The 62,502-nt window shown below is 49.6% G+C and overlaps 2 protein-coding genes across 12 annotated transcripts; one reads left to right on the forward strand and one right to left on the reverse strand.

The window, feature by feature from the left end:
* Positions 1-17,460: 17,460 nt before the first annotated feature.
* On the forward strand, positions 17,461-39,658 carry ABCC10 (ATP binding cassette subfamily C member 10). 10 transcript variants are annotated; one of them, XM_054491827.2, is made up of 22 exons: positions 17,463-17,678; positions 17,888-18,059; positions 22,039-23,257; positions 24,517-24,744; positions 25,660-25,816; positions 26,045-26,154; positions 27,848-27,927; positions 28,538-28,709; positions 31,168-31,266; positions 32,275-32,464; positions 33,238-33,315; positions 33,464-33,658; positions 34,093-34,243; positions 34,430-34,619; positions 34,903-35,246; positions 35,578-35,747; positions 36,552-36,712; positions 36,988-37,241; positions 38,187-38,332; positions 38,413-38,510; positions 38,726-38,838; positions 39,165-39,658. In XM_054491827.2, the coding sequence occupies exons 2-22, from the start codon at positions 17,899-17,901 to the stop codon at positions 39,325-39,327; spliced, it is 4,479 nt and encodes a 1,492-aa protein (XP_054347802.2). In that variant the 5' UTR covers positions 17,463-17,678; positions 17,888-17,898; the 3' UTR covers positions 39,328-39,658. The 10 variants fall into 10 exon arrangements, 9 of the variants coding, with proteins under 9 accessions (XP_063522284.1, XP_063522287.1, XP_063522288.1 ...); XM_054491828.2 differs by having other exon boundaries at positions 17,463-17,620; XM_063666214.1 differs by having other exon boundaries at positions 17,461-18,059.
* DLK2 (delta like non-canonical Notch ligand 2) lies at positions 39,588-44,114 on the reverse strand. 2 transcript variants are annotated; one of them, XM_054491836.2, is made up of 5 exons: positions 43,994-44,114; positions 43,655-43,718; positions 42,241-42,371; positions 41,174-41,225; positions 39,588-40,510 (listed from the first exon to the last, which is right to left on the reverse strand). In XM_054491836.2, the coding sequence occupies exons 1-5, from the start codon at positions 44,067-44,069 to the stop codon at positions 39,775-39,777; spliced, it is 1,059 nt and encodes a 352-aa protein (XP_054347811.2). In that variant the 5' UTR covers positions 44,070-44,114; the 3' UTR covers positions 39,588-39,774. The 2 variants fall into 2 exon arrangements, with proteins under 2 accessions (XP_054347811.2, XP_054347810.2); XM_054491835.2 differs by having other exon boundaries at positions 41,174-41,318.
* Positions 44,115-62,502: the final 18,388 nt, after the last annotated feature.

Genomic DNA, 62,502 nt, shown 5'->3' on the forward strand with positions numbered 1-62,502 from the left:
GCTGCAGTGAGCAGAGGTCGCACCACTGTACTCCAGCCTCGGTGACACAGCAAGACTATCTCAAAAAAAGAAAAAAGAAAAGATGTTCAATATCACTAGTCACAGGGAAATGCAAGTGAAGATTACCATGAGATAGCACTCCACACCTAGTAGAACAGCTATAATAAAAAAGCTGTGATAATACCAAATGCCAGTGATGATGCGGAGAAATAGTATCTCTCATACATTGCTGGTGGGAAAGTAAAATAGAACAGCCACTTTGCAAGACAGTTAGGCTGTTTCTTTTTTTAAAAAAGTAGACATTTACCATACAACACAGCAGTTGCACTCCTGGATATTTATCCCAGAAAAATGAAAATTTGCATCCACCCAAAAACAAACACATGAATGTTCATAGCAGCTTAATTTGTGCTAGCCAAAAACTGAAAACAATCAAGAAGTCTCTCAATAGGTGGACAGTAAAACAAACTGGTACATCCATATCATGTATTACTCAGCAATAAAAAGGAAAAAACTATTGGTATACACAACAACTTAGATGGATCTCAGAGTCATTATTCTGAGTTGAAAAAAAGCCAACTTCAGGCTGGGTGAGGTGGCTCACATCTGTAATCCTAGCACTTTGGGAGGCCAAGGCAGGTGGATCACTTGAGGTCAGGAGTTTGAGACCAGCCTGGGCAACATGGTGAAACCCTGTCACTACTAAAAATACAAAAGTTAGCCAGGCATGGTGGCATGCGCCTGTAATCCCAGCTACTCAGGACGCTGAGGCAGGAGAATCACTTGAACCTGGGAGTCAGAGGTTGCAGTGAGCCGAGATGGAGCCACTGTACTCCAGCCTGGGTAACAGAGCAAGACTCTGTCTGAAAAAGAAAAAAAAAAAAAGCCAACGTCAAAATGTCACATGATTCTATTTATAAAACATTTTCAAAATAACCAAATTACAGAGATGGAAACAAATTAGGAGTTGCCAGGGATTAGATACTTTTTGAAAGTAAGTAAACAATTCAATTCATAATAACATTGAATAGAATAAAATACTTGGAAATAAATTAAACGAAAAAAATGCAAAACTCTGAAAACTACAAAAACATTGTCAAAAGAAAGTAAAGATCTAAATAAAGGAAGAATATACCATGTCCATGGATTAGAAGACCTAACACTGTTGTGATGGCAATACTCCCCATACCGATCAGGTTTAAAGCAGTCCTTGTCAGGGCCAGGCACAGTGGCTCATGCCTATAATCCCAGCACTTTGGGAGGCCGAGGTGGGCGGATCACGAGGTCAGGAGATCTAGACCATCCTGGCTAACATGGTGAAACCCCGTCTCTACTAAAAATACAAAAAATTAGCCGGGCGTGGTGGCGGGCACCTGTAGTCCCAGCTACATGGAAGGCTGAGGCAGGAGAATGGCATGAACCCAGGAGGCGGAGCTTGCAGTGAGCCGAGATCATGCCACTGCACTCCAGCCTGGGCAAAAGAGCGAGACTCCGTCTCAAAAAAAAAAAAAAAAAAAGCAGTCCCTGTCAGGATCCCAACTGACTTCTCTAGAAATTGACTGATTCTAAAATTCATATTGAATTTCAAGGGACTCCAAATAGCCAAAATAATCCTAAAAAAGAAGAACAAAGAGTACTCACAATTTCCAAATTTCAAAACTTGCTACAAAAATTTCCAAATTTCAAAACTTGCCAGACAGAATAGCACTGGCAAAAGGATAGACATGTAGATCAATGCTATAGAACTGAAAGCCCAGAACCTGGCCAGATTCTCAGATATGACACCAAAAGCACTAAACAAAATTAGATAAATTGGACAAATGGGATCTAATTAAACTAAAGAGCTTTTGAACAGCAAAAGAAACTATCATCAGAGTGAACAGGAAACCTACAGAATGGGAGAAAATTTTTGCAATCTATCCATCTGACAAAGGGCTAATATCCAGAATCTACAAGGAACTTAAACAAATTTACAAGAAAAAAGTGGGCAAAGGATATGAACAGACACTTTTCAAAAGAAGATATTTATGCAGCCAACAAACATGAAACAAAGCTCATCATCACTGGTCATTAGAGAAATGCAAATCAAAACCACAATGAGATGCCATCTCACACCAATTAGAATGGCAATCATTAAAAAGTCAGGAAACAACAGATGCTGGAGAGGATGCGGAGAAACAGGAATGCTTTTACGCTATTGGTGGGAGTGTAAATTAGTTCAACCATTGTGGAAGACAGTGTGGTGACTCCTCAAAGATCTAGAGCTAGAAATACCATTTGACCCAGAAATCCCATTACTGGGTATATACCCAAAGGTTTATTTATTTATTTATTTATTTATTTATTTATTTATTTTGGTGCGATCTCGGCTCACTGCACGCTCCCGGGTTCACGCCATTCTCCTGCCTCAGCCTCCCGAGTAGCTGGGACTACAGGTGCCCGACACCACGCCCGGCTAATTGTTTTGTATTTTCAGTAGAGACGGAGTTTCATCGTGTTAGCCAGGATGGTCTCAATCTCCTGACCTCGTGATCTGCCTGCCTCGGCCTCCCAAAGTGCTGGGATTACAGGCGTGAGCCACCACGCCTGGCTACCCAAAGGTTTATAAATCATTCTACTATAAAGACACGTGCACACGTATGTTTATTGTGGCACTGTTCACAATAGCAGACTTGGAACCAACCCAAATGCCCATCAATGATAGACTGGATAATGAAGATGTGGCACATATACACCAGGGAATACTATGCAGCCATAAAAAAGAATGAGTTCATGTCTTTTGCAGGGACATGGATGAAGCTGGAAACCAGCATTCTCATCAAATTAACACAGGAACAGAAAACCAAACACCACATGTTCTCACTCATAAGTGGGAGTTGAACAATGAGAACATATAGGCACAGAGAGAGGAACATCATACACCGGGGCCTGTCGGGGGGTGAGGGGCAAGGGGAGGGATAGCATTAGGAGAAATACCTAATGTAGATGATGGGTTGATGGGTGCAGCAAACCACCATGGCACATGTATACCTATGTAACAAACCTGCACGTTCTGCACATGTATCCCAGAACTTAAAGTATAATAAAAAAAATTTTTAAAAATTAGATAAATTGGACTTCATCAAAATTAGCAGCTTTTGTGTCTCAAAGGACACTATGAAGAATGTGAAAGAAGAATGTGAAGGGCCAGGTGCAGTGGCTCACACCTGTAATCCCAGCACTTTGGGGGGCCAAGGCGGGTAGATTGCTTGAGGTCAGGAGTTCAAGACCAGCCTGGGCAACATGGCAAAACCCCATCTCTACTAAAAATACAAAAATTCACCGGGTGTGGTGGTGGGCACCTGTAATCCCAGCTACTTGGGAGGCTGAGGCAGAAGAATCGCTTGAACCAGGGAGTTGGAGGTTGCAGTGAGCCAAGATCGTGCCACTGCACTCCAGCCTGGGTGACAGAGTGAGACTCTGGTCTCAAAAAAAAAAAAAAAGGAATGTGAAAAGACTGGATGTGGTGCTCATGCCTATAATCTCAGCATTTAGGAAGGCCGAGGTGAGAGGATTGCTTGAGCCCAGGAGTTCAAGACCCACCTGGGTAATATGGCAAAGGCCCGTCTCTACAAAAATAAAAAAATTAGCCAGGCATGGCATGGTGGCACGTACCTGTGGTCCCAGCTACTTGGGAGGCTGAAGCAGGAGGATTGCTTGAGCCCAGAAGGTCAAGGCTGCAGTGAGCCATGTTCATGCCACCACACTCCAGCTTGAGTGACAGAGAGACACTCATGTGAAAAAACAAACCACAGAACGGGAGAAAATATCTGCAAATCACATATGTGATAAGACACTTGCATTTAGAATATAAAAATAACTCTTACAACTCAATAATAAAGAGACAGCCTAATTAAAAAAATAGGCAAGGGATCCGAATGAGCATTTCTCCAAGTAAGATATACAAATGGCCAATAAGTGGATGAAAAGATGGTAGACATCACTACCCATCAGGGAAATGCAAATCCAAATCACAGTGAGATACCATTACACATCCTAGGACGGCCAGAATTAAAAAGTCGGAAAATAAAAGTGCTGGTGAAGATGTGGAGAAATTGGAACTCTCACACACTACTGGTAGAAATGTAAAATAGTGTGGCTGCTTTGGGAAACAGTCTGGCAGTTCTTCAAATGATTAAACATGGAATTAACATATGGTCTAAAACTTCAACTCATAGGTATATACCCAAGGAAACTGAAAACATATGCCCACACAAGACTTGTACATGAATATTTATAATAGTGATGGCAGCGGTGGCTCCAGATGGCTGGCCACTGCCAAGACGCCAGCTGCAGCAGGGAGGCCTGGGCCTCCCACTCCATGGAGCAGGCAGGAGCCCCACCCTCCCAGGGTGCCAATGCAGCAGCCCAACCCCAGCTGTGGACCCAGGCATCTCTGTGCTCTTGGGGGCCCAGAAGACTCCCCTCCTCCCTGCAGGCTCAGAAGTGCCTGCTGCTGCTTCCTGCCCTCTCTCCGCTTCCAGCACCAGCTCCGATCATGGGGCAAGGTTGGGGCTGAGCCTGGACACTGTGGCAGCCCTGTCGGGTGGGTGCACACTCAGGACAGCACTGACATGCCAGCCCCCTGCTGCCTCATCTCCCTCCAGACTTTGGGCACCAATGAGCACAGAAGGGAAGCTGAGGGGGTGCTGAGGGCAGCTCAGTGCTGGCCTGCAGGTGCCCCTTGGCACAAGCAACCTGAGTGCCATAGATGTTGGTGGCAGGAGGCAATGGCTCCTGGGCAGAAGAGGGCAGTCTTGGTGAAGCCCCACCTTCAAGCTAAGGAAGGCCTGTGGCCTGGGGGCCAGGCTACCAGTCCTGCCAACAGGAGGGGGAACTCATAGTGCTTTTTCCTGGGCCCATACGTGGCTGCCCATGGACCAATCAGTATGCGCTTCCCCACTCAAGCCTTAAACACCCTGGATTCAGCAGAGCAGAGCAGATGCCCAGGTGACCAGCAGCAGAGAGGAGCTTCCCACTCCAGGGATGACCTGACTGCAGAGAGGAGCAACTCACTCCAGGGCCTCTCTGCTAAGAACTACAGAGATGAGGGGACGACCAGGAGCGGAGAGGAGCCACCAACACCAGCGCCTCGTCCTCTCTGCTGAGGGCTGAACACTCATCGGAACACCTTGGCTGCAGAAAGGGGCTACCCATAGCAGACCGCTGAGCTGTTCTACTGCTCGATAAAGCTCCTCTTCATCTTGCTTACCCTCCACTTGTCTGCGTGCCTCCACCCTCCACTTGTCTGCATGCCTCATTCTTCCTGGTGGCAAGACAAGAACTCGGGACCCATCAAATGGCAAGCCCTGTAACACAAACAGGGCTGAAAACATGCCCCTTGCTCGCCACTTTGCAGGCGGAGAAGAGAAGAGCTGCAGCCCTTCAGGGAGCCCAGACCTGGGAGCTCCCCAAGCCGGGGCTGTGACTCCCTCTTTGAGGTCCTGTGGTTCCTGGTGTCTCCAAGCTTCCAGGTGCCACTGCATTCCCGGTGCTAGCCAGGGAAGCTGCTTGCAGTCCACTTGGTCCAGCTGCAGCCTCACAGAGAGCCGCCACCTGTGCCAGCACTTGGAGCTGCCTGCCCCCCTGCAGCAGCCGGCATGCCTGACTGTGTACAGTGGCTGGACCCTATGCTCTCTTGCTCACACACCCCTTGCCATTCCATGCCTGGCTCACCCTTGGCAGGCAAGGGATCCAGACTGGTAGCATAAGTCAAGCACAGCCTGCCATCCTGAATGGGTGGAAGGAGCTGAGTGGGCCCGAGTCACACAAAGGCACCACTGGCCCCAGAGGTTTCTGGCCAGAAAAGTGACACCTCAAAGATCCCATAACAATAGCATTATTCAACTGGGCGGGGTGGCTCACGCCTGTAATCCCAGCACTTTGGGAGGCCGAGACGGGAGGATCACAAGGTCAGGAGATCGAGACCATCCTGGCTAACATGGTGAAACCCCGTCTCTACTAAAAATACAAAAAATTAGCCGGGCGCAGTGGTGGACGCCTATAGTCCTAGCTACTCAGGAGGCTAAGACAGGAGAATGGCGTGAGCCCAGGAGGCGGAGCTTGCAGTGAGCTGAGATTGCATCACTGCACTCCAGCCTGGGCGAAAGTGCAAGACTCCGTCTCAAAAAATAAATAAACAAATAAATAAATAAATAACATAGCATTATTCATTTGGGCTAAAAGATGGAAATAACCCAAATGTCAATTAATAGAGGAATGGGTAAACAAAATGTATATTCATCCATAACCATCTATAAACAAATGTTTATCCAGAAAATGGAATATTATTTAGCTATAAAAACGAAGTCTGACATGTGCCACAACATGGATGAACCCTGAAATAGGCCAATTATAAGAGGACAAATGTTGTATGATTCCACTTATGAGGTACCTGGAGCAGTCAAAGTTATAGAGGCAGAAAATAAAATAGAGTGGTGGTTGCCAGGAGCTAGAGAGAGAGGGAACGGGGAGTTGTTGTTCAATGTGTACAGAGTTTCAGTTTGGGAAGATGAAAAAAGTACTGGATCTAGTTTGTCCCTGGATCTAAGAAAAAAGAAGAAAAAGTATTGAAGATGAACTGTGATAAAGGTTGTGCAGTATTCCAAATATACTTAATGTGACAGAACTGTATGCTGAAATGATTAAAGTGGTTATGTTACGTATATTTTACCACACACACAAAAAAAATTAATGAGGTACTGATGCATGCTACAACATGGGTGAACTCCAAAAACATTATTCTAAGTGAAAGAAGCCAGAGCAAAAGACTACATATTGTATGATTCTATACATATGAAATGTCATCTTTAGAAAAGAGACGCAGATGACAAGCTGGCCAGGCCTAATTCCAGCCTTAAGACTAGCATCGGCCGGGCGCAGTGGCTCATGCCTGTAATCCCAGCACTCTGGGAGGCTGAGATGGGTGGACCACCTGAGGTCAGGAGCTCGAGACCAGTCTGGTCAACATGACGAAACCCTGTCTCTACTAAAAATACATAAATTAGCTGGGTGTGGTGGTGGGTGTCTGTAATCCCCACTACTCGGGAGGCTGAGGCAGGAGAATCACCTAAACCCAGGAGGTGGAAGTTGCAGTGAGCCGAGATTGCGCCACTGCACTTCAAGCCTGGGCGACAGAGTCAGACTCTGTCTCAAAAAAAAAAAAAAAAAGACTAGCATCATTGCAGGTGACATCACAAGTGGTGACCCAGATGCCACTACCCACCCACTATAACGGGTATAATAAAAACTCAAACAATAGGTGTCAGTGAGGATATAAAGAAATTGGAACCCTTATACATTGCTGGTGGGATTTTATTTTATTTTATTTGTGAGACAAGGTCTCACTCTGTCACCCAGGTTGGAGTGCAATGGTGCCATCATAGCTCATTGCAGCCTCAAACTCCTGGGCTGAAGTGATTCTCTTGCCTCAGCATCTTGAGTAGCTGGGACTACAAGTGTGCACCACCACGCCTGGCCATATGTGTGTGTGTGTGTGTGTGTGTGTGTGTGTGTGTATTGATTATTGTATATATAAATATATATGTATTTTATTTATATATCTATCTATTTATATATTGTTTTGTTTTGTTTTGTAGAGACCAGGTCTTGCTTTGTTGCCCAGGCTGGTCTTGAACTTCTGAGCTCAAGCAATCCTCCTGCCTCAGCCTCCCAAAGTTCTGGGATTAAAGGCATAAGTCACCACGCCCAGCTGCTGGTGGAATTTTAAAATGCTGCTGTCACTTTGCAAAACAGTTTGGTAGCTCCTCAAAATGTTAAAATTGGAGTTACCATGTGGCCCAGCAATTGCACTCCTAGCTGCAAAAAAAAAAAAAAAAAATGAAATCCTATATCCACAAAAACCTTGTACCTGAATAACTTATAGCAACATTATTCATAGTAACTAAAAAGTAGAAGAAACTTGAGTGTTCATCAGCTGATAAATGGAAAATCAAATGCAGTATATTTGTACAAAGAAATACTATTCAGTGTTAAAATGAAGTACTGACACATGCCACAACATGGATGAACCTTGAAAACATGCTAAGTGAACAAAGCCAGGTGCAAAAGGACACACGTGTATGATTCTATTTACATGAAATGTTCAGTATAGGCAAGAAAATCTATAGATACAGAAAAGTATATTTATGGTTGCCAAGCACTGTGGCAGGTGGGTTGAAATGGGGACTAATTGCTAATAGGTATGGAGATTTTTTTAGGGAGTGATGAAAATCTTCTCAAATTAATTATGGGCTGGGCTTGGTGGCTCAGGCCTGTAATCCCAGCACTTTGAGAGGCCAAGGCAGGCAGATCATCTGAGGCCAAGAGTTCAAGGGCTGGGCGTGGTAGCTCACGTCTGTAACCCCAGCACTTTGGGAGGCTGAGGCAGGCGGATCACGAGGTCAGGAGATCGAGACTATCCTGGCTAACACGGTGAAACCTCGTCTCTACTAAAAATACAAAAAATTAGCCGGACGTGGTGGCGGGCACCTGTAGTCCCAGCTACTTGGGAGGCTGAGGCAGGAGAAAGGCGTGAACCCGGGAGGCAGAGCTTGCAGTGAGCTGAGATCGTGCCACTGCACTCCAGCCTGGGTGACAGAGTGAGATTCCGTCTCAAAAAAAAAAAAAAAAAAAAAGAGTTCGAGACCAGTCTGGCCAACATGGTGAAACACCATCTCTACAAAAAAAAAAAAAAAAAATTAGCTGGGCATGGTGGTGTGTGCCCCTGTAGTCCCAGCTACTCAGGAGGCTGAGTCAGGAGAATCACTTGAACCCGGAAGGTGGTGGCTGCAGCGAGCCAAGATCACACCACTGCACTCCAGACTGGGCAACAATAAGACTCTATCTTAAAAATATATATATATGATGATGGTTGCATAACTCTGAATGTACTAAAAAATCACTGAATTGTACACTTTAAAGGGGTAAATTCTATGGTTTGTGAATTATATCTCAATAAAGATGTTCAAAAAATGGTGACCTGGCAGAGTGGCAGTGGACTTGCCCAGCCCCAGCCTAGCTATACTTGTCCCATTGCCTTCCGGATAATCAGCTTGCTGATAACTATAGAGAAAAGTACGGGCAGAAAGGAGAAAGTAAGCCAAGAGGGGAGCTGGAAGACAGGACCTACTGCCTTGGAAAGCCATCGTGCTGTGAGGACTCTTCATCATTCCTCAAGGTACCTCTGCTTCCCTCCCTTACCTCCCACTCCCTCCTAGGCACTCCACTGAACCTGTCCACCTCCACTCCGGCCATCTCTGCCCGCCTCTACTCCAAGCATCTGGGCATCCATGCTCAGTTCACATCAAATCTGGGTGTAATGAGTTTGAAGTCAGTTTTCAAAGTTGTATTAATAGAATCTTTCTTTGGCCACCCAGGTTTTGGAGAATTTGGTCATCCTTCCACTTTATGGACTGTGAATTATCTTGTGACCAATGATTTCCTTTTCTTCCCACCTAGGTGTTACTTCACTTACCGACAATTCCCCAATTCCCCAAAGTGGAAGGAAGGAGACAAACTTGTACGTTTGACTCATTTTTCAGAAACTATGGTGTAAAGGTCTCTGGGAAACTGGGTGAAACTAAGGGGCCATATGATATTGTTTTCATTTATTTTTATTTTTTAACCTGGAAAACGTGTAGATGCAATGCCATATGATGTTGAGGAATTATTTATTTTAAATGATCTTTCCTCCTTTATGTCCTGGGCAAATATAAATTAGTTGGTTATTTGTAACCATCAGAAAGGATCCTACTGATGGCATGACTCCTTACCAAACTTCTTATCAAAAATAAGGACTCTGGAACGTTATGAAAATGAGAGGTCTATGGCCATACCACCCTGAAAACACCCAATCTTGTCTGATCTTGGAAGCTAAGCAGAGTTGTGCCTGGTTAGTATTTGGGTGGGCTACAGGCTTCTGGCATCCCACTCCCTCTTTCCCTTTAAAAGAAAAAAAAAAGAAAGAAAGAAAAAAATAAAATGAGGGGACCACATCCTCTCCCACCTACTTCAGAGGGCTGGTAAGACTAGAGTTCTCCCCACCTGAGCACCAGCTTGGGGTGAAAGGGAGGAAGAGGAATCCTTAACAGAAGCATTATCTGTCCCTTTAACCCTCCTTCCAGAAGTGGACTCTCTGAAGAGTCCTCTTGTCCTCTGACTTAACTTTACCTCATCCAGCTGTATACATGCAGTGAAACACACTTTAACTGTCCCAGATACTTGGGAGGCTGAGGCAGGAGGATTGCTTGAGCACATGAGGTGGAGGCTACAGTGAGCCATGATCATGGCACTACATTCCAGCCTTGATGCACAGAGAAAGACCCTGTCTCAAGCCAAAACCAAAACCAAACAAAACAACAACAACAACAAAAAACCCACACATACACTTTAGGGCAGACCTCTGCAGTAGGATGATGTATTTGTGTACAGTAGCTAAAACTTGCAAGTAGCTGCTTACCCAGTCAGCCAGGCGGCCATGGATTTTGTTTGTTTTTGTTTGTTGTTGTTGTTGTTGTTGAGATGGAGTTTTGCTCTTGTTGCCCAGGCTGGAGTGCAATGGCGCCATCTCAGCTCACCAAAACCTTCACCTCCTGAGTTCAAGCCATTCTTCTGCCTCAGCCTCCTGAGTAGCTGGGATTACAGGCATGCGCCACCACGCCCGGCTAATTTTGTATTTTTAGTAGAGGCGGGTTTCTCTATGTTGGTCAGACTGGTCTTGAACTCCTGACCTCAGGTGATCCACCCACCTTGGCCTCCCAAAGTTCTGGGAATACAGGTGTGAGGCACTGCGCCCGGCCACAGCCATGGTTTTTAATCACTAAGAAGAGAAAGGGAGGCTGAGGAGGGTGGATCACCTGAGGTCAGGAGTTCGAGACCAGCCCGGCCAACATGATGAAACTCCGTCTCTACCAAAAATACAAAAATTAACCGGGTGTGGTGGTGTGTGCCTATAATCCCAGCTACTCGGGAGGCTGAGGCAGGAGAATCACTTGAATCCCGGAGGCAGAGGTTGCAGTGAGATGAGATTGTGCCATTGTACTCCAGCCTGGGCAACAGAACAAGACTCCATCTCAAAAAAGAAAAAAAAAGTTTATTTTTTCTAACTTTCTTATTTTCTTGGGTTAAACTAGAGCTCTTAAATTAACCTGCCTGTCTATCGGCTTTCCAGACCAGGAGTGATTATGTAACTTACAAGTCTTACTGGGGACCTGAAAGCCCCAACATGCTCTGAAGCCTGGAAAATTAGGTGGAAGAAGGAAAAGATAGAACTTGGCACAGAGAGAAAAAAAAAGCGGTTAGCATCTGTGCTGGACTAAAAAATATATAAGTATGAATGTTAGATTTTGTGAGTTACATCAGGGACACATGTGCATATCTGCATTTGATGTGTGTGCAATTCTGTGGCCAAGAGGGTGTCTGTGAGTGAGAAGACACATCCAAAGATTTAATGAGAAGAGCAATGATTTTGGATCCATCTGCCTTGCTCTCAGTGCCAAAAGGAATGGTAGGCACAGGATTCACTGCAGGGGTAGATGGTGAAAGCAGTCAGAAAGTGATGGGTTGTTAGGGATACCCCTGAATAATGTCTCCCCGCCTAGCTGGCTCTTGCTTGAAATTTAGCAGTTAGCTAACTGTGTCTCTAAGGATTTTAAATTTTTCTTCATACTTTTCTTTATTTCCACATTTTCAAGACATACCCAAGACAGGGTAATTTATAAAGGAAAAGAGGTTTAATGGACTCACAATTCCACATAGCTGGGGAGGCCTCACAATCATGGTGGAAGGTGAAGGAGGAGCAAAGGCACATCTTACAAGGCGGCAGGCAAGAAGTGCTGAGGGTATTGCAATTATAATCAAAAGGTTATTAATGTAAAATAATATATTTTAGTACTTGACAGTAGTTCAAATAAAAAGTCTTGAGGGAGGTTCCTGATTCAATTTAGACCATGAGGCCTTGTGTTAAGGGTGTGGATTGGGTATTGCGGATCCTGATCTAGAACATGTGCTGTGATGTGTACTAGTTCTATAATCCTGGGGAAGGCTCTTGACATCTGTGGGGCTTAAACCTGAGTGCAAGAATCACCCAATTGCAGATTGTAGGATCCTCTCCTAGAGAGTCTCATTCAGCAGGTCTAGAGTGGACCTTGGAATCTGCATTTTAATAAGCAACTCAGGTGACTCCAAAGCAAATGCTATACAGACCACTCTTTGAAACACACTATTCCATATTCTGCAAATCTCCATTTTAAAAAACTTTATTGTGAAAAAATTTCAAATGTATGCGGGCATAACTCATTCACCTGCATCTCGCTTTATTGCACTTTGCAGATTATGTTTTTACAAATAGAAGGTTTGTGGCAACCTGGTGTTGGGCAAGTCTATCAGCATCATTTTTCCAACAGCATGTGCTCACTTCGTGTTTCTGCATCACATTTTGGTAATTTTCACAGTATTTCAAACTTTTCATTATCACTCTGTTATAGTGATCTGTGATCTTTGATGTTACTATTGTAATTGTTTTGGGATGCCACAAATCATACCTATGTAAGACAGAAAATTTAATAAATATGTGTTCTCTGACTGCACCACCTATCAGCCATTCCCCTATCTCCCTCTTCTTGAGCCTCCTTATTCCCTGACACACACAGTATTAAAATTAGGTCCATTAATACCCTAAAATGAGGCCGGATGGGTGGCTCACACCTGTAATGTCAGCAATTTGGGAGGCTGAGGCAGGTGGATCACTTGAGGCTAGGAGTTCAAGATCAGCCTGGACAAGGTGGTGAGACCCTGTCTCTACTAAAAATACAAAAAATAACCGAGTGTGGTGGCATGCTCCTGTAGTCCCAGCTCCTCGGGAGGCTGAGGCAGGAGAATCGCTTGAACCCGGGAGGCGGAGGTTGCAGTGAGCTGAGATTGTGCCACTGCACTCTAGCCTGGGCGACAGAGCAAGACTCTATCTCAAAAATAAATAAATAAATAAATAAATAAATAAATAAATAACTCTACAATGGCCTCTAAGTTTTCAAGTGAAAGAAAGAGTTGCACATTTATCACTTAAAAAAAAAAAAGCTTCTAGGATGGAGAATGTGAGAAAAAGAAAAACCTAGAAATGATTAAACTTAGTGAGGAAGGCATGTTGAAAGCCAACATAGGTCAGAAACTAAGCCTCTTGGCCAAATAGCAAGTTGTGAATGCAAAGGAAAATTTACTGAAGGAAATTAGAAGTGCTATTCCACTGAACACACAAATGATAAGAATGCAAAACAGCCTTATTGCTGATATGGAGAACATTTTAGTGTCTGGATAGGGACCCAACCAACTACAACATCCCCTGAAGCCAAAGTCTAATCCAGAGTAATGCCCTAACTCTTCAATTCTATGAAGGCTGAGAGAGGTGAGGAAGCTGCATAGTAAAAGTTTGACGCTATCAGAGGTTGATTCATGACGTTTAAGGAAAGAAGCCATCTCTATAATATAAAAGTGCTAGTGAAGCAGCAAGTGCTGATGCAGAAGCTGTCGCCAGTTAACCAGAAGATCTAGCTAAGATCAGTGATGAAGGTGGCTACATGAAACAACAGATTTCTCACTCTGTCACAAGGCTGGAGTGCAGTGGTGTGATCTTGGATCACTGTAACCTCTGCCTCCCGGGTTCAAGCAATTCTCCTGCCTCAGCCTCCAGAGTAGCTGGGATTACAGACACACACCACCATGCCCAGCTGATTTTTGTATTTTCAGTAGAGACAGGCTTTCACAATGTTGGACAGACTGGTCTCGAACTCCTGATCTTGTGATTCACCCTCCTTGACCTCCCAAAGTGCTGGGATTACAGGCGCGAGACACCACACCTGGCTGAAACAACAGATTTTGAATGTAGATGGAACAGTTTTCTATCAGAAGAAGATGCTATCTAAGACTTTCATAGCTAGAGAGGAAAAGTCAATGCCTAGCTTCAAAGCTTCAAAGGACAGGCTGACTCTCTTGTTAGGTGTTAATGCAATTGGTGACTTTAAGTTGAAATTAATGCTCATTTACTATTCTGAAAATCCTAGGGCTCCTAATAATTATGTTAAAGCTTTTTTTTTTTTTTTTTTTTTTGGAGATGGAGTCTTGCTCTGTCACTCAGGCTGCAGTGCAGTAGCACAATCTCGGCTCACTGCAACCTCCACCTCCCAGGTTCAAGCAATTCTCCTGCCTCAGCCTCCTGAGTAGCTGGGATTACAGGCATGCACCACCACACCCAGCTAATTTTTGTATTTTTAGTAGAAACAGGGTTTCGCCATGTTGACCAGGCTGATCTCAAACTCCTGACCTCAAGTGATCTGCCTGCCTTGGCCTCCCGAAGTGGTGGGATTTCAGGCGTGAGCCACCACACCCAGCCAAATCTACTTTATCTGTGCCCTATAAATGGAATGACAAAGCCTGGATGACAGCACATCTGTTTATAACATGGTCTATTGAATATTTTAAGCCCACTTTGGAGGACTACTTCTCAGAAAAAAAGATTCCTTTCAAAATGTTACTGTTTATTGACAATGCACCCAGTCATTCAGGAGCTCTGATGGAGATGTATAAGGAGATGATTGTTGTTTTTATGCCTGTTAACACAACATTCAGATCAGGCACAGTGCCTCACGCCTGTAATCCCAGCACTTTGAGAAGCCAAGGCGGCAGATCACTTGAGGTCAAAAGTTCTAGACCAGTCTGGCCAACATGGTGAAACCTGTCTCTACTAAAAATACAAAAATTAGCCAGGTGTGGTGGCCCACACCTGTAATCCCAGCTACTTGGGAGGCTGAGGCAGGAGAATCACTTGAAACTGGGAGGCGGAGGTTGCCATGAGCCAAGATCATGCCACTGCACTCCAGCCTGGGTAGCAGAGTGAGACTCAATTTCAAAAACAAACAAAAAAAGAAATGAAAAAAACTACAACATCCATTCTGCAGTCCATGGATCAAGGAGTAATTTCAACTTTCGAGTATTTTATTATTATCATTATTATTTATTTATTTATTTATTAATTTTGAGATGGGAGTCTTGCTCTGTCACCCAGGCTGGACTGCAGTGGCATGGTCTCAGCTCCCTGAAACCTCTGCTTCCCAGGTTCAAGCAATTCTCCCGCCTCAGCCTCCCAAGTAGCTGGGATTAAAGGTACACACCATCATGCCCGGCTAAGTTCTGTAGTTTTAGTAGAGCTGGGTTTTCCCCATATTGGCAAGGCTGGTCTTGAACTCCTGACCTCAGGTGATCTGCCTGCCTTGGCCTCCCAAAGCGCTAGGATTACAGGCATGAGCCACTGCGCCTGGCCTCAAGTATTATTTTAGAGACAGGGTCTCATTCTGTTGCCCAGGCTAGAGTGCAGTGGCCCAAACATAGCTCACTGCAACCTTAAACTGCTGGGCTCAACCCATCCTCCCACCTCAGCCTCCTGAGTAGCAGTGACTACCAGTGGGCACCGCCATGCCCGGCTAATTTTTTATTTTTATTTTTGTAGAGATGAGGTCTTGCTATGTTGCCCAGGCTGGCCTCAAACTTCTGGCCACAAGCAATCCTCTCACCTTGGCCTCCCAAAGTGCTAGCATTAGAAGTGTGAGCCGCTGTGCTTGGCCCAAGTATTATTTAGGAAATACATTCCATAAGGCTATAGCTGTCATAGGCAGTGATTCCTCTGATGGATCTGGACAAAGTAAATTTAAAACCTTCTGGAAAATATTCACCACACTAGATGCCATTAAGAATATCTGTGAGCCAGGCATGTTGGCTCATGTCTGCAATTCCAGCACTTTGGGAGGCTGAGGCATGAGGATGGCTTGAGGCCAGGAGTTTGAGACCAGCTTAAGCAACATAGTGAGACCCTGCCTCTATTTTTTAAAAAAAAGTGATTCATGGGATTCATGGGAGGAGGACAACGTATATCAACATTAACAGAAGTTTGGAAGAAGCTGATTCCAACCTTCATGGTTGGACCTTCAAGACATCAGTGGAGGAAGTAACTGCAGATGTGATGGAAACAGCAAGTGAATTAGAATTAGAAGTGGAGCCTGGCCAGGTGCAGTGGCTCACACCTGTAATCCCAGCACTTTGGGAGGCCAAGGCAAGAGCATCACCTGAGGCCAGGAGTTCAAGACCAGCCTGGGCCAGGTAGCAAGACTCCATTAATTAATTACTAAAGATTGTGAAATGCAAACCTATATCTCTTAGTTTTTAAAAATAGGAAAATTAATTCTTGACATTGAGGGATATGGGGCTTCTGAGATTAAGTGGGATAACCATAATTGTCATTTGTTTAGCTATTCTTCTTCAAGCACTGTACACACCTATGTAAGGGAGATACCAACACCATGCCTGACAAACAGATAATAAAATAAAGATGCAGAAGTAACTTGCCCAACATCCCTCTGCTAAAAGCATTCAAACCCAGGTCCGTATAATTATAAAGGTTATGTTCTTCCCACTGCTTCCTTAAAAGATTTATTGGAGGACTACCCTAAGCAAAGCACTTGCCCTAAGCACTCTAAATTAATTATTCAACTCTCTCAACAGTATTTTAGTATTGGTATTGTCCCTGTTGTACAAATAAAGAAGTTGAGGCTCGGCCGGGGGCGGTGGCTCACGCCTGTAATCCCGGCACTTCGGAAGGCCAAGGCGGACGGATCACGAGGTCAGGAGATCGAGACCATCCTGGCCAACATGGTGAAACCCCGTCTCTACTAAAAATACGAACAAAAAAATTGGCTGGGCGTGGTTGCGCGCGCCTGTAGTCCCAGCCACTCGGGAGGCTGAGGCAGGAGAATCGCTTTAACCCGGGATGCGGAGGTTGCAGTGAACCGAGATTGTGCCACTGCACTCCAGCCTGGCGACAGAGCGAGACTCCGTCCCCCCGCCCCCCCCAAAAAAAAAAAAAGTTGAGGCTCAAAAAAGTTAGGTAACTTGTCCAAGGTCATGCAGCCCTAGAATAATGAGGGAAAACGGTGTGTCCCAAAATGGCATTATTTGTCCGTGGAGCAGGTATGTCTGAAATGTTTGAATTTCCATCCATCCATCTATCTATCTGAGACTGAGGTCTCGCTATGCTGCTCGGACTGTTCTCGAACTCCTGGGCTCAGGCCATCCTCCTGCGATCTACTGGCGCGCATAGACTACCAGCGCGCAGGGACTACCGACGCGCGCTACCGTGCCGGCTTCCCACCTCTTCAAGAAATGGAGATTGCAATGCTTGTGCCAACTAGTAAGCTTACACAGTTGGGAGCGAATACTCCACGTGAGAGGTTATAAATGACGTTGCACTAAGGGAGGGATGGATCCTTAAACGAAAATCAGACCGCAAAGGCGTACCGAAACCCAACTGTGCGACTGCACCAGCGCGCCTGCGTGCAAAGACTATCCGAAGCAGAGAGCAGCGCGCATGCGTGCAGCTACCCGCATATGGGCGTGGAGAATAGCGCCGGCTAGGTCTTCCAGCCTCTAGGTGGGGCGCCAGCCGGGGCTGGCCCAGCACCCCGGCTTGGCAGTACTTTTTTTTTTTTTGCATACACCAGTACCCAGGATATCGGAATCCAGTGCACAGCAGCTTCTTCAGGTTTGAGGTTCCGGATGCCTGGGGGCGGAGAAACGGGAGGGGAAAAACAGACGGAAAGGTGGGTGACCAGCATCCAGAAATCCACCGGGGAAGCCTCTTCCCTTTCTACCCTTGGTACCGCGAGAATGGGCGGGGTCTGGCTTCGGGGCGGAAGCGACGGGCGGTCTCGGTTCCAGGGCGGGGCTGGAGGCGGGGAGACCCGGCTGGGAAGTGCAGGCAAAGCCGGCTGTTACCCTGCACAGCCGTCACCCTCAACTTTCCCTTCAGGTGAGGCGTCCATGGAACGACTTCTGGCCCAGCTGTGCGGCAGCAGCGCAGCGTGGCCGCTTCCGCTGTGGGAGGGGGAGACGACAGGCCACTGCTTCACCCAGCTGGTGCTCAGCGTCCTGCCCCACGCGCTCCTCGCCGTGCTCAGTGCCTGTTACTTGGGCACCCCGAGGTGGGTAGAGACGGGCGCAAGGCATCTGTCCGTGTGTGCCTGCAGATCTCACCCGCAACCTATATCTTCCGGCAGTGTCATCAGAATAGCGAGGTCTCTGGAGTAGGGCAGAAGTAGAATAAAATCTAAGTATTACTACTTAGCAGCAATGTGGCTGTTCTTGGGCAAGTACCTGCCTTCTCTGAGTCTCATTGTTGGGAGGTTTAAATGAGATAAGGAATTTAAGCATATAGTGCAGTGCCTGGCATGTTTTTAAAGGTCCAATGAGTGTCAGAAATCGTCAGAATTTTCCATTTTCAGCTACCCAGACTGAGCTGTCATGAATTGGAGGCAGAATTAGGGGAACAACGTTTTTAGCCAAAAGCGATGATGTGTTTAAGTTGTAGGCTCAGTTTCTCACCACTTCAACCCATGAAACCTTAGTGTTTCCAGATTAAGAAAAGCATACGTAGGCTCAGCTGAAGAGGAAGCAGTAGATAGACAAGAAGAGCAAAATCAAACATTAAGCCTTCCCCAATTAAGGGCTATAAGGTGTGGATGCTAAACTCAACTTGATTTTGTATTTAGTTCTTGTATGGCTAGAGATGACTAAAGTTAGTCTCATTCTGGCTGCCGAGAAGACAGGAGAGGAGGACGGTGTGATCTCTGCCTTTGGGAGTTCCTAGTCTGATGGGGGAAAGTGTCCCCATCCAAGAGATCTTTCTTGCTTTCTCATCAGACTGAGTTCCCAAAATTCTGTGCCAATTTTTAATAGCTGCTCCTCTGAAAAGGCTGTCTATGCTAGGTGATTAAGCCCTTCTAGACTTTTGTCTCTGTGTAAGAAACAAATCGGGATTCCTCCCAGACCAAGCGGATCCACAGCTTCTATCCAAGGAAGGGATTCATCCGCCCCCTGAGAAAGCAAGAAAGACCATCACGTGATCAATAGAAATTGTGCCTTACTTCACTTATCAGTCTTGTGTGTGTTGCTGAGAAGGGTTAGACAGATCGAGAATCTAAGACAGGAAAGGGCCTCAGAAGGCTTTAATTTGAAACTCACTGCTCACCGTACTGGTGAGGAAAGTGAGATTCAGAGAGGAAAAGAAACTTGAAGGGGTGATGAGGCTGGTTGATGGCCAACTTGGGACCAGTTTATGCCTCCAAGGGCCCAGTGTTCTTTCTTGGGTCCCTACATCTTAGGAAGTATATATATTTTTTTCTTTTCCTTCTTTCTTTTGTTTCTTTTGTGTGTGTGTTTGTGTGTGTGTGGTGGGCGGGCGGGGGTTGTTGTTGTTGTTGTTTTGTTTTTTGAGACACGGTCTCCCTCTGTTGCCCAGGCTGAAGTACAGTGGTGCAATCACAGTTCACTGCAGCCTCAACCTCCTGGGCTCCAGCAACCTCCCACCTCAGCCTTTTGATTTGCTGGGGCCACAAGTGCATGCCACCAGACCTGGCTAATTTTTTAAAAATTTATTTTTAATAGGCCAGGTGCAGTGGCTCAAGCCTGTAATACCAGCACTGTAGGAGGCCAGGAGTTCAAGACCAGCCTACCGACATGGCAGAATGCCATCTCTACTAAAAATACAAAAAATTGGTCGGGCCCAGTGGCTCATGCCTGTAATCCCAGCACTTTGGGAGGCTGAGACAGGCGGATCACTGGAGGTCAGGAGTTTGAAACCAGCCTGGTCAACATGGTGAAACCCCATCTTGAATCGCTTGAACCCAGGAGGGAGAGGTTGCAGTGAGCCAAGATTGCACCACTGCACTCCAGCCTGGACGACAAAGCGAGACTCTGTCTCAAAAAGAAAAAATTATTTTTAGTAGAGACAAGGCCTTGCTTTGTTGTCCAGGCTGGTCTTGAACTCTTGGGCTCAAGCAATCCTTCTGCCTCAGGCTCCTAAAGTTCTGGGTTTACAGACGTGAGCCACCATGCCCAGCCAGAAATAGAAAAAAATTTTTTTTTTTTGAGACAGGGTCTTACTCTGTCACCCAGGCTGGAGAACAGTGGCACGATCTCGGCCCACTGCAAATCCACCTCTTGGGTTCAAGCGATTCTCCTGCCTCAGCCTCCGGAGTAGCTGAGACTACAGGCGTGTGCCACCATGCCCGGCCAATTTTCATATTTTTACTAGAGATGGAGTTTCACTGTGTTACACATGGGCTGGTCTTGAACTCCTGGCCTCAGGCGATCCACCTGCCTCGGCCTCCTAAAGTGCTGGGATTACAGGCTTGAGCCACCATGCCTAGCCCAGAAATAGAATTCTTAAAGGCTGATTTTTTATTCCCATCTAAATCCCTACAAATAACTGTCATCAGGTGGACTTTTAAGAAAACCTCCAGCTACTCGGGAGGCTGAGGCAGGGGAATCGCTTGAACCTGGGAGGCGGAGGTTGCAGCGAGCTGAGATCGTGCCATTGTGCTCCAGCCTGGCGACAGAGCAAGACTCTGCATGTTAGTTTACAAGTAAACTTTTTTAGTAACCTAGCCCTGCCAACAAAGGGTGTAACAGACTCAGTCCCCTTTTTGTATGAGTTTTCAAGACATCCTGACACTCACTGCTGCAGATATATTTTCCTGTATTTGATCCTTTTTTTTTTTGATGGAGTCTCTCTTTGTCACCCAGGCTGGAGTGCAGTGGCACGATCTCAGCTCACTGCAACCTCCGCCTCCCAGGTTCAAGCGATTCTCGTGCCTCAGTGTCCCAAAGTAGCTGGGATTACAGGTGTGTGCCACCATTCCCTGCTAATTTTTGTATTTTTATTAGAGACGGGGTTTTACCATGTTGGTCAGGCTGGTCTCAAACTCCTGATCTCAAGTGATCTGCCCGCTTCAGCCTCCCAAAGTGCTGGGATTACGGACATAAGCCACTGTGACCAGCCCCTGTATTTGATTCTTAATGCAGACAGATCACCTTTTGTTTATTAAAAACATTTTTTTGTAGGCCAAGAAGATGTAAACACAAGCAAAAAGAGATATTTTTCTTTAGCTAAAGGAGTCACAAAAGCAATCCACACCACCTTCTATAATCAGTGGAAAGAGAGTAGAATATTCCAAGCCTTTATAAAGTTTAGGCTACCATATTAGAATATAAAGCTGTATGTAAGTCCGATTTTTATTCATCTAATAGTGCTCCAGGTGAATTTAAGGGTACTCTTAGGTGGATCCTTTTGTAAAAATGAATATGTACCCTTTAGCAGTTATCTGCATGAAAACTTTGGATTTTTTTTTTTTTTTTTCCTGAGACGGAGTCTCCTTCTGTCACCCAGGCTGGAGTGCATTGGCGTGATCTCAGCTCACTGCAACCTCCATCTCCTGGATTCAAGCGATTCTCCTGCCTCAGCCTCCTGAGTAGCTGGGATTGCAGGTGCCTGCCACCATGCCTGGCTAATTTTTGCGTTTTTGGTAGAGATGGGGTTTCACCATGTTGGCCAGGCTGGTCTCGAACTCCTAACCTCAGGCGATCCTCCCGTCTCAGCCTCCCAAAGTGCCAGGATTACAGGTGTGAGCCACAGCGCCCGGCCTGAATTTTTTTAAATTTTAGATTCATGAAGCATATGTGCTTGTTTGTTATTATACATGAATATATTGTGTGATGCTGAAGTTCGGGCTTTTAATGATCCCATCACCAAAGTAGCAAACATAGTACCCAGGATTTTTTTTTCCCTAGTTAGTCTTCATGTTAAGTACAATCTTACCTCAAAATTGTTAATAGCTGTGGTTTAAAAAAAAAAAATGAATCAGAAATGGTGTGGGTAGTTTAGAAAATGAGTTAGGTTCAGGTGGCCGGTTAGCTCAGTTGGTCAGAAAATGAGTTAGGTTCATCTGGGAAGACTTCCTGGGAGAGAAGACCCTGGGTTCTGAGGTAAAGTGGAGTAGGGATAAGATGTGCAAGGCAGGAAGGGAGTTGATTCCTTAGGTAAGTGAATTATTGGAGGTGAGGGGTATGTCTGGGTCTTGAGTCAACCATGATGTGCCTCCTTGTCTTCCCCCTTGTCCCCAGGAGTCCAGATTACATCCTACCTTGCAGTCCTGGATGGCGCCTCCGACTTGCAGCTTCCTTCCTGCTTTCCGTCTTCCCGCTGCTAGACCTCCTTCCAGTTGCTTTGCCACCAGGGGCAGGCCCAGGACCCATAGGGCTAGAGGTGTTGGCAGGCTGCGTGGCAGCTGTGGCCTGGATCAGCCACAGCCTGGCCCTGTGGGTGTTGGCACATTCCCCTCATGGCCACTCCCGGGGTCCCTTGGCCTTGGCCCTGGTAGCCTTGCTGCCAGCTCCAGCCCTAGTGCTGACCGTGTTGTGGCATTGCCAGCGAGGCACACTTCTGCCCCCACTTCTCCCAGGGCCCGTGGCCCGCCTATGCCTGCTCATCCTGCAGCTGGCTGCACTCTTGGCCTATGCACTGGGATGGGCAGCTCCTGGGGGACCACGAGAACCCTGGGCTCAGGAGCCCCTCCTGCCTGAGGATCAAGAACCTGAGGTGGCTGAAGATGGGGAGAGTTGGCTGTCACGCTTTTCCTATGCCTGGCTGGCACCCTTGCTGGCCCGTGGGGCCTGTGGAGAGCTCCGGCAGCCCCAGGACATTTGCCGCCTCCCCCACAGACTGCATCCAACCTACCTGGCTCGTGTCTTCCAGGCACACTGGCAGGAGGGGGCACGGCTGTGGAGGGCCTTGTATGGGGCCTTTGGACGGTGCTATCTGGCACTTGGACTGCTGAAGCTGGTGGGGACCATGTTGGGATTCTCAGGGCCCCTGTTGCTCTCCCTACTGGTGGGCTTCCTGGAAGAGGGGCAGGAGCCACTAAGCCAGGGCCTGCTCTATGCTCTGGGGCTAGCCGGTGGGGCTGTGCTGGGTGCTGTGCTGCAGAATCAGTATGGGTATGAGGTATATAAGGTAACACTTCAGGCACGAGGGGCTGTGCTGAACATCCTGTACCGCAAGGCTTTACAGCTGGGGCCCAGCCGCCCTCCTACTGGGGAGGCCCTGAACCTACTAGGCACTGACTCTGAACGGCTGCTTAACTTTGCTGGGAGCTTCCATGAAGCCTGGGGCCTGCCCCTGCAGCTGGCCATCACCCTCTACCTGCTGTACCAGCAGGTAGGCGTGGCCTTCGTGGGTGGTCTCATCTTGGCACTGCTGCTGGTACCCGTCAACAAAGTGATTGCCACCCGCATCATGGCCAGCAACCAGGAAATGCTACAGCACAAGGATGCGCGGGTTAAGGTGAGCGGGTACTTGGGGTCCCTCAGCTATCTGGAGACCCCACCCAGCCCAGGTCCCCAGGTCTTCCCATGCACACTACCTAAGGGAGTGAGAGTGACCTCAAAGTTAAGAGCTGAGACTGGAGAAAGGTAGACCTGGGTTCAAATTCTGGCTCTACACTTACTGGTTCAATCACTTCAGACAAGTCACTTAACCTATTTGGGCTTCCCCTTCCTCATCTGTAAAGTGAGAATAATAGTAGCTCACCTTGTAGAGTTGTAAGGATCTCATGAGATAATGCTTAGTGTAGTGCCAGTCACAAAGTAAGCTCTGAATACATGTGGCCATCCTCGGAGGTAGGAAGTCATCTCCCTGGCACCAAACAGGTCTTTAGGGCCAGAGCTGGGACCCAAGTCTCCAACCTCCTTATCTAGGGCACAGACCACCCCATGGCTGCATGTAGAGACCTAGGAGAACCTCAGCTGCCTCTTTGGATAGGCTGAGGGGAAGGGAATAGGTCAGTTTCCTGCCTGGGCCAACTCCAGGTGTTTAGGGTTTGGCTGAATCAGCTCTGGGTTCTGCAGTGATTGTGGGTACCTTCACAAAGGGGATGGCAGTCCTGGGGGTTCATACAGCATAGTTGTCGACCTTTAGTGGAACAGCTCAGAGTGCTTCTGGAGGGAAGGGAGGTTGATAGATGGTTATGGCGTGAGGCCTTTTCCCCTACCTGTGACAGCTACAGACGAGGAGTTTTGGCCCTTGCCCATCTTCCCTGGGCCCATTAGCCTGTTTGCCCCTGGGCTGTGGTGTGGCCTCTTATGCCTGTGTACTTCTACAGGAATAGTTTCTGTGCCACTCAAGCCGGGGGCTGGAACTGGGGGGCCAGCCCCTGAAGCCCACATCTTTTGGTTTTGGGAGATAGCCCTTTGTCCCTCATCTAATGGGAGGAGTGCTTTTACTCCACTGTGGTCACCTGGCTCCACCTTCCACCACTTCTCCTAGGAAGGTGGGGAATTCCCTCTTCAAGCTGTCCCCAGCTGGAGCAAATGGAGAAGTAAGAGAGAGACTGGGAGGGGAAGCGACCCAGGGCTGAAAAGGATTTGAAGGGCAGGATTTCCAGAAAATACTGAGGTGAGGAAGAATACCAAGACTAGGGCAGTGCAGAGTATCTGGGAGCTTAGAGTACTGAACATTCTGCCAGCAGCCTGGGGAAGGCTTGGCAGGGAAGACACACGAGCAGTGCCTCCACTTCACGCCTCTCCCTTGTCTCCTTTCCCTAGCTTGTGACAGAGCTGCTGAGTGGCATTCGGGTCATCAAGTTCTGCGGGTGGGAGCAGGCGCTGGGAGCCCGAGTAGAGGCCTGCCGGGCTCGAGAGCTGGGGCGACTCCGGGTCATCAAGTACCTGGATGCGGCCTGTGTATACCTGTGGGCTGCCCTACCGGTTGTCATCTCCATCGTCATCTTCATCACCTATGTCCTCATGGGGCACCAGCTCACTGCCACCAAGGTAAGGACCAGGAAGGAAAGGGACCAGCATCAAGGAGACTTCGGCGAAGTGAAGACAGAGGCTCGGGCCCTCAGTGCTGGCTGAGAAGGAGGGAGGGATCCCTGACTGCCTCATCTCTCAACCAAGGGAAAACTGAAGGAACCTTTTTGTGGGGGCCTTGGATATATAACCCTCCCCTCTGTGAAGGAGTTCCTTTCTTTCCTTTCCTCTACCTTTCGCTCCAGCTTCTCTAGTCAGTTCCAGGCTTGGGGTTAGGTCTCTTCATCCTAACCCCAAGGTTCTAATGGCCTTAGGAAAAAAATCTATGATCCAATCCTGGGTCTAGCCAAGGCCAGGTGATGTTGCTACTTGGAAATTCTAAAAAAAAGACTCAAAATGAGCTAGGCCTGCCTAGTTAAAAAGATGCAACCTTGGCCGGGCGCGGTGGCTCACACCTGTAATTCCAGCACTTTGGGAGGCCAAGGCAGGCGGATCACCTGAGGTCAGGAGTTCGAGACCAGCCTGACCAACATGGTGAAACCTTGTCTCTACTAAAAATATAAAAATTAACCAGGTGTGGTGATGCATGCCTGTGATCCCAGCTACTCAGGAGGCTGGGGCAGGAGAATCACTTGAACCCTGGAGGTGGAAGTTGCAGTGAGCCGAGATTATGCCACTGCACTGCAGCTTAGGTGACAGAGCAAGACTCGTCAAGAAAAAAAAAAAAAATGCAACCTGAATTGCTTGAGGAACATTGGAATTTCTAGGATTCTTTAAGTGACCATCTCTGCCACATCTGATCCCAGGATTGGCCAGCCAGCCCTTCAGTTCTGTCATTGCCCAGTTCTTCCCTCCACAGACCTGTCCACAGGGCTTCCCATAGAAACAGGCCCTTAGATAACTCCTGGGGCTTCACCCTGCTCCTACCTCACTCAGGTGTTCACGGCCCTGGCACTGGTGCGAATGCTCATTCTTCCTCTCAACAACTTCCCTTGGGTGATCAATGGCCTCCTGGAGGCCAAAGTGTCCTTGGACCGGATCCAGCTTTTCCTCGACCTTCCAAACCACAACCCCCAGGCCTACTACAGCCCAGGTAATGGGAAGCTAGTGGGCAGAACCTGGCACAGGGTGAGGAGGGAAGTGGAGCCACTTGGGTGCTGCGCATAGATGTCACCAAGAGGGCTTAGAGAGAGCGGAATCCAAAACACTCAGTTAGCTCTGGGTAGGTAGATATGGGGCTGGCAAGTCAATTACATGATTTACCCTCCCCAAGCAGATTGTGGTAGATTAGGAGCCCAAATCAAGTGGCTTCTGTGTTCAGATCCCCCCACAGAGCCATCTACAGTATTGGAGCTGCATGGAGCCTTGTTCTCCTGGGACCCAGTTGGAACCAGCCAGGAGACCTTCATCAGTCATCTCGAAGTGAAAAAGGTTTGTTGGACAGACACCCTGGGAGAGTCCTCAGACTAACGAGAGAGATGGGAACTCATGTCAGAGAAGCAGTGACCGAGCCAATCATAGCTGATGGCTCTGCAGCTCTAATTGCTGCAGGAGGGATAGGCATTTGGTGAGCAGGTTCTAATCCATGAGGAGATGACACCTCACATCTGAATCTCAGAATAGTTACACCTCTCTCTGGTCTTTAGGCAGCTTGTATCCATCCAGTCCAGACCAATGGGTGTGCTTGTCTCTCCGTGTCCCTCAGAAGCTGCAGCATTCAGAACAGGCCCTGGGGCTTATGTAGCATCTCCCCCAGATTGGGGATCTGGGGGAGAGGCCCAGCAAGTGCTTCCAAGAAATATTTTGCAAATGGGGATCCTCTGTTTAGGCTGGTGAAAAGCAATCACACCTTGTGACTCATGCTACAGCATACAAAGAAGTTAAAAATGGGGCATTCCTGGCAATAAGCCAACTCCTGTTCACCTCCTGTCCTGAGTTTTCACTCTCTCCTGACCTTTGTCCAACCCTGTGCCCCACAGCTCAACCCGGCATTCTCTGGTGGTGGCTGAATCGCCTCCACCACATTTGGCTCACGTTTCTGGCTTTGGCTGTATGTTTTGTTTTTCCTCTTAGTTTAGGCAAGACAAGGCTAGATTTGTACAAAGGAATTTTGCTAACGTGTTAGTTGGGGCTTTTCTTGGATATAAGTTACAGAAACGCACTGGAGCTAGCTTAAGCAAACAAGAATGTATAATAAGGATATAGAGATACGTTGCAGAATCCAAAGGCAGGAACGCAGCTGGATCTTAGAAACAGCCCAGAACCAGGCCTCAACTCGCAGAGCTCTCTGCTTCTGTGTGCCTCTCTCCCTGTATTTGCCTGGTTCTCTTCTCTCTGTGGACACACCCTCCATTGAGCAGAAGATGTGACTACAGAGAATGCTCGAGTTTACAAGTTACAGCCAACAAGGAGAAGCTGCCTCTGGGACCTGATCCCAAATTCCCATGGAAAGGTCTCAGAAGTGGTGCCCACTTGTAGCTGGGTCAACCCTGGCTGGCAGGGTTGGGGCATCACAGGCAGATAGAGCTTCTGAGAGCCCAGTCCCTTCTAGAGAAGGAACTAGGACATTTTTTTAAAAATTTTTTTGAGCAGGGAGATAGCTCCATGAACATATGTTATGACCAAAAAAAAAAAAAAAAAAAAAAAGGTAAACAGAAAAATTTAAACTATAAGCCACGAAATAGGGTTCTATGCAAAGCACTGCTTTTTCCCCTGAGATATGGGAAGTCTAGCCACAGGTCGACTTAGCCAGCCCATCATCCAGGCCCTAAAGCCTGGAGTTCTACCCTTCCCTCCCCCATTCTGGAGTGCCTGTCTCAAGAGTTTACCTTGGAAGTTCTTGGGTGGTTTCCTCCCATTCTCTCTGGCATGCTGCTCCCCTTCAGAGGCCCTTCACATAGACAGTGAAACTGATAGCCACTCTGAGTGGAGAAAAAAACACCCTACTTTTCTAGAGCCAACAGATCAGCCTGTGAAGTGGAGAATTCTTTCCCTGCACACTAAAGGAAGAAGAAAAGAGAAGCCTCAGTGGGAGGATTGGCAGCCCAGAGTATCAAGAGGCAGACCACTGCCACCTCTGTCCCGTCTCCTACCAATAGCAGATGCTTGTGTGGCTTCCTTGCAGGGTATGCTGGTGGGCATCGTGGGGAAGGTCGGCTGTGGGAAGAGCTCCCTGCTGGCTGCCATCGCTGGAGAGCTTCACAGGTAACCAACCTCCTATGCACCCCTGTCCTTACTTTGTCCTTTAGCAAACAGTGAACCCCTGTTATGTATTGGACACCTTTTGGGGGTCAGGGGTACTAAGAAAAGCAACGCATGGTCCCTTTATTGGGAGAGTTTTCAATCTGGAAAGAAGGAGGTGGCCAAGAAAGCGAATCATTGTAATCATTACACCAGAGTGTTTTAAATGCTATAATAGTCAGCAAAGGAATGGAAACATCCAGTGTCAGCTATTCTTTCAGAAATGTGGCTGTGCAGGGAAGGGATCCAGAGAGGAGCATAGGTTTGAGGGAGGACCTTGTTTTCAGATGGGAACAAGTACAATGTGGTGGCCATACTCTCCACTGAGCTCCTGAACAGATGTAAATACAACAGCTGCTTGGCTGTAACCAAAGAGCTATTTCTTCCCTTCTTCACCCAGAATGGGCTTCGTTAGGACCCCTTGACCTCAGGAGCTGCCAGCTCAGTCATGTGACATGAAGGGGGACCCTGTGTAGAAGACAGCAGCCTGGGGAGGCTTCTAGGAGTCAAGGGCTGGGCATGGAGGGACCCAGAGGAGAGCTGGTCCTCATATTGCTGGCCTGGCTCTCTGCAGGCTGCGTGGGCATGTGGCGGTGCGGGGGCTCTCCAAGGGCTTTGGCCTGGCCACCCAGGAACCCTGGATCCAGTTTGCCACCATCCGAGACAACATCCTCTTTGGGAAGACATTTGATGCACAGCTGTACAAGGAGGTGCTAGAAGCCTGCGCCCTCAATGATGACCTCGGTGTGAGTGCCTGGCCTTGAAACCTCTTAGCTGCCTGCTTCTCCAGTGTCCCTGACACCTCAAACCAGAGCTTTGCTTTTCTGGAAAGGAGTTGCTTCTACTCGGGCATCACTTATCTAGGAATGGCCATCGGACTGTGGTCCTCCCAGAGTGTCCAGCTGCCCCTTCTAACAGGGCCCAGTAGGGTGGTGACTGTGTGTTCTGCACAGCCGTGGGAAGAGCCCTAAGGCCTCTGGAGCTAGGGAGGGTTCCACCTGTGAGGCTTAGCTCTGCACAGCCTGGCTCCTTGTCCCCTTCTCCATACCCACTTCCCACTGGGAAGGCTTGGAAGAGTCAAAGTTTCATTTGGTTGCAGGTTACCCTAGGGAAACCTGCCAAGCTATTAGATTTCCCCTTGCCCCCAATCCAGAGTACTACATTTATAGGAGAAGAGATTCCAGATTTCTCCCTTGACTTCCCACCCAACCCTGCTGTCCCTTTCAGAAATGTCACCACCACTACCCTACCCAGGTAAATGTGGAATGTCCCTGAAAAGGAGCACTTTTAACCTTGACCATGGGGCATCCTGTATCCAGCTGTCATTCTTTTTATTCCTTTTTTTAATTAATTAATTAATTTTTTTTTTTGAGACATCGTCTTTTTTCTGTCCCCCAGGCTGGATGCAGTGGCGCCATCTTGGCTCACTGCAGCCTCTGCCTCCTGGGCTCAAATGATCCTCCCACCTCAGCCCCTCAAGTGGCTGGGACTACAGGAGTGAGCCACCACACCCAGCTAATTTTTGTTTTGTTTTGTGTTTTTGAGACGGAGTCTCACTGTGTTGCCAGGCTGGGGTGCAGTGGCACAATCTCGGCTCACTGCAACCTCCGCCTCCTGGATTCAAGCGATTCTCCTGCCTCAGCCTCTCAAGTAGCTGGGACTACAGCTGCGTGCCACCACACCCAGCTAATTTTTGTATTTCTAGTAGAGACGGGGTTTCACCATGTTGGCCAGGATGGTCTCCATCTCCTGACCTTGTGATCCGCCCACCTCAGCTTCCCAAAGTGCTGGGATTACAGGCGTGAGCCACCGCGCCTGGCCCACTACCTTGTCTTTTTAACAGGCAAGGTAGTAAGATATCTTGGGCAGATTTGATGTAAACGCTTTTATAGGTTTTTACTTTTTTGTGTGTGTGAGACAGAGTCTTGCTCTGTCGCTCAGGCTGAAGTGCAGTGGAATGATCTCGGCTCACTGCAACCTCTGCCTGTCGGGTTCAAGTAATTCTCCTGCCTCAGCCTCCTGAGTAGCTGGGACTACAGGTGTAAGCCACCACGCCTGCCTAATTTTTGTATTTTTAGTAGAGATGGGGTTTCACCATGTTGCCCAGGCTGGTCTCGAACTCTTGGGCTCAAGTGATCCGCCCGCCTTGGCCTCCCAAAGTGCTGGGATTACAGGCGTGAGCCACTGTGCCCGCCCCAGCTTTTGTAGGTTTTTAGAGAAGGAATGTACTACCTCCAAGCCTCCTTGTGGTCTCAGGAATGGTCTACTAAGCAAAGGGATTCCCTTCCTCACGCAGAGGAAGCACCTGTGATCCACTAGATGGTGAGTCCCCTGAGCTAAAAGCTTTGTTGTTCATCTCTTTCCTTAGTGCCTACAACAGTACCTAGGACTTAGCAGACTTGAGAAAGCAATGAATGATTGGCCAGGCGTGGTGGCTCATGCCTGTAATCCTAGCATTTTGGGAGGCCAAGGAGGGTGGATCACTTGAGGTCAGGAGTTCAAGACCACCCAGGGCAGCCAGGCTTACAGTGGTGGCTCACGCCTGTAATGCCAGCACTTTGGAAGTCCAAGGTGGGCAGATCACGAGGTCAGGAGTTCGAGACCAGCCTGGCCAACATAGTGAAACCCCATCTCTACTAAAAATACAAAAAATGGCTGGGCGTGGTGGTGGGTGCCTGTAATCCCAGCTACTCGGGAGGCTGAGGCAGGAGAATCTAGCTTGAACCCAGGAGGCGGAGGTTTCAGTGAGCTGAGATTGTGTCACTGCACTCCAGCCTGGCGACAGAGCGAGACTCTGTCTCAAAAAAAAAAAAAAAAAAAAAAAAGGGTAGTAAATGTAACAAAGTAGTTAAGAATCTGAATCTGAACTCGTGTCCTGCCCCTTACTAGCTGTGGGCCAGTTAGTTAATCTGTCTGAGCTTTGGTTGCACCTGAGAAAAGGAAATGATACCATCTTCATAAGATTACATTGGGGCTTGAATGAGAGAATGCCTGTAAAGTGCTAGGCACATAGTTAGTGTTCGATAAATGCTTGATGTTATTGGAATTATGTCTCGTCTCCTCTGACTAGCTCACCCCAAATTTAAGTCTACTCTCCTCAAGCTCCCTACTTCTCTTGACTCCCACTATCTCCTGCAAAGGGATAGGAAGTGGGCCAGAAGGTAATGGGAGCTCCCTGACCCACTGGGGCACCTGTTCCATCAGATCCTGCCTGCTGGAGACCAGACAGAGGTGGGGGAGAAGGGTGTCACCCTTAGCGGAGGACAGCGTGCCCGGATTGCCCTTGCTCGTGCTGTCTACCAGGTCAGTTAAAGATGGAGGTTGCAGTGGCAGGGAGGTGGGGGGAGTCCAGAGCCTTGGGAGCTTGGCTGAGTTAGGAGGATAGGAATATTTTCCTTAGCATCTGGTTCCTTCCCTCTTCCCTTGCATGTTCCTGAGGTATTGGCCATCCCATCCCCTTTTGCAGATTTAAGGCAGAGTTCAAGGCCTTTAAAAAGTATTTGTAGGCTGGGCATGGTGGCTTAGGTCTGTAATCCCAGCACTTTGGGAGGCTAAGGCAGGAGGATTGCTTGGGCCCAGGAGTTCAAGATCAGCCTGGGCAATGTGGCAAAACCCTGTCTCTACAAAAAATAATTTTAAAAAGTTAGTTGGTGTAATCCTAGCACTTTGAGAGGCGGAGGAGGGTGGATCACTTGAGGTCAGCAGTTCGAGACCAGCCTGGCCAACATGGTGAAATCCCATCTCTACTGAAAAACATACAAAAATTAGCTGGGCATAGTGGCACATGCCTGTAATTCCAGCTACTCGGGAGGCTGAGGCAGGAGAATCGCTTGAACCCGAGAAGCAGAGGTTGCAGTGAGCCAAGATCACACCATTGCACTCCAGCCTGGGTGACGAGAATGAAACCCTGTCTCCAAAAAAATTTAGCTGGGCTTGATAGCATGCACCTGTAGTCCCAGCTACTCAGGAGGCTGAGGTGGGAAGGATCACTTGAGCCTGGGAAGTTGAGGCTGCAGTGAGTGGTGTTCATGCCACTGCACTCCAGCCTGGGCAACAGAGCGAGACCATGTCTCAAAAAAAAAAAAAATGTTATATGGGCTGAGGGCCTGGGACCTAGGAAAGCTGAGTGCTGGCCCTGGGGTGCTGTTCTTTCTTGCCTGAAGGGATGTCCACCCTCAGGTCTCACCTCCTTCTCTGCTAGTGTAGGGGTAGCCCCCAGAGTTTCTCTCAACTGTCTTCTCTGATCACTTTGAGATCTTCTCAGGAGAGCCTTTGGGTCCTGGTGCCCACAGTACCCTCACGTCTCCATAGGAAAAGGAGCTCTATCTCCTTGATGACCCTCTGGCCGCTGTGGATGCAGATGTGGCCAACCACCTGCTGCACAGGTGCATCCTGGGCGTGCTGAGCCACACCACACGGCTGCTCTGCACCCACCGCACTGAGTACCTGGAGAGGGCTGACGCGGTGCTGCTGATGGAGGCCGGGCGCCTCATCCGGGCTGGTAATGGGGGCAGGAGCCCCGTGTGAGGGAGGTGTCTACCCAGGTCTGGCAGGGGATTGTGAAGTACAGACTCTGCCACCTGCTGCATGTGTGCCCTGAGCCAGTCATTGCTGCCTCCTGCCTTCACAGAACTGGTGTGAGGAACTGGGAGAACAGGAGGGAAAAGGAGCACGTTGGTAAAATGCCGGTGTATTTGGGACTCATGGGCTTCGTGACTGGGTGCTCTTGGGAACTTAAAGGGCCAGGGTCTCTGAGAACATTCTCATATCTTCAGAGAAGAGAAAGGAGTCAGGTTTAGAATGGTCTTTTTGTAAAAACAAAAATTTTTAAACTCTGAAAGATTTTTATGCAGAGGGATGTGACCACCTGCAAGTTCACTGGGAGAGAAATAGGAGGAAATGAAGCTCCAACCAGATATTAGGAATTGAGTGAAGCATGAGAAAAAGCTCTGCAGTAACGAGAAGTAACCCTGGACAGAGTGGCAGGCGTAGCTCTGGCGGTCCTCTTGGGGATGGACATTCGTCCTTCTCTGCTGGTCGGAATCGAGGTTTACAAGGATGGACTTGAGTCCTGCTCGAAGTCTAGGGGTATCCAGAGCAGGGCAGGTTAGAGAGGGAGGCCTAAGAGTCCTGCTCAAGGTTTAGGGGTATCCTGCTAAGGTGGGTTAGAGGGGGAGGCCTAAGAGGATGAGAGGTGGGATCTGCACATGCACTGAGAAAGGCATAGTATAGACTCAGAACAGTTCCCTCCCAATCTCCCCTTCTACCTTCCAGGACCTCCCTCTGAGATTCTGCCACTGGTACAAGCTGTCCCCAAAGCCTGGGCTGAGAATGGACAAGAGTCTGACTCAGGTATGGCTCCCCAGTGGGAGAAAAGGGCTTGCTTTTCACTGCCACACTGTAGAGCTTTTTCTGCAAAGGCTGCCCATTCCTCTGAAATACTGAGTTTTCAGCTGGCACCCTGCAAGCTTCATTCTTCCATGACCCCTGATTCTCACAGCCACAGCCCAGTCAGTACAGAACCCAGAGAAAACAAAGGAGGGGCTGGAGGAGGAGCAGAGCACATCTGGTCGCCTGCTGCAGGAAGAAAGCAAGAAGGAGGGCGCCGTGGCCTTGCACGTGTACCAAGCTTACTGGAAGGCCATGGGCCAGGGCTTGGCCTTAGCCATCCTCTTCTCTCTGTTCCTCATGCAAGGTGAGAGTGTGCCTGGGAGTCTCTTACATCGTAACGGCTGTGCTGTCTAGGTGCCCATTACCTTGCACTAATCATTACAAAGCCCAGAGACTCACCAAGCATGGGTCACAGCTGGGACAAAAGCCGTACTCCTAATTCTGAGAGATGCCCAGGGGCCAGAGGCATGTGCTCTATAGCTGGCTTCTGTTCTGCCCCCTAGGTTAGCTCCCATTCTGCAAGTCTGAGATCCTGTTCTCCCCAGAGCTGAAGGGTGACGGGCCTATGAGAGAAGCCCACACTAGGGAGGATATGGGGTAGTGGCAAGGTGGGGAGGCCAGGCCAGGCGGATGGAGATGGGCAGGAACCAGAGGCAAGGGCGGAGAAAGGAGGCACTGGAATAGAATGAACGAGGGAGAGGCGCCTCTTACAGCTTTTTCCTTCCTGTCCCCACCCAGCCACGCGGAACGCTGCTGACTGGTGGCTCTCCCACTGGATCTCTCAGCTGAAGGCTGAGAATAGCTCCCATGAGGCGCAGGCCTCCACCAGCCTAGCTTCTATGGGGCTCTTCTCTCCGCAGCTGCTCCTCTTTTCCCCTGGAAACTTCTAGTGAGTGGCTGGGGCTGGGGGTAGGCCTGGTGCTCTCAGAGTGGTCTCCAGGCAGGGAGTGAGGGTTGTGGCCGGTATTCCAGATGCTGTGGCTTCTGGAGGGTGGGAGAGATGGCATGGGGGAGGAGAAAGGACCCCCGAGTGGCCCTACTTTTGGTTACCCACAGCCCCCTCCTCACCACCCAGCACCCCAGTGTTCCCACTGCCCAAAGCTGCCCCCAATGGCTCCTCAGACATCCGTTTCTACCTCACCGTATATGCGACCATTGCTGGTGTCAATTCCCTCTGCACCCTTCTCCGGGCAGTGCTCTTTGCGGCAGGCACCCTTCAAGCAGCTGCCACTCTGCATCGCCGCCTGCTTCATCGAGTCCTTATGGTGAGGGGCTGGGACCTCGGGGGTAGGGGAGTGCAGTCCTAGCCCTGTGGAGTGTCCTGCCAATACTTGGGCTCCACTGGGGATGGAAGAGTCTTTCCTGCCCTGGGATATTCTTCCTCAACCTCTGCCAATCTCTCTTCTCTGCCCCCAAATTCTGGGGATATTTTAGTCCTTCCCTATTCTCTATCTTGGGCCTTCCCCTCCACCCCACCTCCCCCAGGGCTGCCCGCCAACCCCTCTTCTGCCAGACTCTGTCCTGGCCCAATCAGCGTCCTTCTCCCAGGCACCAGTGACTTTCTTCAATGCCACACCCACGGGCCGGATCCTAAACCGCTTCTCCTCTGACGTGGCCTGTGCGGATGACAGCCTGCCCTTCATCCTCAACATCCTCCTGGCCAACGTGGCAGGCCTGCTGGGGCTCCTGGCCGTGCTGGGCTCTGGCCTGCCCTGGCTGCTGCTGCTGCTGCCGCCTTTGAGCATCATCTACTATCACGTGCAGCGCCACTACAGGGCCTCCTCACGGGAGCTGCGGCGCCTGGGCAGCCTCACCCTGTCTCCACTCTATAGCCATCTGGCCGATACCTTGGCTGGCCTCTCTGTGCTCCGGGCCACAGGGGCCACCTACAGGTGTGTGAATCAGAGCCCAGGGGGATGAGGTGTTGGGGGGAGAGGAAAAGAGAGACCTCCGAGAAGAGGAATATGCAGGGTATGGTTGGTTTAGCCCTGCTGGGGACAAGGGATGGGGAAGGAGGAAAGCAACAGAAGGAGATAGGGAGGCAGAGCAGACCCCCACTTTGAAAGAGCACAGTGGCATCTGCAGCCCTGAGGGAGGCCTGTGGGTATATAGATCAGCTCCCAAGAAGGAGCTGCTCAATAAGGGCCTTCCCTGTTGAGGCCCTGAGGCTGGGTGGCTCAGGGCAACAGTGGAGTGGCCTCACATCCCTCTGGCCTTCCCTAGGTTTGAGGAGGAGAACCTGCGACTCCTTGAGCTAAACCAGAGGTGCCAGTTTGCCACCAGTGCCACCATGCAGTGGCTGGACATTCGGCTACAGCTCATGGGGGCAGCAGTGGTCAGCGCTATCGCAGGCATCGCTCTGGTGCAGCACCAGCAGGGCCTCGCTAACCCAGGTGCCACCCAGGACCCCTCACCCCTACCTCACCCGCAAGTTAGTCCACCCCTCTCCCAGATCTCTCCCTGCACCATCCCCCCAACATTTGCACCTCCCACCCAGGGTTCCCTGTGAGGGTATATCATGATTATCATCATCACCCCCATTTGGAGTTGAGGAGACAGTCCCTAGGAGGGACTTGCCCAGGTGGTGGTGGCTCGGGGACTAGAATGAGTCTTCTGAGCTGCTGGTCTCAGTCCCTTCCCTGCTTCCACCCCGTCCCCACCGCACTGCCCCAGCCCGCTTCAGTCTCCCACATGCCATCCCTCCCAGCTTCTCCAGGCCCACCCCCTGCCCTGCATCCAGCCTCCTGTACTTCTGGCTAGGTCCTATCACCCTCCTGCTTCTCTGTTGCTTCCTTTTTTTTTTTTTTTTTTTTTGGAGATGGAGTCTCGCTCTGTTGCCCAGGCTGGAGTGCAGTGGCATGATCTTGGCTCACTGCAACCTCTGCCTCCTGGGTTCAAGCAATTCTCCTGCCTCAGCCTCCCAAGTAGCTGGGATTACAGGCGCCCGCCACCACGCCCAGCTAATTTTTGTATTTTTTGTAGAGACGGGGTTTCACCATGTTGGCCAGGCTGGTCTCAAACTCCTGACCTCGTGATCCACCCGCCTCGGCCTCCCAAAGTGCTGGAATTACAGGCGTGAGCCACCGCGTCCAGCCTCTGTTGCTTCCTTTAAATGCCGGCAGTCCACAGCTTGGGGAGTCTCCCACACACGTCCCGGTGTCCAAGCTCTCCCAGCAGCTGGTACTCCTCTCCCCCAGGGCTGGTGGGCCTGTCGCTGTCTTACGCCCTGTCCCTGACGGGCCTGCTCTCGGGCCTGGTGAGCAGCTTCACACAGACAGAGGCCATGCTGGTGAGCGTCGAGCGGCTGGAAGAGTACTCCTGTGACCTGCCCCAGGAACCCCAGGGCCAGCCACTGCAGGTGGGCCTGTACCCCCACCCCAGGCCAAAGCTCTGGAACCCTGAAGGCCCCAGTCTCCCCCGCAATTCCTTTCTTTTTGCCCACCCATCTTTCTCAGCTCCCATAACCTCTCTTCATGATGACCACAATTCTTCACCATGTCCCTTTTTCCCCATCTCTCATTCTCTCATTCCTCTCACACTGTCCATTTCTCATTATTCTCCCCTCCTCACCATCGCTCCTCATCTCCCCTATCTCCCTCTCCCCCTCTATCTCCCACCCATGGACCCCACCAGTTGAGCACCGGCTGGCTGACCCAGGGGGGCGTGGAGTTCCAGGACGTGGTGTTGGCGTACCGGCCAGGGCTGCCAAATGCCCTGGATGGAGTGACTTTTTGCGTGCAGCCTGGAGAGAAGTTGGGCATCGTGGGCCGCACGGGCTCCGGCAAGTCTTCCCTGTTGTTGGTGCTCTTCCGGCTGCTAGAGCCCAGTTCAGGGCGAGTGCTGCTGGACGGCGTGGACACCAGCCAGCTGGAGCTGGCCCAGCTCAGGTCTGGGGGAGATGGACTTGGGAGGAGAAGGGGGGAACCAGAACTACTGGCACTTAGAGGAGGGCACAGCTAGGAAGGCTTTATATAAACTCAGGGCAGCCAGGGCTGATCAGGGGGCTGAAATGGAGGACAGGATGAACAGGCGAGGACAGCGAACTCCTAGTGCCCAGGTCCAGATTCATGGCTGGTGATCTCCAGGTCTTCCTCGCCCTGACCCAGGCCACCTTTCCAGCTTCATCTTTCTTGTACTTCCCACCATACATCCTCCACTCTTGTGCCCCAAGATACTGATCCCCTGAGTCCTAAGGCTCAGCAGGCAGTGCTTCAGACAGCTTGAGACCTGAACCGGTTGCCCTTGGCTTCAGGTGGCCTCACTGGAGGGTATACACCCCTTCCCTACCCCCAGGTCAACCTAGTGTCATTTTCTCTGAGTACGGTGACATAGAAAAGGTAGGGAAGCTGTATCCTAAAGCCCTAGGCCTGCCTCTTCTGCCTTCTCTTCTAAGCTGTGGTGGCCCTACCTTATAGCTCCATCATGTCTTCAGGACCCAATTCTAGGCCCACTCCAACCTTGAAGTGTCACCTGCCCTTTCAGTCGCTCTGGTCATTCCCTGCGTAGCCACTGCCACCCCTGGAGTCAGTGCCACACAGTTTAGCCCATTTGTTTGCTCTGGTTTGTGTGTGTGCACCTCCGTGAAATGTAGGCTTCTTGAGGACAGAGTCCACCCTTTGGTTTCTTCGGTATTGCTCATAGCACTGGCACAGTTCTAGGTACCCAGCTACTAACAGATCATTTGGTGGGGATGGGGTGGGGAGCAGAGTGGGGTTATGTTCAGGTCTCATCCCCAGGCTTTCGTGGAGGTGCTAGTCCTGTAGTCAGAAACTGAGCTGGGAGCAGAAGTGGCTACATCTCCAACCGCTAGACTCCATGTCATTGTCCCCCAGATCCCAGCTGGCTATCATCGCCCAGGAGCCCTTTTTGTTCAGTGGGACTGTTCGGGAAAACCTGGATCCCCGGGGCCTACATAAGGACAGGGCCTTGTGGCAGGCCCTGGAGCAGTGCCACCTGAGTGAGGTGATTACATCCATGGGTGAGTGCTGGACCCTGACCTTAGAGGAAGAAGGGAGCAGGGAGGGCCTGGGCCCTGCAACGAAGATGCTTTCCTTGCAGGTGGTCTGGATGGTGAGCTGGGTGAGGGGGGCCGGAGCTTATCTCTTGGGCAGAGGCAGCTGTTGTGTCTGGCCAGGGCTCTCCTCACAGATGCCAAGGTAAGGTGAGAGAAAGAGACATTCGAGAGGGCCAGGAAGAAGGCGGGGGGCCAGGAGGTGGGGAGGTAGAGTGGGGAGAGGTTTTAGGGGACCAAGTTCATTTTCCTTTTAGAGCTGGAAGGGGAGCTGTGGTAGGGGCTGTTGCTTGGGCCAGGCCCAGCCCACCCTACAGCCTCTCCTTCCTTGTTGTCCCCTACCCCATTCCCATATTCCAGATCCTGTGTATCGATGAGGCCACAGCAAGCGTGGACCAGAAGACAGACCAGCTACTCCAGCAGACCATCTGCAAACGCTTTGCCAACAAGACAGTGCTGACCATTGCCCATAGGTATGTAAACGCCTGGTAACAGCCTAATCAGGGACTGTGGTAGCATGCACCCAGAGCCTCCATTGCTTTCAGGGACCCTAGTGGTCAGGGCCTTAGAGATCCTGCACCCCCAAATCTCAGCTCCTCCTTCTCCAGGTACTGCCTAGGGCCCTTTATAGCACATTATCTGAGGGACTCTGCAGTCCCTTCCCCAGCACCAAGCCAGGGGCTAAAGCCTGTGGGGACAGACCTGTGGTGTCCCGAGGGGACAGGAGGGAAAGCAGGTCAGTGTTCTCACTTAGGGCATCATCCCTCATTCCCTACACTGACCATCTTCCCCCTCACAGGCTCAACACGATCCTGAACTCAGACCGGGTACTGGTGCTACAAGCAGGAAGAGTGGTAGAGCTGGACTCCCCGGCCACCCTGTGCAACCAGCCCCACTCGCTGTTCCAGCAGCTGCTGCAGAGCAGCCAGCAGGGAGTCCCCGCCTCACTTGGAGGTCCCTGAGCCCAATCCCACACCCTGTAGAGTTCTCCCCTCTCTCTGATCCAGGCCGGGCCTGTACAGAGGTGCTGGCTGCTTTTTTACATTCTCCTCTGGGGCTCTACCTCTCCACACTTCCCCAGAAGGGAAAAGGGCACCCTGGGTTACTCTTTGGAAATCACTCTTTGGTGGTCAGCATCCTGAGGCTTCCCCAGAACCAGGCCTCTGCTCTGGCCCTCTTGCATCTGGAACGCCAGGTGGGTTTTTCTGGCATAGGAGCCCACTTGCATTTTCATAGTTTTATTTGATAAAATTCCATCTTACATTCTGTGTATTAAAAAAATAATATTTCTGGTGTGAGGCTGAGGTTTCCTCTATGTGTGTACCCAAGCTGAAGGGTGGTGAGAAAGGACCACTCCAGTCTGAGGGGTGGAAGAGGTGAGGAAGGGGGCCAGAAAGCCCCCACCTCCATCACAGTGCTGTGGTCTTTCCAGGCTCAGGGGGCAAGTCAGGTGGCAGGGGGAGCCCTGCCGGCAGCATGCTAACCTGACACTCTTGGTCCTGGCACGCTGGAGCATAGCGTGGGACAGGATAGCAACAGGGTCCAGGGGGGCAGACACCCCGGCGCCAGGCCCTCAGGGTCAGCAACACAGTAGCCAGAACCAGGGCAGCAGTGAGGGCCCCAAACACCACCAGGGCCACCAAGCTAGGCTCTCCTAGCCCAGCCTCTTGCCTCCGCACCACCTCCTTCACTGAGATCCGCAGCAGACCAGCCCCTGCGCTGTGGGGGGCTGGCCCCGTGGCAGGTACCACTACAGCTGAGGTGGGCCCTAGAGGGGTGTCCACTGTGGTTGGGGGGTCTGGGACAGGTAAGACAAGCTCACAAGTCTTGCCACCATAGCCACTGGGGCAGAGACAGTCGAAGTCATGGACACGGTCCCGACAGCGGGCCCCTCTCTGGCATGGGCGGCTGGCACAGTCATCCAGGTTGATGGTGCAGAAGCGCCCAGCAAAGCCCTCAGGACAGAGGCAGGAGAAGCGGTTTATGCCATCAAGGCAGGTGGCACCGTTAGCACAAGGCCGCATCAGGCAGTCATCCACATTTACCTCACAGCGGGCACCCACAAAGCCCACCAAGCAGCGGCACGTGAAGTTGAGCGCAAAGCCCTGGTCGTCCTGGCACTGCCCGCCATTGCGGCATGGGGAGCTGCAGTAGGGATGAGAGACGACATGATAACCAACTTACCAACACCTGTAGGGCAGCCCAGGTCAGTATCCTGACCACTGCCTGCCATGTCACCTTGGGCTACGCTCTCTAAGCCTCAAATACCTCATTTTAAAAATGAGAATAAAAATAGTACCCAGCTTCCCTAATTGTGAGGGTTAAGTGAAATAATCAATGTCAAGCCGATAGCACAGGGCTCGGCCAGAAGACAGGGCTCAGGATAAATGTGCTATTATTATCCTCGCAGGCTCCTGGGCCTGATGCGGAAATGAGGACAAGTCCAGCCCTGCAGGCTGTTTCCTCATCCCTACTGTGACGCAGAAGGGTGCAAGCCAGCATTCAGGAGAGGATGAGGAGAGACCCAGGCCCCTCAATCTCCCCACACCCACCCTCCCCAACCAGAACAGTCACACGTTTGTTACCCCTCTAGCTCCTATAGATTGTTGAAGAAATGGCTCAGAAGGTACAAAAAAAAGTTGAGAAACCCTGAACTAGGAACACTTTGGCACGTAGGGGTTTTATCTGAGTGTCCCTGTGTGGGTCTGACTCTCAGTCCCCCACCCTCCCAACAGTCCTGCCTCTTTTCTCATCCCATCACCAGGTTCTGGTCTAACCTTCCACTCACCCTGAGGGCCCAGCACTCACCCTGCCTGTTCACAGGGTCCAGCCTTGCGCTCGCAGTCACGCCCATGGAAGCCTGGTAAGCACACACAATGGTACTCACCGCCCCCGTCATACATGCACTGGCCTCCATTCTGGCAGGGGGACTGCGTGGTACAGATATGTTCATCTGGAGAAGGGACAGGAAAGGCTCTGGGATAACCCCTCCCATCTGGTCCCCAGACCAGACTTGTCCATGCCTTCCAGGCCCCAGGTTCTGTAGGTGTGGCTATACTACAAACCCAGCCCAGGCTGGCGTGGTATACTAGGGAGAGACAACAACACTGAATTTGGAGTCAGGAGGCTCCTGGCCCTGGCTCTCAGTCTGTCTCAAACTGACCTTGGGCTGGGTGCGGTGGCTCATGCCTGTAATCCCAGCACTTTGGAAGACCAAGGTGGGCAGATGACTTGAGGTCAGGAGTTCAAGACCAGCCTGGCCAACATGGCAAAACCCCATCTCTACTAAAAATACAAACATTAGGCCGGTGCAGTGGCTTGTGCCTATAATTCCAGCACTTTGGGAGGCCGAGGCGGGTGGATCACTTGAGGTCAGGAGTTCGAGACCAGCCTGGCCAACATGGTGAAACCCCATCTCTACTAAAAATACAAAAATTAGCCGAGGTGGTGGGTGCCTGTAATTCCAGCTACTGGGGAGGCTGAGGCACGAGAATCACTTGAACCCAGGAGGCGGAGGTTACAGTGAGCCGAGATCGCACCACTGCACTCCAGCCTGGGTGACAGAGTGAGACTCCATCTCAAAACAAAACAAACAAAAAAACAAACCTGACTTTGAGCAGGTTCTAGCTCTTCTGTGGGCCTTAGTCTCCTCATCTGTAAAATGAGTACAATTTTTAGCAGCTGTGTTTCCTACCCCATGGGGTTATGCTGAGGATCAATTCAGACAACATATAAAAAGTCTAAGATAAAAAAATGACAAAATACCATGTATTTGAGGGTTTGACAAGGACACAATAGGCACTCAATAAATACTGATGGCTGTTCCCCTAAGAACATGGGGTTCCCAACCAAAAGCTACCCTTCCTCCCCCCTACCTTTGTCACAGAACTTGCCTGCCCAGCCACTGTGGCAGATGCACTGCCATGGCTGGTGGCAGGTACCGTGCTGGCAGCCAGGCATCCTCACACAGCGCTCACAGTGCAGCCCCTCCCAGCCCGGGTCACACCTGATGGGGAGAAGCACAGGGTCAGGGCTCTGGGTCGTGGATGTAAAGAAATGGAGGAGACAGAACCAGAGCTTCTAGAAGCCAAGAGGACGTATGACAGCCCCTAAGGGAAAGCAGACCTGTCCCAGGTAGGTGTAGGACTATGCAGGGTCATAGGACACATATATGGAATCAGACCATCAGACACCAGCACTCAAACCCTGGTTCTGTACTTTAACCTGAGCCTCAGTTTTCTCACCTGTAAATTGGGGATACACTTTGCAGGGTTGAGTAGGGGAAGAAATAAGATGTCTGTAAATGCCTCCAGTACCCCTCCTGGCATGTCTGAGGTGCTCACAAACATTTAAAGAAGAATGACCTTGAAAAGCCATCAGGGCCGGGGCGCGGTTGCTCACGCCTGTAATCCCAGCACTTTGGGAGGTCGAGGCAGGTGGATCACTTGAGGTCAGGAGTTCAAGACCAGCCTGGCCAACTGGGTGAAACCCCATCTCTACAAAAAATACAAAAAATTACCCGGGCATGGTGGTGTGCATCTGTAATCCATTATTGAAGAGGCCGAGGCAGGGGAACTTGAACACAAGAGGCAGAGGTTGCAGTGAGCTGAGATTGTGCCACTGCACTCCAGCCTTGGCAACAAAGCGAGACTCCGTCTCAAAAACAAAAAAAAATAAAAACAAAAAAGGTCATCAGGACTATCCTCCCACCATGATTCCAGGGCAAACACTTGACCCATATTTTAAAAGCCCTCCAGGGGTGAAGAGTCTCGAAGACCCCCAGCCAATTGAACTACCTGCCTCATCAGCTCATTTTCTTATGTCCACTTTCCTCCTGCTACAGAATTTGCCCAATCTCCACCCTCCACCCCAGTGAGTCAACTACTCAAACTCATCAAGAAAGATCCTCTTTCATTGTAAGTGTTTCTCCCCAGCAACTCTCCCTGCAGCATTTCTTTTCCAGGCTAAACCATTTCTCTTTCCCTTTTTCCTTTATCTTTCCATTACCTCATGGCACCCAATCCCCAAGCTCTCTCAAGCTTTAGGTCTCTCTCCCTGTCAGGAGTTCAGACAATCCCTAGATCAGACTTGGGAGATTAAAGAAGTGGGGAGATAAAAACTAGAAGAAGCCAGAGAGGTGAGGTAAAGGGGAAAGGGGGGCTGGCCAGTCAGCCATAGGAGTGATGAGGCATGAAGAGTAGAGTCTGAAGCCCCTAGACACTGTTGTGCATGTGAAGGGCTTAGAAATGGGTACCAAAGGGTTTGGGGGCACGTGCTCAGGACAGGTACCTGCAGGAGCCGTCAGGCGCACAGCAGCCGTGGGCCAGGTCACAGTGGGAGCTGCAGTCATCGGCTGCAAGAGATTGATGTGGGAGGGATGAGTCTGAGTCAGGGCACAGCTCGCTGGGATGCGGGACTCAGGAGAGGACTGGGGTTCCAGTAACTGAGCGGACTCAGCCCTAGGGCAGGATATAACACAGAAACTCATCCCATTCCAAAAAGGCAGCCTCTGTCTTGCTTGCCCCGCGGGTCGGAGCGACTGCAGTGCCGTCTCCGGCCGGCAGAGGTCAACGTGCAAGCGAGGACGGCTGGACAGGGCCGCGATTGGAGCCCAGTGGGCGCGCTCACCTCGGACAGGCTGACCGGGAGCCCCCAGAATGCACAACAGGCACACGAGATGCAGGCAGCGGCAGCCGCTGGGCATGGTCAGCGCCGGCCCCAGGAGGGCCGGACGGATGGACGGCCGGACGCGTGGACACCTGTGGGACGGCACCGGTTGGGAGGCGGCCGGACGCGGAGATAGCCGCACGGATACGGGTTCCAAGTGACAGGAGCCGACGAGGGAGAGGGGCGCCGGGACAGAAGAAGGGGATGGGGGTAGCGGGAGGATGGGGGCAGGGAAGGGTTGAGCAGGCGAAGAGAGCGAGGAGAGCGAAGACAGGAACCCGGGAGCGGGGTCTGCAAGGAGGCGAAAGATGGGCAGCACGGAGCGAGGCCAGGCGCGGCAATGGCTGGGGCTGGGATCGCAGTCAGGACGGAGGGGTCCGCGGGATGGGGACAGCGCCGAGAGGCGGCCTTGAGCACGGAGGGGACGCGGGGGCCGGAGGGAGGGACGGTTCCCGGCAGCGAGCAGTCTCCGCCCCACAGCTCCGACAGCCCCCCCGCCACTTTCTCCCACGTCCCCTTTCTATCTCCGCCACGCTGGGCTCGGCGGCGGCGCGGGGCCTGGAATCCCCACCGCGCCAGTAGCCCTGCGCGCCCTGTCCCCGCAGTCCTCACCTCCGGCGGGGAGGTGGCGCGCCCCGGGGCGCAGAGAGAAGCCGGATCCGACGGGCGCCGCCGAGGGGCCGTGAGGGAGCGCGGGGCCGCCCCTAGCTGGCCGCGGGGCCGGGCGCCGAAGCGGCTGCCATGCGAGCCGAGCGCTCGGGAATCTGGGGCTCCAGGCGACCCCGAGCGGCGGCGGCGGCGGCGGCTTCTCGCGCGCGCTCAGGCCCCCTGCCAGGGGCGGAGCCCGCCCCCACTCCCATCCCCCCCCGCGACGCACGGCGCACACCTAGCACCCGGCGCGCCCCGGGGCCCCGGCCCCGGCCCTCCGCGGCTACCCAACGCCCCGAACCCAGCTTCCTTCCGAGAGGAGGGAATCTTAAGAGTCTCAATGGGAGCAAACTATTAAGCCAAAGGCGCGCGACCCGGTTATTCTGTCATCTCCCACGCCCACTTTCCCGACCAGCGCTCCGCGGCCCACGCCCCAGCCCTGCCTTCGCTTGTCCGCCGCTCATCATGCTTCTCATATAGATCCATGCACACGCAGGCAATCGCTCTCCGCCCTCCGCCTGTCACCAGCCCACGCCTCCCCGCTTGTAAAGCCTTCATCACCTGCTTCATCTGTGTGCTCCTCTGCTCCTCCTCGCTCTCCGCTTCTTCCTGCACACGTCGCTGTCTCCAGCCTTCCAAGATCAACCTATTCCTATATAAATATCAACCCGATCCACCCAACCACACCCCGGCCCTACCCCCACCACCCTTCCCTCACTCAAGTCTCAGCCTTTCCACCCCATTCCTTTTTGTGACTGCCTCTGAGAATCCTTTCTGGACTGGGAATGCCCCTGACTCTGTAAATGTGCGCACAAAACCCCCTCAACCGCCAAGTTCCTTCTCCGGTACCCCATCACGTTCGTCCTTGGCCTCAGGCTAAACCTCAACTGCCCAAACCTGGAGCTCAGATTGAGAGAGTAACAGAGGGGGAGTGGGGGAAAGCTATCCTCCAGGCCTCTTTGCCCCTTCTGGCTAATGGCTCAGAGACACATTTCAAGACAAGGACCCAGCCAAGCTCGGTGGGCTCACGCCTGTAATTCCAGCACTTTGGGAGGCTGAGGCGGGCGGATCACCTGGGGTCAGGAGTTCGAGACCAGCCTGGCCAACATGGTGAAACCCGTCTCTATTAAAAATACAGAAATTAGCCAGGCGTGGTGGCGCGTGCCTGTAATTCCAGCTACTCGGAAGGCTGAGGCAGGAGAATCGCTTGAGAACCCGGGAGGCAGAGGTTGCAGTTAGCCGAGATCACGCCACTGCACTCCAGCTTTGGGGACAGCAAAACTCCGACCCCCTCCCAAAAAAAAAAGACAAGGACCCAAAACATAATTTCTAGTTTGTGCAGGACAACAAGGCAGAGGTCAGGAACGCTAGCGCCCATCTCTCGTCTTTCAGATTGAGATTTCACCATCTTTAAATTCAAAACATCGGAAGGAGCAGTCGCTAGTCGGTGCAGAGCAGCTTCCCACCTTCACACAGCCACCTCCACAGGCACAGAGCCCCAGGGCTCATTTTTCCTGCGGTCTCCATTGGATATAACACTTACACCCACCCAGCTCCCTAGCTGGCCTCCTCTCAACTGTGATCGCCTCTTCCCTGAAGAGCTCTCTGAATTTGAGTAATGACATGGCTGTACCATACATTTTGTTTAAACACATTTTTTTTTGGTGAAAAATTGCAAACAACCTATAATTCAAAAATTACTGTAGGCAAATAAATTATGGCACATCAACACTATGTGACTGTTAAAAATACTTTTTTTTTTTTTTTGACGTCTAAAGATGTCCAAAAAAGCTAAGAATATGTAAAGTGGGGTGGGGGGAAGCCGGAAACAAAGAAGAACGTACTTCAACATTGGCAGTGCTTTTCTCTGGATGATCGAATTACAGAGGTTGTTTTTTCTTTTCTTATTGATACTTTTCAGCATTAACACTTTTTTTCTTTTTTTTTTTTTTTGAGACGGAGTCTCGCTTTGTGGCCCAGGCTGGAGTGCAGTGGCGCGATCTCTGCTCACTGCAAGCTCCGCCTCCCGGGTTCATGCCATTCTCCTGCCTCAACGTCCCAAGTAGCCGGGACTACAGGCGCCCACCACCCCGCCTGGCTAATTTTTTTTTTTTTATTTTTAGTAGAGACGGGGTTTCACCATGTTAGCCAGGATGGTCTTGATTTCCTGACCTCGTGATCCGCCCGCCTCAACCCTCCAAAGTGCTGGGATTACAGGCGTGAGCCACCGCGCCCGGCCTTTTTTTTAAAAAAAAAAAACAATGAACATCTATAACTTGTTTTTTGTTGTTGTTTGTTTGTTTGTTTTTCCTTGAGATTATCACTCTGTCGCCCAGGCTGGAGTGCAGTAGTGCAACCTCAGCTCAGTACAACCTCGTCTCAGCCTCCAGTATAGCTGGAATTGCAGGCACAGCGCCACCACGCCCAGCTAATTTTTTTTTTTTCTTTGAGACTTTCAGTGCTTTTCTCTGTCAGATATCATTATCTGACATTCTATTAAATATTTATTTGTTTATTGACCATCTCCCCACTACAAAGCAAACTCCAGAGGTCTGGGATGTTTTCTTGCTCATCACAGCATCACCAGTGTCTAAAACAATGCCTGGCATAGTAGGTATTCAATAAATTTTTTAAAAATTCTGTTTGTTTAATTAACTTTTTTTTTTTTTTTTTTTTTCTGAGACAGGATCTCGCTCTGTCGCCCAAGCTGGAGTGCAATGGCTCCATCTCGGCTCACTGCAACCTCCGCCTCTCGGGTTCAAGCAATTCTTCTGCCTCAGCCTCCCGAGTAGCTGGGATTACAGGTGCGCCCCCACCAAGCCAGGCTAATTTTTGTATTTGTAGTAGAGACAGGGTTTCGCCATGTTGGCCAGGCTGGTTTCGAACTCCTGACCTCAGGTCATCTGCCCGCTTGGCCTCCCAAAGTGCTGGGATTACAGGCGTGAGCCACTGCACTCGGCCTGCCCAGTTAATTTTTGCATTTTCAGTAGAGACGGGGTTTCACCATGTTGGCCAGGCTAGTCTTGAAGTGACCTCAAGTGATCCACCCGCCTTGGCCTCCCAAAGTGCTGGGGTTACAGGCATGAGTCACCGTGCCCAGCCTAACATTTTTTTAGAATAAAGTAAAAAGAAAAAGGCCGGGCGTGGTGGCTCACGCCTGTAATCCCAGCACTTTGGGAGGCCAAGACGGGAGGATCATGAGGTCAGGAGATCGAGACCATCCTGGCTAACACGGTGAAACCCCGTCTCTACTATAAATATAAAAATTTAGCTGGGTGTGGTGGCAGGTGCCTGTAGTCCCAGCTACTCAGGAGGCTGAGGCAGGAGAACGGCATGAACCCGGGAGGCGGAGCTTGCAGTGAGCCGAGATAGCGCCACTGCACTCCAGCCTGGGCGACAGAGTGAGACTCCGTCTCAAAAAAAAAAAAAAAAAAAAAAAAAGAAAAGAAAAAGAAAAAAAAAAACGGCTGGACGTGGTGGCTCAAGCCTGTAAATCCAGCACTTTGGGAGGCCAAGGCAGGCGGATCACCTGAGGTCGGGAGTTCGAGACCAGCCTCACCAACATGGAGAAAACCTGTCTCTACTAAAAATACAGAATTAGCCGGGTGTGGTGTCACCTGCCTTTAATCCCAGCTACTTGAGAGGCTGAGGCAGGAGAATCGCTTGCACCTGGGAGGCAGAGGTTGCGGTGAGCCAAGATCGTGCCACTGCACTCTAGCCTGGGCAACAAGAGCAAGACTCCATCTCAAAGAAAAGGAGAGGAAAAAACCACCCACGATCCTACTAGCTTAAGAAAACCACAATTATTGTTGTTTTGATTCCTTTTTTCCATCCAGATATTTTTATAGAGTAGTATAATCATAACATATCTACAGTATTGTATCCTGCTTTTTTTTTTATTCCATGTCATATATTGATAGTTCTCAAAAGCATATTTTTTATGGCTATGTGATATTCCATTAAATAGATATACTATATTTACTTAACTTAGCCCTCGTTATTGGCTGCTTAGGTTGTTTACTTTTTTGTCATTATAAATTCATTCAACAAATATTGAGTAGTCATATATTACCATTAGATACCAGAGCTACTGAGGATACAGCTCCCAGATAATATTTATTAGTGCCACACATTTTTATGTGTGGCATTTTAATGAGTGACTGAGTCAAAGAAGTCATGAAAAATAAATACCTTTTAACTGATGAAATGTACTGAAATTCACTCATGAAATAATAAAGGTAGTTGATGGCATTAGAGGATATCACTTAGTGCCCCCTCGTGCTTTGAAGATTTTAGCACCTGGCTTGTCAATCTCTTCACTCTCACTTCTGTCAAATTATTGGTGATTCTTGATGATTCAGTATGACATAGACAGTTCTTCCAACAAGTGTGATAGATTGCAAAGATAGCCACTTTTCTTCCTCCTGCTCTACAAGATGCTTTGCAATTATTTTGCTGCTTTTCCCAGCAAGAGGTGGAGTCTATTTCTCAACCTCTTGCTTAAATCTGGGCTGGCCTTATGACTTGCTTTAGCTGATAGAATGGGGTAGAAATGATGTTGTGTGAGTTCCTAGTGTCTAGGTCTCAAGAGACTTGCAGCTTGCCGCTTTGCCTCTTAGAATGCTTCCAACATCGTGTCAAGAAGTCCATCTAGCCTACTGGAAGATGAAAAGCCCCGTGGAGGAGAGCTGTGGTACCCTGGCCAACAACCACCAGACGTGCAGTCATATTGGATTACCTGGCCCCAGTTAAGCTTCCAGATGACTGCAGCCACATGAGTGAACCTAGGCAAGACAAACAGATGAACTGCCCAGCAGAGCCCAGCCCATATTGCCAAGCTATAAGCAGATAAATGGTGGTTGTTTTAAGCCACTAAATTTTGGAATGGTTTGTTAATATAGCAATAGATATCTGATAAAACCAGCTTCTCATTTCCTCGATTTCTTCCTCTCCAGTGAGAAAGATGATCCCACCCTAAACCTTGTTGCTACCAATAGCTTCCTTCACACACTCCATCATCTCTGTTTTAAGTATCACACTTTCCTATTACCAACTCCTATCTTTCCAGACCATGACCTCTAGCACCTTGGCTCAAACAATTCTGCTAACCCACTGTGATCTCTCATAAAAGCCATATCATGGCTTTCACGGGCCTTAGCCATTTCACCTTAGTGGGCCCCTTCCTCCATAAAAGAATATTAAAAATTATATTGTATAACTACATCAGTATAAGGACTACTATAATCCAGGCTGAATTCTTTTTTTTTTTTTTTTTTTTTTTTTTTTTTTTTTTTTTTTTTGAGATGGAGTTTTGCTGTTGTTGCCCAGGCTGGAGTGCAACGGCATGATCTTGGCTCACCGCAACCTCCGCCTCCCAGGTTCAAGCGATTCTCCTGCCTCAGCCTCTCAAGTAGCTGGGATTACAGGCATGTGCCACCACGCCCAGCTAATTTTGTATTTTTAGTAGAGATGGGTTTTCTCCATGTTGGTGAGGCTGGTCTCGAACTCCCGACCTCAGGTGATCCACCTGCCTTGGCCTCCCAAAGTGCTGGGATTACAGGTGTGAGCCACCATGCCTGGCCTGAATTCATTATTATACACTTATTTTTATTGTATTCATTTTTTCTTCTGATTTTAAAATAAATTCAAAATAAAAACATTTTGTGGGCCCTTAAAAGTATTATAGAACTTAGGCAGTGTGCCTACTGTGAATAGGTCAGCCTTGTCTTTCTTTTTTTTTCTTTTTCTTTTTGAGACAGAGCCTCACTCTGTCCCCCAGGCCAGAGTGCAATGGCACGATCTCAGCTCACTGCAACCTCCATCTCCCGGGTTCAAGTGATTCTCCTGCCTCAGCCTCAGCCTCCTGAGTAGTTGGGATTATAGGCACGTGACACCACGTCCAGCTAATTTTTTGTATTTTTAGTAGAGATGGGGTTTCACCATGTTGACCAGGCTGGTCTCGAACTCCTGACCTCAGGTGATCCACCCGCCTCAGCCTCCCAAAGTGCTGGGATTTCAGGCGTGAGTGACCGCACCTGGCCCCAGCCTTGTCTTTTATTTGTTAATTCTATCTCCTTTTCACCATCCCCTATCCCCATCACATCCCCCCTTCCGCTTCCTCAGCTTTGATTCCATGCCTCATCATTATAATTAGTCGCTTGCATACATGCTTAACTCCCTGGCCCCCTCTCCTTCCATCATATTCATGTGGCAAAACTCCACTGCTGTGACTTCTTTTTTTTTTTTTCTGATACACAGTCTTGCTCTGTCTCCCAGGCTGGAGTGCAGTGGTGCGATCTCGGCTCACTGCAACCTCCGCATCCCGGGTTCAAGCAATCCTCTTGCCTCAGCCTCCTGAGTAGCTGGGATTATAGGCACCCACCACCATACCCGGCTAATTTTTTTTTGTATTTTTAGTAGAGACGGGGTTTCACCGTGTTGGCCAGGATGGTCTCAATCTCCTGACCTCGTGATCCACCTGCCTCAGCCTCCTATAGTGCTGGGATTACAGGCATGAGCCACCGCGCCCAGCTGCTGTGACTTCTTCAGCCTTCACCCAAACAGCTGAAGAAACATACCTCCAAACTAGCTGGTCTCATTTAAATTCATGACCTTCAAATGCTGTTTGTGTTGATCACCAATACTCTTGGATTTCCTTAGCTCTGTACACTCCTCCACCCAACCCAACAACTATTTTATTCTCCTCTCTCCTCCAACCTCCACCCCCTCCTCCTCTCTGCTCACTCTGTTGATGGTCTTGCTCTCAACTTCATGGAGAAAATAGAAGCAATCTGAAAGAATTTCCACACGCCCCCGCCATCTACCTGCATCTGTCTCCATATACTCTGACGTCCCTCTTGTTACTGTACGTGAACTGCCTGTGTTCTTACCTAAGTGAACTCCTTCACCTGGGCACTAGTTCACATCCTCTGTCATCAGGGCTCTCTGATTTCTCTCCATCTCTTCTGCATCATCAGTTTGCCTGCCTCTATGAGAGCGTTGTCATCAGCCTCTCTCAGATCTTAAATAAATAAGTAAATCACCTCCCTCAACCCCCTACATTTGTCTGCTCTTCTTTACTGAAAACTCTTCAAAAATATTAGTCTATCCTTGCTCTCATCACCTCCTCTCCTCTTATTCTCTCTTGAACCCACTCTCACCCCACCATTCCAGAATCACTCTTGTAAAGGTCACCAATGCCTTCACCACTGCCAAATCCAGTGATTAATTCTCAGTCCTCATCTCACTGGCTCTGTTAACTGCATTTGCCACAGTTTACTGGGTTTCTGGGATCACTCACTAGCTTCTTCACCTACTGCAATGACCACCCCTTCTCGGTCTCTTTTGCATCCTCCTCATCTTCCCAACATCTTCCTCAGCCCCAGGGCTCCATCCTCAGACCTCTTGTCTTTTCTATCTTCACTCACTCCTTTCATGATCTCATCCAGCCTAACTTCTTGGAATGGCTATAAGTTAACAACTCCCAAATTTATATTTCCAGCCAAGCTTTCTCCCTGAAATCTAGACTCGTGTGTCTGGCTGGGCATGGTGGCTCATGCCTGGTAAGCCCAGCACTTTGGGAGGCTGAGGTGGGAGGATCGCTTGAGCCCAGCCGTTTGAGACTTCAGTTTTGTTGCTCAGGCCTGAGCAACATAACGAGACCCTGTCCTTATGAAAATAAATACATAAATTAATTAATTTAAAAATAAATTTGGTAGTACCAGACTTGTGTGTCTGACTGCTGCAAACTCCTGATCTCCAGCCCAAATAGTCTTCCTTTGTCAGCTGTACCCATTCCAGTCCATGGCTAGTCCATCTGTCTAGTTGTTTGGCCCCAAATCTTGGGGACATGCTTGATTCTCCTCTTTCTCCTATAATCCACATCCTGCAAATTCCGTTGCCTCTGCCTTCAAATTCATCCAGAATCTGACCACTTTTCACAATGTGACCTCTAACACCCTAGTTCAAGCCCCCATTATCTTTTGCCTGGACTACTGCAATGGCCTCTTTGGTTTTGTTGTTGTTGCTGTTGTTTTTGAGACGGAGTTTTGCTCTTGTTGCCCAGGCTGGAGTGCAATGTTGCAATCTGGTCTCACTGCAACCTCTGCCTCCCGGGTTCAAGCAATTCTCCTGCCTCAGCCTCCTGAGTAGCTGGGATTACAGGCATGCGCCACCATGCCTGATTAATTTTGGATTTTTAGTAGAGATGGGGTTTCTCCATGTTGGTCAGGGTGGTCTCAACTCCTGACCTCAGGTAATCCACCCACCTCAGCCTCCCAAAGTGTTGGGCCGCAATTGCTCCTTAATTGGTCTTCTATTATGAAGCAGCCAGGGTGAACCTGAAGGAAAGAAAATGGAAGCCAGCTAAGTGTGATGTATTATCCCAAACTGGATTCTGAAACAGAAAAACATCAATAGTGGTAAAACTGCCAAAGTCTGAATAAAGTTTAGAATTTAGCTTATACCAGGGTACTAACGTTGGCTTCTTAGTTTTGACAAATGTACCGTGATAAGGTATAATGTTAACACTAAGGGAAATTGGGTGAGTCATATTTGGGAAGTCTCTATACAATCTTTGGAACTTTTCTATAAATCTAAAATTATTCAAAAATTAAAATTTTATTTAAAAAAATGAAAGTCAGATTTTGTCATATCTTTGTTCCAAACCCTCCAGTGGCTCCCATCTGATCTTTTTTTTTTCCCATCTGATCTTATTCCCTGCACACTCCTATCTCACTCTGCCCCATCCAAACTGGCCTCTGAGTTGATCCTTTTTTTTTTTTTTTTTTTTGAGATGGAGTCTTGTTCTGTTGCCCAGGCTGGAGTGCAGTGGTGTGATCTCGGCTCACTGCAAGCTCTGCCTCCCGGGTTCACGCCATTCTCCTGCCTCAGCCTTCTGAGTAGCTGGGACTACAGGCACCTGCCACCACGCCTGGCTAATTTTTTTTTTTTTTTTTTTGCATTTTTAGTAGAGACGGGGTTTCACTATGTTAGCCAGGATGGTCTCGATCTCCTGACCTCGTGATCCGCTCACCATCGGCCTCCCAAAGTGCTGGGATTATAGGGGTGAGCCACCTGCCCAGCCCTGAGTTGATCCTTGAACATAGAAGCATGTTCCCTGCCTCAGGATCTTTGCACTAGCTGTTCTCTGCCTGGAATGCTATAACCCAGATATTTTTATAGCTCACTCCCTGAGTTCATTCAGCTCTCTGCTCAAATCTCATGTTAGTAAAGAAGCCCTCACTGATCATCCTATATATTAAATAATAACCCCACCTCTGCCCCAGGATATTCCCTTACACTACTTTAATTTTTTCTTTTTTTGAGATAGAGTCTTGCCCTGTCACCCAGGCTGGAGTGCAATGGCGTGATCTTGGCTCACTGCAACCTCTGCCTCCTGGGTTCAAGCAATTCTCCTGCCTCAGCCTCCCGAGTAACTGGGATTATAGGTGCGCGCCTCCACGCCCAGCTAATTTTTGTATTTTTAGTAAAGATGGGGTTTCACCATGTTGGCCAGGCTGGTCTCGAACTCCTGACCTCATGATCCACCCTCCTCAGCCTCCCAAAGTGCTGGGATTACAGGCGTGAGCCACTGCGCCTGGCCCAATTTTTTCTTTTTTAAATAAAAAGCGGTGGGCTGGGCACGGTGGCTCATGCCAGTAATCCCAGCACTTTGGGAGACCGAGGTGGGTGGATTACCTGAGGTCAGGAGTTCGAGACCAGCCTGGCCAACATGGCGAAATTCCGTCACTACTAAAAATACAAAAAATTAGCTAGGCGTGGTGTCGCACACCTGTTATCCCAGCTACTCGGGAGGCTGAGGCAGAAGAATTGCTTGAACCTGGGAGGCAGAGGTTACAGTTAGCCTGGATCATGCTGCCATTGCACTCCAGCCTGGGCAACAGAGGAAGACTCTGTCAAAAATAAAGAAATAAATAGCAGTGAACACACCATCCCTTATACTACTTTAATTAATAAAGAGCCACGCCCTTGTATTTAATTTTCACCATAACCCTGCCAGACAGGCATTATTATTATTCTAGTGTTTTTGTTTGTTTGTTTGTTTGAGACTGAGTCTCACTCTGTTGTCCAGGCTGGAGTGCAGTGGCACAATCTCAGCTCACTGCAACCTCTACCTCCCGGATTTAAACGATTACCCTGCCTCAGCCTCTGGAGTAGCTGGGATTATAGGTATGTGCCACCATGCCCGACTAATTTTTGTATTTTTAGTAGAGACAGGTTTTTGCCATGTTGGCCAGGCTGGTCTGGAACTCCTGACCTCAGGTGATCTGTTTGCCTTGGCCTCCCAAAGTGCTGGGATTACAGGTGTGAGCCACTGGGCCCAGCCTTATTATTCTAGTTTTATGTATGAGGTAGGAGAAAATACCAGGAGTTAGGTGACTTCTCCAGTCATAGAGCTAGTGAATGATGAAGCCGGGGTTCAGACCCAGGCCCTTCTTTCCCCTGGGCCATGCTATTGATCTAGGTAATTATGCAAGGGTGTGGCAAATTATATTTTCCAAAGATGGCTACCATAAGACCTCCCATCTCACACGTTTCCCTTATGATGTGTGACTTTGACACTCCTCCCATTGAGAGGTAGGGTCTACATTCCCATCCCTTTAGTCCCTTTAGGCAGCCTTGTGACTATGGTAGAAGTGATGTTATGTGACTTTTGAGGTTAGATGACAAAAGATGATACAGCTTTCTCCTTATTCTCTTGGGACACTTGTCTTGGAGACATGAGTAATCAGTCTGATTGCCCTGAGGTCATCAAGTTGTGGGGAAGCCCAAACTAGCCCCATTGGGGAGGCTACCGCAAGGAGAGGGCTGGAGAGTATGTGAATGAACAGAGATGCCCAGACAGACCTGGGCTGCTCCAGCCCCTGCTGGTTCACCTTCAGCCACCGACTGACTGCAGCTATATGAGACACAAAGTCAGAACCACCCAGCTGAGTCCTGACTGAGTCCCTGACCCACAGAAATCGGACAGATAATAAAATGTCTCAAGCCACTAGGCTTTGAGGTGATTTGTTCTATGCAGTGATAGATAACTAGAACAAAAGGAGTGGGATAATCTTCGCAGTATCCTGTGGGGCAAGCCCCTTCTTTCTGGGCCTAAGTTTCCCTTGCAAACAGAAGGAGTTCACTCAATGGTCTCTAAGGATGTTTTCAGCCCTGATGTTTGGTGCTTATCCATAATGTTGCCACATCCCTCTCTGCCCATTTCCACTGCCTCCATTCCATTCCATTACGTTATCATTCCATTACTCCCAGAGAGAAAATGAATGCCCTTGGACATCAAGGGATGTCTATGGATCTGCTGAAGAAAGGCAGGTGTGTGCCTCTGGCTCCAATCTGCTTGAGATCTCTGGAAGTGCAGGTGTGGTGTAATGAAGTAAAGTGCACAGGATTTGGAATCTGGTCACTGATTGGCATTGGTTGTGTGATCCTGAGAAAGTCTCATAAAATTCTCAGGCCTCAGTTTCCCCACTTGTGAAATGGGGAGTATAGCACCAGCCCTGCTCTCTACCACGGTCTCTGTGAGGGTAGAATGAGAGAGTGCGTGTAAAAGTCAGGTATGTGTACAGGAGGTTAGAGAGTGGGGGCTGAGGTGAGCGGTTGTGAAGGCATTGGGGGATCCCTGGTAAAGTCAGTTTCCTACCCTGGAGCAGGAGAGGGGGTTGGCAACAGAAGCAATGACGGGAGGCTGAGCTGGGCTATGCTGGGGCTTGCCTTTGAGCAATTGTTTCTGTCCTAGTGTCTTCAGGAATCTAGCCACTATTAGCCCCTTTACATAAAAGGCATCCTTTAGTCCAGGTTTCTGTTTCTGTGAAATTTTTCTAGCACACCCCCTTCGCCCATTTAAAAATCACCCAGTAAAGAGGGCTTGTCTCACTGCTTGGATTTCCAAGAACATCCCTGATGTGGTTTAGCTGCATCCCCACCCAAATTCCATCTTGAATTGTAGCTCCCATAATTCCCACATGTTGTGGGACGGACCTGGTGGGAGAAAATTGAATCATGGGGGTGGTTTCTCCCATACCATTCTCATGGTAGTGAATAAGTCTCACGAGGTCTGATGGTTTTATAAGGGGAAACCCCTTTCGCTTGGTCCTTATTCTCCCTCTTCCCTGCCGCCATGTAGGATGTGATTTGCTCCTCCTTACCTTCTGCCATGATTGTGAGGCCTCCCCAGCCACGTGGAACTGTGAGTCCATTAAACCTCTTTCCTTTATAATTACCCAGTCTCAGGTATGTCTTTATCAGCAGCGTGAAAATGGACTAATACAATCCCGCACCCAATACTTGTTTTTGGCAGAAATCCCACTATTCTTTGGGTAACTAGAGCTTAAAACATTAAAGCCTCCTCTAACTCCTCTATTTTTTTCCAGCTGGCCACCAAATGTTGTCCAGTCCTCCTTCTCCCATGGTCCTGTGTCCATTCTGTCCGATCGCCTCAGCCCTTGTCAGCACCCTCCTCACCATGCCAGGCTCATGACAAGCATTTCCTACTTGGTCTTGCGGCCGTCAGGCCTACCGGTTTCCCTCAGGCACCCATTCTGCAGTGTGCCTAGAGGCTAAACATCCTACCGTGTCATTGTTATCACCTCACTCCTCAAGTCAGCAGCCTGGGATCACTCCTATGATTCTTCAGGCTGTGTGATGTCAAGGCAAGAGTACTAGAAGTCACTTCAAATTCTGGCTCTATTGTCTGCAGCTGGGTGGCCTTCAGGAGACAGCTAACCTCTCTGAGACTCCAAACCCTCACTGGTAAAATAGACGGACATTCTATGTACCAGGCACTGGTCTAAGCACTCATGTACATGAACTCTTTTGACCCTCACGACAACTCTGTGAGGTAGGTGCTCTGCTTACCCCTCATTTACAGATGGGAAGACAGAGGCACAGACAGCTCCAGTCATCTGCCCGTGTTCATGCAGTTAGTTAGGTGACAGCTGGGTGATGAAGCCAGGCAGTCTGCTCCAGGGACCCTACTCTTATCGCTGTCGTCCTACCCTTGGGAAAAGTGACTGATACAGCTGGTAAGGGCCCCTGGCTGATGCTCTTCACCTCTTGGCTCCAATTTCTGCTTCCCAGCGTACAACCTAGTGGCTGTTCCTTGGAGGATTTTGGAACAGGTTGGGCTGGCAGCCTCATGACTTTAGGATCCTCCTAAGCCTGTCTTAATAGTGGCTTCCTTTTTTGGGTGGTCACTAGACACATGAGGCTGATTTCTGGCTTTCACTCCAGACTTGAACGGTAACTATACTGCTCCAGAACACCCCAGTACCCAAACCTCAGGATTCCCTACTTTCCTGAGCATTTTTCTGAGGACTTATCAATAAACCCCTCCTCCAGGGCCCCCACTTATAAGAATGTATCGCTCTTGGCCTCCCTACCCTTCACCTGGAGGGTGGATTCTCAAGTTTTCCTCTTCTCTCTTTAGCCTCCTTTTCACACAGAGAGTTTTCTGTATTACCAAATGAGAATGCAGAGACCAGAGAACAGCGAACAAGGGCCGTCACTCTTCATTCACACATCCATTGACCCCCCCACAGATTGTGGGCAGGAGCAAGGAGGGGACCCCAACTCAGCGCCAAACATTCAATAAATGTGAGTTGAATGAGTGACTGAATTAATACAAATGAAAAAAAGTGCTAGGCCCTGACCTCAAGCAACTTACCGCCTAGCAGGGCAGACATATTCACTCACCCCACATGCCCCCAATGAACAGGGGGTGCAGAGGCACCTGTGGGCCCTAGACTTCACAGAGACCCAGGGGCACACAGAGCTGGCCCTTGTCCTCACCAGGTAAGGGATAATCCTGCCCCTGCTTGTTCTGGCCTGTCACTGCCTCTCCAAGACAGTGCTGGTCAGCCCAACAAGTGGGGGCCCCAGGGTGGAGACACAGTCTGTGCTGGGAAGGAGTCAGGCACATCCAAGTAGCCCACCCTTTGTGAGGCCTTCTGCCAGCGCAGGGGCCTTTGGGTCCTGAAACAATGTTCTCTCCCTCTGATTGTTTCCTTCCCGCATCCTACCCCTACCTCACCACGGGAGGTGGAGCCAGTGGCTCCAGGGCTGAAATCCAAACCCAGCCATTGTTCCCCATCTTTTGGCTGTTTGACTGTGTGCATGTGTGTGTTGGCACACTTATCGTGTGCCTCCAGGGCTGTTGTGCCAAAGTGCAGGCCCTGCATACCTTGCTTAGGATAGCTGAAAATACCTGCTCAGGGAAACAGGGAGCTGGGCCAGAGAGGATACCGATGGTGGGCTTTAGGGTGAGTTGAAAAGTGATAGGAGGCTTTGCCCTCTGACAGGATGAGTGTGCAGTCATGCAGCTCCTATCCAAAATGTCAAGCAGGCAGGGTGTAATGGCTCACACCTGTAATCCCAGCACTTTGGGACACCAACACGGGTGGATCACCTGAGGTCAGGAGTTTGAGACCAGCCTGGCCAACATGGTGAAACCCTGTCTCTACTAAAAAATTAGCCAGGTGTGGTAGTGGATGCCTGTAATCCCAGCTACTGGGGAGGCTCAGGCAGGAGAACTGTGTGAACTCAGGAGATGGAGGTTGCAGTGAGCCGAGATCATGCCATTGCACTCCAGCCTGGGCAACAAGACTGAAACTGTGTCTCAAAAAAAAAAAAAAAAAAAAAAAAAGTCAAGCAAAGGAACACACCCATTGAAACCACAAGGGTGTTCAGATGCATGTACACAGACCTGGAAAGATGAGAGGGTCACTCATAGCTAGAACCATGCATGTGAAGCACCGCGGTACCACTCATTCATGTACTTGTGGAGCCCCTTCCACTCTGGAACTACCCAGGGCTGATAGGGTGGTGGCAGAGGCACCAACATCACAGATGGGTCATGGTCCAGCCCTTCCAGTAGCTGCTAAAGGAGTCATCCCTGGAGATTTACTTGAAGTTTTTGGGCCAGGTGTCGTGGCTAACGCCTATAACTCCAGCACTTTGGGAGACCGAGGCGGGCAGATCATTTGAGGTCAGGAGTTTGAGACCAGCCTGGCCAACACGGTGAAACCCTGCCTCTACTAAAAATACAAAAATTAGCTGAGTGTGGTGGTGCACACCTGTAGTCCCAGCTACTTAGGAGGCTGAATCGCTTGAACCAGGGAGGCAGAGGTTGCAGTGAGCCAAGATCGTGCCACTGCATTCCAGACCAGGCGACAGAGTGAGTCACCACTTACAGAGTCCAATTAAAAAGAACCAGGTTGCCGGGCGTGGTGGCTCACGCCTATAATCCCAGCACTTTGGGAGGCCAAGGTGGGTGGATCACCTGAGGTCAGGAGTTTGACACCAGCCTGGCCAACGTGGTGAAACCCCATCTCTACTAAAAATACAAAAATTAGCTGGGCTTGGTGGCATGTGCCTGTAATCCCAGCTACTTGGGAGGCTGAGGCAGGAGAGTTGCTTGAACCCAGGAGGTGGAGGTTGTGATGAGCTGAGATTGTGCTGCTGTACTCCAGCCTGGGAGACACGGCAAGACTCTGTTTCAGAACAAAAAAAAAAGAAAAAAGAAAGAAAGAAAGTACATTTCTTTCTTTCTTCCTTTCTTTTTTTTTTTGAGATGGAGTCTCGCTCTATCACCCAGGCTGGAGTGCAATGGCGCCATCTCGGCTCACTGCAACCTCCGCCTCCCAGGTTCAAGAGATTCTCCTGTCTCAGCCTCCCAAATAGCTGGGATTACAGGCGCACACCGCCACGCCCAGCTAATTTTTTGTATTTTGGTAGAGACAGGGTTTCACCATGTTGCCCAGGCTGGTCTTGAACTCCTGAACTCAGGCAATCCACCCACCTTGGCCTCCCAAAGTGCTAGGATTACAGGCATGAGCCACTGCGCCTGGCCTGAAAGAAAGTACATTTCAAGGCTATATTTTAAGAATAAGGAGAAGGGGGAAAAAAGAGTTTCCACAGTAAGCTTCAAGGTTACATCTTGAGACCTGAGAGAAAGGAAAAGAAAGGTTTGAAAATGCATTTTGAAGTTAAGCTGCCCAGTTACACTTTCAAGGCCAACTTTCAGGTGCTGACCTGGGATGGATGGAGGACTTCCTGATTCAGCAAAGAGATGAGGGGCTGGAGAACTACCCAGCTCCTACTGGGTCAGAGTGAAGCAGAGCTGGACAAACAGGTCCCAGTGCAGTCCAGAAAAGAGAGGTAAACCACTCCTGCACTTTCTGAGCTTTCCCAGGATTCAAATCACAGTCTGAGAGGGAAGGCACAGACTCTAGCCTCAGGGTGCCCAAAGTCTGAGGTGAGGGAAACAAGCTCTGCTCTCAGGGAGTTCCTGCTTTAGAGTTGGGAAAGTGAGATCTCACCAGAAGCCAGAAAACAAGACTTGGTATCACATAAAGATGTATGGATGCCCAGGCGTGGTGGCTTATGCCTGTAATCCCAGCACTTTGGGAGGCTGAGGCAGGAGGATCTATTGAGTCTAGGAGTTCAAGACCAGCCTGGACAACAAAGTGTGACTCCGTTTCTATAAAAAATTTAAAAAGCATTGGTGGTACAGTGGTGAACATAGATGCCCTCCAAAAAAATTAAAAAATTAGGCAGGTGTGCCTAGAGTCCTAGCTACTTGGGAAGCTAAGTCTAGAGGATCGCTTGAGCCGAGGAGTTTGAGGCTGCAGTAAGCTATGATCATGCCACTGCACTACAGCCTGGGCAAGAGAGCGAGACTCTGCCTCTAAAATAAATTAAAAAACAAAAACAAAAACAAAATAAGAACACAACATTAACTCCTAATTTTTTACAGCCCCTGGCAATGACCATTCTATTTTCTTTCTTCTTTTTTTTTGAGACGAAGTCTCACTCTGTCACCCAGGCTGGAGGGCAGTGGCGTGATCTTGGCTCACTGCAACCTCTGCCTCCCAGGTTCAAACAATTCTCTGCCTCAGCCTCCCAAGTAGCTGGGATTACAGGCATCTGCCGCCACGCTTGGCTAATTTTTGTATTTTTAGTAGAGACAGGGTTTCACCATGTTGGCCAGTCTGGTCTCGAACTCCTGACCTTGTGATCTGCCTGCCTTGGCCTCCCAAAGTGCTGGGATTACAGGCGTGAGCCACAGCCCCTGGCCGACCACTCTATTTTCTATCTCTATGAATTTGACTGCTCTAGGTACCTAAAATAAGTGGAATCATTCAGTATTTGTTTTTTTGTGACTGGCTTATTTCACTTTGTGTGGTATCCTCAAGGTTTATCCATGTTGTAGCCTGTGTCAGAATTCCTTCCTTTTCAAGGCTGAATAATATTCCATTGTATGTATTTGCTACATTTTGTTTATCCATTAATCCATCAATGAACATTTGTGTTGTTTCTACCTTTTGGCTATTATAAAATAATGTTGCTATGAACACAGGTGTACAAATATTTATTTGAGTTCCTACTTTAGTTACGTATCTTTTGAGAGATAATTTTTTTTTTCTTTTTGAGATGGAGTTTTGCTCTTGTTGCCCAAGCTGGTGTGCAATAGCGTGATCTTGGCTTACTGCAACCTCTGCCTCCTGCATTCAAGTGATTGTCCTGCCTCAGCCTCCTGAGTAGCTGGGATTACAGGCATGCACCACCACACCCGGCTAATTTTTTGTATTTTTAGTAGAGACAGGGTTTCTCCATTTTGGTCAGGCTGGTCTCAAACTCCCGACCTCAGGTGATCGCCTGCCTCGGCCTCCTAAAGTGTTGGGATTACAGGCGTGAACCATCGTGCCCGGCCAAATGGTTTTAATAATATGAAGAATGCAAGTTCCCACCACGTTTCAAGGTCTTTAAAATTACATTTCTTACACTTCCATAAAATTCAA

The sequence above is a fragment of the Pongo pygmaeus genome, chromosome 5 (assembly GCF_028885625.2).
Source record: "Pongo pygmaeus isolate AG05252 chromosome 5, NHGRI_mPonPyg2-v2.0_pri, whole genome shotgun sequence".
In the NCBI taxonomy this organism is placed as follows: domain Eukaryota; kingdom Metazoa; phylum Chordata; class Mammalia; order Primates; family Hominidae; genus Pongo; species Pongo pygmaeus.

Excerpts from the sequence above, each read along its gene's own strand:
- DLK2 (XM_054491835.2), bottom strand. The coding sequence starts at position 44,069 with ATGCCCAGCGGCTGCCGCTGCCTGCATCTCGTGTGCCTGTTGTGCATT. Across the intron at positions 43,719-43,993 it reads TCCCGGTCAGCCTGTCCGAG|CCGATGACTGCAGCTCCCAC; the intron begins GTGAGCGCGCCC and ends AATCTCTTGCAG. Across the intron at positions 42,372-43,654 it reads GCGCCTGACGGCTCCTGCAG|GTGTGACCCGGGCTGGGAGG; the intron begins GTACCTGTCCTG and ends TCTCCCCATCAG.
- ABCC10 (XM_063666214.1), top strand. The coding sequence starts at position 17,635 with ATGCCTGGGGGCGGAGAAACGGGAGGGGAAAAACAGACGGAAAGGTGG. Across the intron at positions 18,060-22,038 it reads TGTTACTTGGGCACCCCGAG|GAGTCCAGATTACATCCTAC; the intron begins GTGGGTAGAGAC and ends CCTTGTCCCCAG. Across the intron at positions 33,316-33,463 it reads TGGACAAGAGTCTGACTCAG|CCACAGCCCAGTCAGTACAG; the intron begins GTATGGCTCCCC and ends TGATTCTCACAG.